The sequence below is a fragment of the Hordeum vulgare genome, chromosome 6H, assembly GCF_904849725.1.
Source record: "Hordeum vulgare subsp. vulgare chromosome 6H, MorexV3_pseudomolecules_assembly, whole genome shotgun sequence".
Taxonomy (NCBI): Eukaryota; Viridiplantae; Streptophyta; class Magnoliopsida; order Poales; family Poaceae; genus Hordeum; species Hordeum vulgare.
The window spans coordinates 366,533,417-366,605,505 of record NC_058523.1 but is presented as its reverse complement, the minus strand read 5'-3'; positions in this window follow the sequence as shown (position 1 = coordinate 366,605,505).

Genomic DNA, 72,089 nt, shown 5'->3' with positions numbered 1-72,089 from the left:
CCCATCATGTAAGGCTTCTTATAAATAGGCCTTGACCCGGGCATGAGCTCGATGATGAACTCGATGTCTCGGTCAGGAGGCATTCCAGGTAGCTCATCAGGAAAGACGTCCGGGTACTCGCAGACTACACGCACTTGGTCGAGCTCTACCTCGGATAGGCTGTTGATTCGAGGTACTTGAACTGATACCAGCTCAGAGACATACTTGACCTTGACCCCTTGGTCGCTTGTCATGGTAATGGCCCTGTTGGCACATTCCAAGAGACTATGGTGCTTGGCCAGCCAATCCATGCCAAGAATTACTTCTAAGCCTTGCAACTTAAGCACAATGAGGTCTGCCAAGAAGCTCATCCCATTGATAACTATCTCGACCCTACTACACCCTAGATTGGTCCTCAACACTGCCCCCGGGGTTTGAATTGCCATCTGCCCACGAAGCAGAGTGGGTTTTAAACACACTTCTCCGCAAACCTTTGGGTAACAAAAGAATGTGAAGCACCACAATCAAACAACACTATAGCTGGGGTGGAGTTGACGAGGAACGTACCCAGAATGCAGTCCGGGTCTTTCTGCGCCTCTTCGGCGGTGATGTGATTGATCCACCCCCTGCTGTTGAACTGCTGATTGCGGGGAACCTGGTTTCTTTTTGGTGCTCCTTGACCTGGGTTGGGTGCATTGGGACGTGGTGCATCGGGCTTCTTGTTGGGACACTGCCTGGAATAGTGTCCGGTTTGTCCACACCCAAAACAGGTGACCTGACCCGGAGGGTTGGTCTTGACTCCACTGTTGTTCGGCGGGTTGGAACCTGGCTTGGTGTTGACTTGAGGCTGATAATTCTGACGGAACACCGGGGTCTTGTACTGCTGCTGATAGTTGGGCCTTGCAGGTGCTGACTGCCATGTTCTCGGTCTTGCATTAGTGGGTCCTCCACTACCTATCAGCTTGCGCTTGCGTGTGTTGTCCATTGCACGATGCTTGTCTTCCAGCATAAGTGCCTTGTTAACCAGGTTGTTGAAGGTCTTGCAGTCGCAAACTACCAACTGGTATTGCAGGGACTGCTGCAACCCTTCCATGAAGCGTTCCACCTTAGCAGTCTCAGTATTAACATGCTCAGGGGCATACCTCGACAAGAGGTTAAACTTCTGCAGATATTCCTTAACAGTTCCACCGCCCTGCCTCAAGGCTCGAAATTCCCGCTTCTTGATGGTCATCATTCCTGGCGGAATATGAGCCGCGCGGAATCCTTCCGTGAACATTGCCCAAGTGATGACTTGCCCAGCTCGCATGATCTGGAAACCATCCCACCAAGCCCTGGCGGTGCCTCCGAGACAATGAGAGGCATAAAGGACCTTCTCACGTTCATCGGTGCACTTGACCAGCGCAAGGAGGTCTTCAATAGTGCGAATCCAGTCATCGGCATCGAATGGTTCAGTCGTCTCCGTGAATATGGGAGGCGTAGCCCGCATAAACTCTGAGAGAGTAGAGCGGCCATTGCCGTTCCCGTTCTGCGGTGGTTTGTTCACTAGGACTTGAGCCAGCTGCTGAATAGCGGCATTGTTGGCTTGACGCTCCTCACGAAGAGCATGAAGGAATTGAGCCATAGTCAAGTTCTCAGGAGGAGGTGGCGGAGGAACATTGCCATGCTGCTCATGGTGATCTCCAGCGTGAGCTTCTCCTTCGATTCCCTGCGACTGACCTGAGGAGGCGGTGCCGGGGTTGCCGAAGGTGCTGTTGCGGGTTGCGTTCACCATCCTGTCATGGAAACAGACAGGTCAAGAATCCACCTTGCTTGAAACCACAAGGGTTTGCTCTAGTAAGCGGGGGTCCAAATGTGTGCTAGTGCGAGTTTTTAAAACCAAAATCCTAGAAACGGAATTTCATTCATTGAAAACAAGTGACGTAGTCGCATACAGGCTGCCTAAGGCAGAATGCGGCTTACATCATACACACTCATAATTTGAAAGGTCGGATACATGGATACCCTATGCTTTGGGGTACTCCTAGTTGCCTACGCTGAAATCCTACGCGGCGGACTGCTCGGTCTCATAGTTGGGTTTGGTAGGATCTTCGTCTTCATCGGTGTCTTCTTCCTTCAAAGGAGTGGAAGAAAGAAGCAGTACATCACGGCTTATCTTGGGTGAGGCGGCGAAGAGCTCAGTATACTCTTCCGCTGTCAGGCGGCGACTCTGAAGAGGGACATCCCGAATCGGTAGCACACCACCTCTGGTAGCAACACCGGCCCGTCCTTCAGGTGTGCCTGCTTTCTTCACCTGGCGATTCTTCATCTTCTCGGTGTGAAGTAGGCCCTTGACTTGGTGCAGTTCTTGGCGAAGCTTTGTTGATTCCTTAACCAGAAGGTGCATCATGGTGTCGGATGAGAGACTGAAGTAGGTATGAAACCTTAATGGCATCCCATCCTCAAACGATGGGGTGAGCGTCCAACTCCCGTCCAGTCCTTCCTTAAGAAAAGGTAGGTGACGAGTAGCGGGCTCATCAGCCATCTTAGGGAGGATATCACGGAGACGCACGAGCGCCTCTCGTGCGGATGTCTCCACTGCCAGCATCAGTTCCCCCATTTGTGGTCCTTCAAAGAACCAACTACATGTGGAGTCATTAGCCTTCACTATCACGTCCACGTGATATTCCTTGGTGTCGGCGTTAACCTAGTGCTCGTGGTAGAGGAAGATGGGCGTGCGGCGTAGGTGGCACTTCTCGAGACTATCCACCAGGAGTAGGGGAAAGCCGGTCTCTAGAAGCGTCTCAGATACAGCGGCCATCTAGAAGATATAGGAGAGAGAGAGAATCAGAAGGTTTTAGGTGCAAAGTTGTGTAAGGCTGGTGTACTAATCTCTTTCGGCTAACGTCCATGCTACCTAAGGCTTCCTATTGTCAGGATGGCTCTGATACCAGTTCTGTGGGGACCCCGACTGGTATGTCGAGATCGTCGTGCCCAGTGATCCCAAGGATCAATGCTCACTGAACACAGATACTGAATAATAGAGTCTTACATCCTAATAACAAATATTACATCAAATGACCAAAGGGTCAGGTTCACAAACAAGGCCTAGGGCCAAATAAAACGGGTACAACGGGTAGCGGAAACTCATAAGGGTTAAGCGGGTGCCCATGCCATCAAGCCTACACCGACATGCATTCTGACTTGGAAGCGTCCTAGATCGCAGGTCCGTCTCCGAAGACGTACTCATCGCCAAACTCTGGTCCTTCCTTGTCTGGTCAATAATATAACTAGTGGCAAGCCAATGAGTACTTTGAATGTACACGCAAACAGCCCAAGATATGAATAATGAAAGTCAAGGATAACAATATCATGCATTTCTAGTATAACTCATCTGGGTGGTATGATCATGAATATGCATCAAGTTAAAGAATTACTCTTGAAGAACAGGTTACAGATATCAACATATCTGCTAAGGGCTGAACCATCCGGGTTCACCCTATATGCCAAGTCACCGAACTTGGTCATATCCTCAATATATCAGTTAAGGCCTGAACCATCCGGGTTCATCCTATATGCCAAGTCATCGAACTTGGTCATATTATTATTATATTAACAACACCTTTTTAACACCACACACACACTCACTCACACTTGGTTTATGCGAAAACGCTGGACGTAGTTTAACCAGGATTACCCAACTGTCCTTGACCGCGGACACGACTATTCGAATAGTTTACACTCTGAAGAGGTAGTACGCTGGGCCCACGAGATCCGGGAAACTTCCATGTCATCCACGACTCGCGGTATATCGCATATACCCAAGGTAAGTACCCAATCATCATCTTTCCCCTAACGATACTAGACAAAGAGGTCCACTCGATTGGTACCCAGCCCACATGTTGTACGTCTTACGAGCATCGACTTTGGACAGTATCAACCATGTGGGGACCAACGGTGTGCCTGGAACTCATAATAATGGCATAGTCGTCCTACCTGGCACGACCCCATCACGAGAGTGATGACAATCACTCCCGCCACTAGTAATGTGGCTCTTTCCTAGTACCGACCAGAGTAATCAACAAACCCCCTCCCATGAAGGGGTAACGTGGTCGTACTGGTAAGGTTGGTACGGTTGACTCATCATAAATCTAATCCCATTTCTCAAATCTTACTCACACAAAACACCGGTGCATCACTTCACCAAAAGTGACCACCAACTCATCATCACCCTAGGGCATTAGTGGCACCCGACGGGGTTTTCATAAACCTTTGATTTAACTCATCATCATGCTCATGATAATATACTTTTACTTGTCAACATGGTATTAGCATGACCCTCAAGGGGTAGGGTCAAGCTCAATGCAATGGTTCTCTAACTCTACTAGTCAACATGACAGTAGCATGATCCTCATAGATGGTAGGGTCAAGCTCATCATGCTTGTGCTCCGAGGAGCCATATGTATAACATCACCATCATGCAAGTGCTTCGAAGAAGCCTTCGGTACCATCACCCAAATGATGAACTGGCACTATGATCACATGCAACGGAAAAGTACTTGCTATTCTAGCATGCATCAATTCATATGCTCAAGTCATGGTCAAAGGGCTGCTTGCCTTGGTCAGCTAGGTATCCTGGGTCTTCGAGATCTTCCGCTCCGAATCCTTCGTCACTTGGTAATTCTATCGTCGAGAATAGAATAAATAAGAAATAGCTCACACAAAAACAGATCACAAATCACTTTTGAAAATGTTGCAAAACTTGGTTAAGTTCAGGTTCTTACTTTGAAAAATATCTTCTCTTAGTTTTTACTAGCTAAGCATTTTTAATAATCTCTAAACAGGGGAAACTATTGCTTTTAATGCCTTTATATTATTATAAAACAGATTATGTTTTTGAAAAATATCAACAATGGCAGAATCAAATACTACTTATTTTTGGAAAAACATCAGTGGAAGAACTATATTTTTCCACTAGGTAGTTATTTTTACAAAAATCATTTTAGTCTTTGTTTTAAAAAAAAGAAAAAGGCCAAAGCCTGGCTTGGGAAGCAGGCCGGCCCAGCCAGCCAGCAGGCTGCCAGGCGCGCACGCGCCAGGTTTGAACCTGACGTGTGGGCCCCTAGGTTCAGCGGCTGTGGCTGCGCGCGGGGCAGCTCTAGGACGTCGACAGGTGGAGCCCACCTGTCAGGTTCTTCCCCTACCTCCGGCCAGGGAGGAGGAGATGAACTCCGGCGAGGCTACCGTCGTCCATGGGCCTAGCTAAGGGCAGGAATGGGTTCGGCGTGCCTCCGCCTACCTGCAGGTGGTCGGGACAGCGCCGGAGAGGCTCGGAGTCGCCGACGATGAGGTGGCCGTGGTGGAGGAGTTTCGGGATGTGGTTGAACTGGTAGAGGGGCACGGAATCGCTCGGGGTAGTTGGGGGAAAGGTTCCTGGTGTTGAGGGGAGTGCTCTGGTGGGTCGAGTGTCGCAGGAGCCGGCGTGTAGCCGGATATCGACCGGAGCTCCAAGGCGGAGGGGCCTCGGTCGATCTCGAGCACCGGGGCTCTACGAGCTCGATTTGGTGTCTAGGGGGGAGTTAGTGGTCGTGCAGAGGCTACTGGAGGGGTGTTGAGGTGCCGGGGAGGCCTATTTATAGGCTCGCGACGGTGAGCCGAGTCAGTGCGCCGGTGACTCACCGTGGCGCGTGTGCGTGCATAGTGGGAGTTGGCTGCAAAACCACGGTCTCCGGACGTGGTTTGGGATGCTCTGAAGCATCGGTCGCAGAGGGAGAAGGCGTGGGGTCGAGCTGCAGCGTCTGTGCATGCTCGGCCGAGTCGGGTGCGTGCGGGCACGCGTCACCCGAGCTCTAGCGCAGGGGAGGAGGGTCCTTGGCGGCTGCTTTACAGAGAGGGGTTGTCGGGGGAGGTCTTGGACACTTCGGGGGAGGTTGGAACCGGCCGGAAGCGTCGTCCCCTTCTCGGCTGCTCCATGTAGCGCGCCGAGAGCACAGTTTTGGCATGCCAGGGCATGCTGGCGCGCGCTGGGGCACTTTAGACGTGTCCCTCATGTCCTGGGTGTTGCTGTGAGTGTTTTTAGCCGTTGTGTTTTAGTGAGAGCACTCGCCGATCAAGGGGGACAGGTTTTACTAGTGTTGTCAACCCTGATCTGTGGCACAAATTGGAGTTCTTGTCACTTGTGCTTTGAACTTGGGAGGGGCCAGTTGACTGGGTGTTTAGGTTGGTCTGAAGCACTAATACTCCAAGTTTGAGGCTCTAATATATTGGGTAAAACAGTGGCTAGGTGGGTTTTTACCTTACTGTCAGAAGGTGTTCGACAGTGGTTTGGGGTTCTTCCACTCCACCACTCAAACTGCAACTTAACAGGTTTGGTCTTGGGGTTAAAGTAGGGGTTTCCACCAATTTTGAGCTCCCTTGAACAAGTTTAGCTTTGTAAACATGAAAATGCATCAAAATGGCCAGATCTGTCCTCTCCAAAGGGAGTGTGACTAAATAGAGTCTAGCAAATCTCATTTTTGGTGTGGAGTCCTCATTTGAGGTGCCAAACACCCCTGCAAAGTTTCAGCCCCATTGGACAAACTTTGCTATGTAGAGTTGTTCCAACTCTATTCTGGACAAAGATGGTTTTAGGGTCATTTGGTGACCTTCCCCACCTTGGATCAAGGTGAGATTTTATGTGGGCACCAAATATGGCTTGGGGAGGCTCCTGTAATTTAATGGGATTTTATTGAGAATATTTACTTTGGAAATATCTCAAAAGGTTAAAACAGAGAGTAATGGATTTCAGGGTTTTACTCAAATAATTATAATGTAAAATAGGGTTGAAAATATTATATATGCAAAATATATGTCCTTGTGAGTTTCCATGATTTTACTCAGAGTTTTCTAAGGCAGAGAAGCATTTTTCCTTGTGGGAATATCATTCATGGCCTTAGAAATAGACATGCATTTAAAATAGAAAAATAATGTTTTAAATCATTAAATAATGTTTTTGGCAAATAATAATAGTATTTGAGTTCAGATCACCAACTTTGGTTGGGAGTGCTACTAGGCATCATGAGCTAGTAGTGTAACCCAAGCAAGGTAGAGGTGATGTGATGTCAAAGAAAAGAGTTTTGGAAATTCATTTTAAAAATAAATAAATTTATCTTGGGTTTTGGAACATCAAGCAAACAAGCATACATTCATACAAGGCATTCATAGCATTCACAACATCAATAGAAAAAGTTTTAACAAGCCCTGATTTTTGCAACTTAAAACATTGGTGGTGAAAAACATGGTGCGACAATGACCATGTTGCCCTTCCCGTATACAACCCTCCTTCGGGAGAGAACAGTTTCCGGCAATCCTTTCCGCGAGTTTCTTGCGCTGCTTCCCGGTGGTTTCATCATCCCAGGCAAGCCACAACTTTCATTTGCTTTAGTGCATTGCAATATCATAGTGTCATTAACTACTTTAATAACGAATATATCTATTGATAGTCTAGAATGTGAGTATGCACTGTTGACTAAATTATTACTGAGATTAGTACGGGATCGTTAGTGACTAGTGTCTTACACACAAGTCGATAACATGAGGTTGAGATTACTGTCTATGATTACCTTGTGAAGATGGATCAACAGTAGTGGCTAGAGCTTATCAGATTGCTATGACATCGGAGTGTGAGCTCTGGCAGATTATTCGGAGATAAGATAACCTAGTTGGTTGATTAGAGTGACCTGTCTGGGCTCATCAGTGCAACCACATTTGCCGATATGGGACGGCCTTGACTTGGGCTGATCACGTGCTCTTTCATCGATATGCTCCAAAGAGGGAGGGTTATGCACGCGTGCTACCTTGGCGCAGTAGGCGATGATAACCCTCTGAGCGGGTTGAGTTGTTTTGTGCCCACATCCCCGGTTGGGACAGTCTTGTTTGGCCACAATGGTGGCAGGTTTCATGAGGACACAGGTGTCATGAGCACACAGGGCCACCCAAGGCAAGACTCCGGAAGGGAGTGGTTGCCGGAGGTACGATGAAAGAGCCACGGGTCAGGCAAGTCTCGTTGGAGCAATGCTGGTCCACCCGAATGGGATCACGAGGTCAGTTCTGCAGAGTGTGGGTAAAGTGTGCAACCTCTGGAGAGTGTCAAACCTATTCGAATAGTTGTGTCCACGGTAATGGACAACCCGACCAGACCTGAGTAGATGGTCAACCATGTTCATGATAGTAATGATGGAAGAACTCGTCTGAGTATGAACAGTTGGGCATCGTGTCGGTGTTACAGTTGAGAATCGTGCGAGTGTAACAGTTGGGCATCATGCCAGTGTTTGATACGTCCATTTTGCATCATGTTTTCATTTTGATATTTATCGCTTCTCTGGCTGTTATTTCACTTCACAGTACAATTCTTATGCCTTTTCTCTCTTATTTTGCAAGGTTTACATGAAGAGGGAGAATGCCGTCAACTGGAATTCTGGCCTGAAAGTGGAGCAAAGTTGAGATACCTATTCTGTGCAACTCCAAACGTCGTGAAAATCAACGAGGAATTTTTTCCCGATTTATCAAAAATACTGGACCAAAGAAGTGCCAGAGGGGGGCGTGTAGGTGGCCACAAGCCTGCACGGCGCGGCCAATCCCCAGGTCGCGCCATGAGGGCTTGTGGGCAGCCTGCAGGCCCACTTTCCCCCCCTCTTTTTCTATATGAAGGGTTTCGTCTGGAAAAAAAATGAGGGAGGAGCTTTTTCATGGATTCGGCGCCGCCACTAGGCAGAACTTGCGTAGAACCAATCTAGAGCTCCGGCAGGACGATACTGCCGGGGAAACTTCCCTCCCGGAGGGGGAAATCGTCGCCATCATCATCACCAACAATCCTCTCATCGGAGGGGACTCGTCACCGTCAACATCTTCATCAGCACCATCTCATCTCCAAACCCTAGTTCATCACTTGTAACCAATCTCCGTCTCGCGACTCCGCTTGGTACTTGTAAGGTTATTAGTAGTGTTACTTACTATTTTAGTTGATGCTAGTTGGATTACTTGGTCGAAGAGTTTATGTTCAGATCCTTGATGCTACTCATTACCTCTCTGGTCATGAATATGACTATGCTTTGTGAGTAGTTACTTTTGTTCCTGAGGACATGGGATAAGTCATGCTAATAGTAGTCATGTGAATTTGGTATTCGTTCGGTAATTTGATATGTTGTATGTTGTTTTTCCTCTAGTGGTGTTATGTGAACGTCGATTACATAACACTTCACCATTATTTTGGCCTAGAGGAAGGCACTGGTAAGTAGTAAGTAGATGATGGGTTGCTAGAGTGACAGAAGCTTAAACCATAGTTTATGCGGTGCTTCGTAAGGGGCTGATTTGGATCCACTAGTTTAATTATATGGTTAGACTTTGTCTTAATTCTTCTTTCATAGTTGCGGATGCTTGCGAGAGGGGTTAATCATAAGTGGGATGCTTGTCCAAGTATGGGCAATACCCAAGCGCTGGTCCACCCACATATCAAACTATCAAAGTAACAAACGCGAATCATATGAACTTGATGAAACTAGCATGACAGAAATTCCCGTGTGTCCTCGGGAGCGTTTTCCTCCTATAAGACTTTGTCCAGGCTTGTCCCTTGCTACAAAAGGGATTGGGCCACTTTGCTGCACCATTGCTACTTTTGTTACTTGTTGCTTGCTACGAATCATCTCACCACACAAGCATTTGTTACTGATAATTTCAGTGCTTGCAGATATTTCCTTGCTGAAAACCACTTGTCAGGTCCTTCTGCTCCTCATTGGGTTCGACACTCTTACTTATCGAAAGGACTATGATTGATCCCCTATACTTGTGGGTCATCAAGACTCTTTTCTGGCGCCGTTGCGAGGGAGTGAAGCGCCTTTGGTAAGTGGAAATTGGCAAGGAAACATTCATATAGTGTGCTGAAATTTATTGTCACTTGTCACCATGGATACTAATCCTTTGAGGGGCTTGTTCGGGGTATCTTCACCTCGAACGGAAGCACAAATAGTTGCTCCTCAACCTTCTGCACCTACTGAAAATATTTGCTTTGAATTTCCTTCGGGTATGCTTGATAAACTGTTGGCTAATCCTTTTACAGGAGATGGAACATCACATCCAGACTTGCATCTATTCTATGTAGATGAAGTTTGTGGTTTATTTAAGCTTGCAGGTGTGCCCGAGGATGAGGTCAAGAAGAATGTCTTTCCTTTATCTTTGAAGGATAAGGCGTTGACATGGTATAGGCTATGTGATGATACTGGATCATGGGACTACAATCAGTTGAAATTGGAATTTCATCAAATGTTTTGTCCTATGCATTTAGTACATCGTGATCAGAATTATATTTACAATTTTTGGCCTCGTGACAGAGAAAGCATCGCTCAAGCTTGGGGGAGGCTTAAATCAATGCTATATTCATGCCCCAATCATGAGCTCTCGAGAGAAATTATCATTCAGAACTTCTATGCTCGGCTTTCTCATGATGATCGCATCATGCTTGATACTTCTTGTACCGGTTCTTTTATGAAGAGAGATATTGACTTCAAATGGAATTTATTGGAGAGAATTAAATGCAACTTTGAAGACCGAGAGCTTGAAGAAGGTAAGGAGTCAGGTATGAATTTAATTATTCATTACGTTAAATCCTTTGTTGAGACAAATACCTTTAGTGATTTTAGCGCTAAGTATGGACTTGGCTCCGAGATAGTAGCTTCATTGTGTGAATCCTTTGCTTATCATATTGATCCCCCAAAGAGAAGTGGTTTAAATATCATCTGCCTTTAGAAGTCAATGTAGTCAAACCCACTCCAGTTGAAGAGAAAGTCATTGCCTATAATGATCATATTGTTCCCAGTTCTTTCATTGAGAAACCACCTTTCCCTGTTAGGATAAAGGATCATTCTAAAGCTTGAACTGTGATACGTAGAGGCTATATTAGAACACCTACACCCCCTGAGAAAATTAGATGTGAACCTAGCATTGCTATCATCAAAGATCTTCTGTCCGACGATGTTGAGGAACATAATATTCACTTTTGTGAAGATGCTGCTAGAATTGCTAAACCTCACGTTAGAGACAAACATAGGCCTGTTGTTAGCATGCCTGTAGTTTCTGTTAAATAGGAGATCATTGTTATCATGGCTTATGTGACGTGGGTGCTAGTGTTAGTGCAATACCTCAATCCTTATACGATGAAATCAAAGACGAGATTGCAGCCGTTGAGATAGAGCCTATTGATGTCACTATTCAGCTTACCAATAGAGATACTATCTGCCCTGTGGGAATTGTTAGGGATGTTGAAATCTTGTGTGGTAAAATGAAGTATCCTGCTGATTTCCTCGTTCTTGCTACCGCACAAGATAGTTTTTCTCCCATCATATTTGGCAGACCTTTTCTCAATACCGTCAATGCTCATATTGATTGTGAGAAGCAAACTGTCACTTTTGGCTTTGAAGGTGTGTCACACGAGTTCAATTTCTCCAAGTTTGGTAGACAACCTCATGAAAATCAGTTGCCTAGTAGGGATGAAACTATTGCCTTAGCTTCTATTGCCATGCCTCCTACTGATCCCTTAGAGAAATACTTGCTTGAGAATGAAAATGATATGCATATGGATGAAAGGGATGAGATAGATAGAGTTTTCTTAGAACAATAACCTATCCTCAAGAATAACTTGCCTATTGAACTGCTTGGGGATCCACCCCCACCAAAGGGTGATCCTGTGTTCGAGCTTAAACAGTTGCCTGATACTCTTAAGTATGCCTATCTTGATGAAAAAGAGATATATCCTGTCATTATTAGTGCTAGCCTCTCAGAGCATGAAGAAAAGAAGTTACTAAAAACTCTGAGGAAGCACCGTGCTACTATTGGATATACTCTTGATGATCTTAAGGGCATTAGTCCTACTCTGTGCCAGCACAAGATTAAAACTGATCTTGATTTCAAACCAGTTGCTGATCATCAAAGGAGATTGAATCCTAAGATGAAAGAAGTAGTAAGAAAAGAAATACTAAAGCTTCTGGAAGCAGGTATCATCTATCCTGTTGCTCATAGCGATTGGGTGAGTCCGATGCATTGCGTCCCTAAGAAGGGAGATTACCGTTGTCCCTAATGATAAGGATGAATTGATCCCACAGAGGATTATTACTGGCTATAGGATGGTGATCGATTTTAGGAAATTGAATGAAGCCACTAGGAAAGATCATTACCCTCTGCCTTTCATCGACCAAATGCTAGAAAGGCTCTGTAAACACACACACTTCTGCTTTCTAGACGGTTATTCTGGTTTCTCCCAAATAACAGTTGCACAATCTGATCAGGAGAAAACCACTTTCACCTATCCTTTCGGTACCTTTGCTTATGGACGTATGCCTTTTGGCTTATGTGATGCACCTTCCACCTTTCAAAGATGTGTGATGGCTATATTCTCTAACTTTTGTGAAAATATTTTCGAGGTTTTCGTGGATGACTTCTCCGTTTACAGGTCTTCCTTTGATGATTTCCTCGGCAACCTTGATCGAGTCTTGCAGAGATGTAAAAACACCAATATTGTCTTGAATTGGGAGAAGTGACACTTTATGGTTAATGAAGGCATCGTCTTAGGACATAAAATTTCTGAAAGAGGTATTGAAGTCGATAAGGCTAAGGTTGATGCAATCGAGAAAATGCCATACCCCATAGATATCAAAGGTATAAGAAGTTTCCTTGGTCGTGCTGGTTTCCATAGAAGGTTCATTAAAGACTTCTCTAAGATTTCTAGGCCTCTTACCAATCTCTTGCAAAAGGATATTCCTTTTGTCTTTGACAATGATAGTGAGGAAGCCTTCGAAATACTTAAGAGGGCTTTGATAATCGCACCTATTGTTCAACCACCTGATTGGAACTTGCCTATTGAGATCATGTGTGATGCTAGCGATTATGCTATTGCTGTTGTTCTAGGGCAAAGAGTTGATAAGAAGTTGAATGTTATTCACTATGCTAGTAAAACTCTAGACAATGCCCGAAGAAACTATGCTACTACGGAGAAGGAATTTTTAGGAGTCGCGTTTGCATGTGAAAAGTTCAGGTCTTACATAGTTGATTCCAAAGTCACTATTCACACTGATCATGCTTCTACTAAGTACCTCATGGAGAAGAAAGACGCTAAACCTAGACTTATCAGATGGGTTCTCTTGCTACAAGAATTTGATTTGCACGTTGTCGATGGGAAGGGTGCTGATAACCGTGTAGCAGATAACTTGTCTAGGTTGGAGAACATTCTTGATGACCCACAACCTATTGATGATACCTTTCCTGATGAGCAATTGAATGTCATCAATGCTCACGTAGTGCACCGTGGTATGCTGATTATGCAAACTATATCGTTGCCAAATATATACCACCTAGTTTCATGTACCAGCAAAAGAAGAAATTCTTCTTTGACTTGAGACATTACTTTTGGGATGATTCTCACCTTTATAAGGAGGGAGTAGATGGTGTTATTAGACGTTGTGTACCTGAACATGAACAGGGACATATCCTGCAGAAGTGTCACTCCGAGGCCTACGGAGGACACCATGCGGGAGATAGAACTGCACACAAGGTATTGCAATCAGGTTTCTATTGGCCTACTCTCTTCAAGGATGCCCGTAAGTTTGTCTTGTCCTGTGACGAATGTCAAAAAATAGGTAATATTAGCAAATGTCAGGAAATGCCTATGAACTATTCACTTGTCATTGAACCATTTGATGTCTGGGCTTTGATTATATGGGACCTTTTCCAAAATCCAACGGGTATACTCATATCCTAGTTGTTGTTGATTACATCACTATGTGGGTAGAAGCTATCCCCACTAGTAGTGCTGATCACAACACCTCTATCAGGATGCTTAAAGAAGTTATCTTCCCTTGATTTGGAGTCCCTAGATATCTAATGACCGACGGTGGTTCACACTTCATTCATGGTGCTTTCCGTAAAACTCTTGCTAAGTACGATGTCAACCATAGAATTGTGTCTCCCTATCACCCTCAGTCCAGTGGTCAAGTAGAGCTAAGTAATAGAGAGATTAAATAGATTCTGCAAAAGACTGTCAACAGGTCAAGAAAGAATTGGTCTAAGAAGCTCGATGATGCACTGTGGGCTTATAGAACTGCCTATAAAAATCCCATGGGCTTGTCTCCCTACAAAATGGTGTACGGTAAAGCGTGTCATTTACCTCTTGAGCTAGAGCATAAAGCTTATTGGGCTATCAAAGAGCTCAACTTTGATTTCAAACTTGCCGGTGAGAAGAGGTTATTTGATATTAGCTCGCTTGATGAGTGGAGAACTCAGGCATATGAGAATGCCAAGCTATTTAAAGAGAAGGTTAAGAGGTGGCATGATAAGAGGATACAAAAGCGTGAGTTCAATGTAGGTGATTATGTTTTTCTATATAACTCTCGTTAAGATTCTTTGCAGGCAAGCTTCTCTCTAAATGGGAAGGTCCCTATGTTGTTGAGGAAGTATATCGTTCCGGTGCTATCAAGATCAACAACACGGAAGGTAATTTTCCGAGAGTTGTAAATGGGCAGAGAATCAAGCATTATATCTTAGGTACTCCCATAAATGTTGAAAGCAATATCATCAATACCATAACTCCGAAAGAATGCCTAAGGGACATTTATCATCCTGTTTCAGACTCCGAAAACAAAGAGGTATGCGATTCGGTAAGAAAACACAGTCCAAAACATCTCCAATAGGAAATTTTCTCCGTTTTGGAATATTTGAAAAAATACAAAAATTGGAAGTAGTCCGGAAAGTGCGCGAGGAGGCAACAAGCCTGCACGGCACAGGCCCACCCCTGGCCGCGCCGTGAGGGCTTGTGGCCACCTCGTGCGCCTCCCGGACTCCGTTTTCATGCGGGGTACTCCTTCTGGTCTGGAAAAAATCATTATATATACTTCTGTTTGGTCTGACCCCTGCATCACGCAGATTTCCTCTATTTTTCATTTCGAGCCTGTTTTGTGCCGCAGATCTAGGTCAAGATGTCTTCTCAGGATTCAGAGCGGGAGAGCCTTGTGGCAGATTACCTTGCTAATCCCAAGGTCTATGGGGACTTGGATCCTTATGGCTGGACCACTCAGGAGGAAGAAGATTATGATCCGAAGGGGAAGGAACAAACAAGTTCCGATGAAGAGGAGGCTCCTCTACCTGAACCTAGACACACTCATGTGGATTTCAAGAAGTCGAGCCTCCCTAACTCAAGGAAGAAGCCTAAGACCTTGTTTATCCCTTCTCGTTTCTTGCAGGAGAGTAAGCAGGAATTATGCCAAAGGGTGTTGAAGCTTGAAGAGGAAAATGATGATCTGAGGGAGCATAATTTTATGCTCAAGTGGAAATTAAACAAGCTCAAGACCTCTTCAACTACTCCACCACCATCACCACCAACGGAAGACAACTAAGCATTGGTATGGGCAATCCCCTTGGCTTGTGCCAAGCTTGGGGGAGTTGCCCCGATATCGTATCACCATCACATATGTTGCATTTACCTTTGTTTTAGTTTTCCTTTTCAGTTTTCTTTTTCTCTAGTAGTTTAAAAGTCTTAGTGCTTTAGTCTTGAGTTTTCCTTTGTGTCACCCCCGATGTATTCGAGCTCGTGAGCCATATAATAAAGAGTGTCTTAGTTGAAGGGCTTTGCCTCTTGCCATGATCAAAAGAGTGGGAATAGAACAAAAGCATGAAAGATCATGTGATGATCTTATGGGAGGTGATGGGTTCACATATAAAAAGAATGAGGATTGAAACTTGTTGAGGGTAGGCAAACGTAGACCTTGGTCATGGTTGCAATTAATAGGAAGTGATAAGGAAGGATAGGTTCACATATAAATATATCATCTCTGACACCATCTATGATTGTGAACACTCACTAAACTATTACATGCCTAGAAGTAGATGTTGGACAAGGAAGACAACATAATGAATTGTGTTTCCATTATGTTGGACAAGGAAGACAAGGAAGACAACATAGGCCTCCGTTTGCGTTGATTCCACCTCCCAAAAATTACATATGTTCCAAAATAATTCATCATAAATTTTATTGCGTTTGGAATTTGTTTGATATGGATATTCTACAAAACAAAAAACATGCAACAAACAGGAACTGCCACTTGGCAGTGGACCAATATGTTAGTCTAATAAATCGTATAGAATGTTACCCAAAATATGCGAAAGATGTATAATATTGGCATGGAACAATAAAAAATTATAGATATGACAGTGATGTAGCAGTGACGATGGGAACGAGAGCTTGGAGGAAGAAGAGAGTTGAATAAAGAGGAGAAAGCTTAAGTGTGGCTTGGGAACCTCATATCAATGACATCATGCTCTCAGGTATTTCATTGAACACCTCTTGTTCATAGGAAAGGAAAACAAACTATCACACATCTCCCACCTTCTCTGAGGAAAAGCAAAGGAGGGTGGGTGGATGGGGCGAGGGGATATATATAGGAAACTTTTAAGTCCCAGTTGCTGTCCAAAACCGGTACTGAAGACACGTCTTCAATCTCGGTTGGAGACACTAACCTGAGCTAAAGGCTGTGGGACCGCCGCATTCCCTTTAGCCCCGGTTGGTGTCTTCAAACGGGACTAAATATCCCATTTCAATCGGGAGTGATGCGTGCCAAGCCCCATACATCGTCCTCATTGGTCGACCCGGGACTAATGCTCTCATTAGTACCGGTTCGTAAAACGACCGAGACTATTGCTCCGATTCGGCTAGAACCAAAGTCCTGTTTTCTACTAGTGCATGGAAACTACGATGGAGGTGGAGGCAATAACAACAACAACTATCAAAACCGCAAAGACAACAACTTCAATGGCATTTGTCAAATTTGTCAAAATCCTAGGCACATTGCCAAAGATTGCAAGTGGCGCTCTACAGAAGATAACTCTAGGAAGCAAAAGGTGGCTGCGGTTGTTTACACTTCCTATGGGGTTGACACAAATTGGTAAGCCGATATGGGTGCCACAAATCACATCACTGGACAACTCGAGAAAATGACCATTCATGAAGGTACAATGGTCATGAGCAAGTTCACAACACCGATGCTGCATGTATGAAGATTAGTCATGTTGGCCATTCAGTTATTAAAACCCCACACAAAGACATCCATGTTAACAATGTTCTTCAGGTTCCTAACTAGCAAATGTCTTCTTTTCTTCCATCGCATTGCCCTTGTCAATCATGTATTTCTAGAATTTCACCCCTTTTTCTTTTTAATCAAGGATCGGGTCACGAGGAGAATAATCTATTGAGGTAGATGCGGATGGACTCTACGCGTTGATTCCCTAGTTTGGGAGATTCAATAAGCACGTGCTCGGTGTCCTCAAAATATCTTTGGATAGATGGCATCATCGTTTAGGCCACCCTGCCTTTTCTATTGTTGAATAGGTTCTTAGCAAAAATAAGATCCCATCTGTTGGTGAGCATAGTTTAGAAACTCTTTGTGATACATGTTAAAAAGCTAAAAGTCATCAACTACCTTATCCAATTTCCACTAGTGTATCTATTAAGCCTTTGCAACTCATATTTTGTGATGTGTGGGGCTAGCTCCCTCCTCTGTTAGGAGACACACCTATTATGTGAGTTTCATTGATGACTATAGCAAATATACGTGGATTTACCTTCTCAAGAAATGTTCTGATGTGTTTCAAGTCTTTTCACAATTTTTAAGCTCTTGTTAAACGTCAATTTGATAGTAAGATACTTGTTGTGAAATCTGATTGGGTTGGCAAATAGAAAAAGCTCAATATATTTTTTTAGCAGATAGGAATTTCCCATCATGTACCTTGCCCTCATGCTCATCAACAAAATGGTTCTGCTAAAACAAAACATAGGCATGTTGTTGAAGTAGGCCTTGCTTTACTTGCTTTCGCATCTATGCCACTAAAATTTTGGGATGAAGCTTTTCTCACCTCTTTCACCTTATCAACATCTTACATAGTCGTGTTACCAACAATGAAACTCCAATTGAACATCTCTTACATGTCAAACCTGTTTACACATCTCTTCGTGTGGTGGGCTGTGCTTGTTGGCCTAATCTTCTCCCCTATAATACATGTAAACCCATGTTTTGTTCTACTCAATGTGCATTCCTTGGTTATAGTGCTAAATACAAAGGGTCACTACTAGGAGAAAGCTTATAGATATAATTTTAGCAGTAGCGCGGTATAATCTAGAAGCGCTAATGCTAAGTAGTAGTAGCACGGGGCAGAAATCAGCACTACAGATATCTAAGTAGCAGTAGTGTGGTCTGTTAACACGGCGTTACTGCTAAGTGGTCCCGTCGCCATCGATAAGGGCTACCTGTAGTAGTAGCGGTTGTTAATAACCAACGTTACTACTAATTCCATAGCAGTACCACGTGTTGGCGGCCCACCACTTCCTGTGTGTGTACACTGCCAGTAGGTGGGCCCCGATTAGCAGCAGTGGTGGGGCACCAAGAAGCGCTACTTCTATGATGCTTACCAGTAGTGCTGGCATGCTTCCAGCGCTATTGCTATGCATAGTGACCACGTTTTCTCCCCCTCTCCACTCTCCCCTCTCCCTCCTCTACATCCCTCACTTTGTTCTTCCTTCCCCTACCTCTCTTCTCTCCACATTCATGCCCCCATCCACCATATCCTCCATTAATGCATGGCATCTTCTTTCTCACTTGAATTTATTTGTCTCTCCCTCCTTCTCTCTTCCCGCCCCACTCATGCCTTTGTATCACTAGCTAGCTTTCCATCCCTCTCCACTAGTTTGGTAGAGCATCTCCATCCAACTAGATCAACCATGCATCTTTGTCCTACTACTTTTGATCCCTAGCTAGCTAGATAGCCGCACCGACCATCTATCGTATGTTTGCTTGACCGATCCCTCTCTCGGGACGAAAGGTGACCATAAAGTTGTGGTTTGCAAGAATTAATGGAAGTATGTGTGTTTGCGCTACGATGGTGGGATTATGTGCATGTGGCATGAGTTGCCGCCTATGTGTATTTGTCGGATCGTGCATGGCATGAGTTGCTTATATTTTGTTGAAATGTTGATTTATTTGTGTTTCGACGAATTTCGGGCAAACTCTATATGGCCTATTTTAGGGAAGGTCATCACAAAATTTTGGATGACTTTGATATATGCATGCATGGTTAAAATTTGTTTGCTTACTATATAGCGCAGACAATCATGAAGGTCAGTGGAAGGGTGGTGGAAAAATGGTTGCGATCCGGAGTGCACGACATGTATTTAAATAACTCGACTCTGGTTATATGTCCATGTAGAAGATGCAAACCAATCTTGATCTTGGACCCTTTGACCATGGTAGTTTGAAGGCGCACCTGCTCATGCATGGTTTCATGGATGGTTAGACTCGTTCAATAATTAAAGATGATGATGAGGATGTCCACATCGCAGACAATAATGACATGAGGGTAGACGAAGAGATGCCCGATGATGATGGACCCGAAGAAGAGTTTGAGGGTGCATAACATGGTGGAGGAGAAGAGGACGTACACGACATAGAAGAGGCTGGAAACATAGGAGAAGAGGCCATGCACGGTAGAGAAAAGGTCAGACATGACGAATGATAACCCACAAGTATATGGGATGTCGATAGTTTTCGAGGGTAAAGTATTGAACCCAAATTTATAGATTCGACACAAGGGAAGCCAAAGAATATTTACAGGTATTAGCAGCTGAGGTGTCAATTCAACCACATTTGGAGATTTAGTATGTGTAGCATAATATTATGATAGTTTTGATAGCGGTGGTAACAATAGCAGTAGTAACAGTAACAGTGATAGTAATTCTGTAGCAGTTGTAATAGCAGTAGCAACATTAGTGACTTGGCAAGAACAATATGTGGAAAACTTGTAGGCACTGGTTCAGTTATATTGCTGGATATATTCATCATGTATCTTTCATAACATAGGGCGACACAGAACTAGCTCCCGTTCATCGATATAATGTAGGCATGTATTTCGTAAATAGTCATACATGCTTATGGAAAAGAACTTGCATGCCATCTTTTGTCTTAGCCTCCCATGGCAGCGGGGTCTGTAAGGAAACTAAGGGATATTAAGGCCTCCTTTTAATAGAGAAGTGGAACAAAGCATTAACACATAGTGAATACATGAACTCCTCATACTACGGTAATCACATGATAATAGGGGATACTAGGGATCAAGCCCTAAGAAAACTAACTCGATTACATGATGAATCTCATCCAAGGCTTCATTGACCAACAAGCCTATGAAGGGATTACTCCCTCTCGGTGGAGAGCATCATGGAATTGTCCATGGTGGAGGGTTGGTGATGAAGAAGGTCGGAGATTCTCCTTTCCGGATCCCCAAAAACGGACTGCAGATTAGGCCTCCCAATGAAGAACAAGCGATGGCGGCATCTCCGTATCATGAAACGCAATGAAACTTGAAGCGATGGCGGCAGCTCTCCTAAAACATCATTTTATAGCGCTGGAATTAGGGTCAGCAGAGCCCCGTGGGCCCCACTAGACACCATGCCGCGTTAGGGGGGGGTGTCCCGCCCTGATGTCTAGTGGGCTCCTGTGGCCTCATGCTACTGCGACAACAGACCTTCCCTGTTAACGGTGCCAGGAATCCTGCTGCTACGGGCTACGCCTATAGGAAATTCCTTGGCAAATATGCAAAGGATTTCCCCGCGGCCTTGGAGCCTTGCGTTGTTGTTCCCTTGAAGAGGAAAGGGTGATGTAGCACAGCGGAAGTAAGTATTTCCCTCAGTTTGAGAACCAAGGTATCGATCCAGTGGGAGGATCGCGTCAAGTCACAAGTATCTGCACAAACACAAAGAGCTTGCACCCAACGCTATGAAGGGGTTGTCAATCCCTTATAGATTGTTTGCAAAGTGAGAACTGAAAGCAAAAAGTAAACAAAGCAAAGTAAAAGTGAAAGTGGAGACGATAGTTGTGAATAGACCCAAGGGCCGTAGTGTTCACTAGTGGCTTCTCTCATGAAAGAAAGTAGACGGTGGGTGAACGAATTACTGTCGAGCAATTGATAGAACCGCGCCAAGTCATGATGTTATCTATGGTAATGATTATATCTATAGGCATCATGTCCAAAACAAGTAGGCCGATACTTTCTGCATCTACTACCAGTACTCCACACGTCGACCACTATCCAGCATGCATCTAGTGTATTAAGTTCAAAAGAACAGAGTAACGCCTTAAGCAAGATGACATGATGTAGATGGACAATCTCAAATCTATGATGAAATCCCATCTTGTTAACCCTGATGGCAACAACACGATGTGTGCCTTGCTTCCCCTTCTGTCACTTGGAAAGGTCACCACACGGTATGAACCCAAAACCAAGCACTTCTCCCATTGCAAGAATCATAGATCTAGTTGGCCAAACAAAACCCAAGACTCGGAGAGACTTACAAGGATATCAAATCATGCATATAAGAAATCAGCAAAGACTCAAATATAATTCATAGATAATCTGATCACAAATCCACAATTCATCGGATCTCGACAAACACACCGCCAAAGAGGATTACATCGGATAGATCTCCATGAAGATCATGGAGAATTTTGTATTGAAGATCCAAGAAAGAGAAGAAGCGATCTAGCAACTAACTACAGTCCCGTAGGTCTGAAGTGGACTACTCACGAGTCATTGGAGAGGCGATGATGTTGATGTAGAAGCCCTCCAACTCCAAAGTCCCCTCCGGCAGGGCACTGGGAAGGGTCTCCTGATGAGATCTCGCGGAAACGGAAGCTTGCGGCGGCGGAAAAGTGTTTTCGAGGGTGCCCTGATTTTTTCTGCGATTTTAGGGAATTTATAGGCCAAAGAGCTAGGAAAGGGGAGCGCCAGGGAGGCCACAAGCCTGGTTGCCACGGGGCCCCTGGCCGCGGCAACAGGGCTTGTGGGCCCCGTGCCTTGGCCCTCAAGTCCCCCGATCTTCTTCTGTTTTGGAAAAAATTATTTCAGGGATTTCATTCTGTTTGGACTCCGTTCCAAAATCAGATCTGAAAAGAGTCAAAAACACAGAAAAACAGGAACTAGCACTTGGCACTGAATTAATAAGTTAGTCCCAAAAAAGATATAAAAGGTATATAAAACATCCAAAGTTGACAAGATAACAGCATGAAACCATCAAAAATTATAGATACGTTTGAGATGTATCAAGCATTCCCAAGCTTAACTCCTACTCGTCCTCGAGTAGGGAAGTGATAAGGAATGAATTTTTGATGCTTTCATGCTACCTAGCATAGATGTCCTTTGTAACTCCTCTTATGTGACGTGAATGTTCAGATCCATTAGATTCAACACAATAGTTTGCTATTGACGTGGAGACAATAATAATTCAAGGAAACTAGCAAGGTAATCATGAACTTTCAAAATAACTAGGCGAAAAGAAAGTTATCCCTACAAAATCATATAGTCTGGCTATGCTCTATCATCCTTGCACAATGAATTTAAATCATGCACAACCCAGGTATTGACCAAGTAATTGTTTTCACACCTTTACTTGCTCAAACTTTTTCAACTCTCACGCAATACATGGGCGTGAGGTATGGTTTTAGCACTATAAGTGAATGGAGTGTGGTGGAGGTTGCAAGGCAAAAAAGGAGAAGATGGTCACATTGACTATGCATATCAATGAGCTATGGAGATGCTCATCAATAGATACCAACGTGAATGAGTAGGGATTGCCATACAATTGATGCACTAGAGCTAACAGTATGTGAAAGCTCTTAAAGAAAACTAATGGGTGTGCATCCAACTTGCTTGCTCACGAAGATCTAAGGCAATTTTGAGGAAGCCTATCATTGGAATATACAAGCCAAGTTATATTGTGAAAAATTCCCACTAGCTATATGGTGGTGACAAAACGAGAGACTCTCAATCATGAAGATCGTGGTGCTTAATATGCACAAGTGTGGAAAGATAGTAGCATTGTCCCTTCTTTCTTTTTCTCTCATTTTTTTGGTGGGCTCTTTGGCCTCTCTTTTTTTATTTCATTATTTTTTTTATTTTGGTGGGAATCTTTGGCCTCTTTTTGTAAACGGGCTTCGCTGGCCTCTTTTATTTCCTCACATGGGACAATGCTCCATCAATGATGATCATCACACTTACAACTCAAAACTTAGAGCAATGATGACTCTATATGGAATTCCTTCGATAGTGTACCATGACAATGATCTAGCATGGCACAGACATTAATGGAAACATCATGCTAGCTATCTTATGATCATGCAATGGCAATGTAGAAGTGGTAGCACATGTCATGGTGGTAGTTGCATGGCGATATATCTCAGAATGGCTTTGAAAAAGCCATACTAGGTAGGTATGTTGGCTGTTTTGAGGGAGGCTAATGGTGGGTTTTGTGCACCGGTGAAAGTTGCACGACACTAAAAAAGATAGTGATGGTGGAAGGTGAAAGTGCATCTAAACCATGGACTCAACATTAGTCATGAAGGACTCATATACTTGTTGCAAAAGTTTTAGTAGTAATCGAAACAAAGCATTCAACGCATACTCCTAGGGGAAGGGTTGGTAGGTACAAACCATCGCGCGATCCCGACCGCCACACAAAGGATGACAATCAATAGACTAATCATGCTCAGACTTCATCACATAGCGGTTCACCATACGTGCATGCTACGGGAATCACTAACTTCAACACAAGTATTTCTAGATCCACAACACCTTACTAGTATAACTTCAATATTACCACAACCACAACTCAAAACTAATTGAGATGAATCAAACTTCTCCAACTACTCAATGCACATGAAGGTGGAAGTTTTCATATCCCTTTGGATAACTACCCCTTTTGAGACTACTGTCATAGCATAGATCAACTACCAAGCCACACGCTTCCGTGCTCTAAAAGATAGAAGTGAAGCACATACAGCAAAATCAACTTGCTCAAAAGATATAAGTGAAGCACATGTGAGCTGAATTGTCTAACCAAAGGATATAAGTGAAGCTCGACAAAATCACGGTGACTGGATGTCTCTCTCTCTAGGTGTGCAGCAAGGAAGATTGTGACACAACAAAAATAAAAGACACCTAGGATACAAGATGCTCCAAGCAAAACACATAACATGTGGTGAATAAAAATATAGCCCCAAGTAATGTTATCGATGGATTGAAGACGAAAGAGGGGATGCCTTCCCGGGGCATCCCCAAGCTTATGCTTTTACGGCATCCTTGAATCAACTTGGGGTGCCTTGGGAATCCCCAAGCTTGAGCTCTTGCCACTATTTATCTTTTTGTCCATAAGAACTTCACCCAAAACTTGAAAACTTCACAACACGAAACTTAAACAGAAACTCGTGATAACATTATTATAAGAAAGCAAACCACCACTTCCTAGGTACTGTAGCAAACTTAAATTATACTTATGTTGATGTTGGGTTACTGTATTTTCAATCTTTCATGGCTAATACCCCACGATACTATCCATAGTTTCATCAAAATAAGAAACCAACTCAACAAAAAACAGAATCTGTTAACAGCAGACCAGTCTGTAGCAATTTGTATACTTTGTATAACTATGGTACTTCAAAAATTCTGAACAATTACTACAGTCTGAAGAATTTGCGTAGAAATCAGCAGCAAAAAGAATCAACTCAAAAGCTCTTACAGAAGAAAAATGAAAATTCTTTTCGTGAGCAGAAAGTTTCTGTCTTTTCCAGCATGACCAAACGATCATCCCCAAGACTAATCATAACGGTTTTACTTGGCACAAACGCAAAAATAAACACAAAAAATGTTGGCATTATGCCCTAGAGGCAATAATAAATATAGTTATTATTATAATTCCTGTATCAAGATAATCGTTTATTATGCATTCTATAATTGTATTGAATGAAGACTCATTTACATGTGTGGATACATAGACAAAACACCGTCCCTAGCAAGACTCTGGTTGGCTGGCCAGTTGATCAAAGATAGTCAGTGTCTTCTGATTATGAACAAAGTGTTGTTGCTTGATAACTAGATCACTTCATTAGGAGAATCACGTGATGGACTAGACCCAAACTAATAGACGTAGCATGTTGATCGTGTCATTTTGTTGCTACTGTTTTCTGCGTGTCAAGTATTTATTCCTATGACCATGAGATCATATAACTCACTGACACCGGAGGAATGCTTTGTGTGTATCAAACGTCGCAACGTAACTGGGTGACTATAAAGATGCTCTACAGGTATCTCCGAAGGTGTTAGTTGAGTTAGTATGGATCAAGACTGGGATTTGTCACTCCGTGTGAACGGAGAGGTATCTCGGGGCCCACTCGGTAATACAACATCACACACAAGCCTTGCAAGCAATGTAACTTAGTGTAAGTTGCGGGATCTTGTATTACGGAACGAGTAAAGAGACTTGCCGGTAAACGAGATTGAAATAGGTATACGGATACTGACGATCGAATCTCGGGCAAGTAACATACCGAAGGACAAAGAGAATGACATACGGGATTATATGAGTCCTTGGCACTGAGGTTCAAATGATAAGATCTTCGTAGAATATGTAGGATCCAATATGGGCATCCAGGTCCCGCTATTGGATATTGACCGAGGAGTCTCTCGGGTCATGTCTACATAGTTCTCGAACCCGCAGGGTCTGCACACTTAAGGTTCGACGTTGTTTTATGCGTATTTGAGTTATATGGTTGGTTACCGAATGTTGTTCGGAGTCCCGGATGAGATCACGGACGTCACGAGGGTTTTCGTAATAGTCCGGAAACGAAGATTGATATATAGGATGACCTCATTTGATTACCGGAAGGTTTTCGGAGTTACCGGGAATGTGCCGTCAATGACGAATGGGTTCCGGGAGTTCACCGGGGGGGGGGGGGCAACCCACCCCGGGGAAGCCCATAGGCCTTGAGGGTGGCACACCAGCCCTTAGTGGGCTGGTGGGACAGCCCAAAAGGGCTCTATGCGCCAAGAAGAGAAAATCAAGAGAAAAGAAAAAAAAAGGAGGAGGTGGGAAGGAAGGGGGACTCCCTCCCACGAAACCAAGTCCAACTCGGTTTGGGGGGGGAGTCCTCCCCCCTTGGACTCGGCCGACCCCCTTGGGGCTCCTTGAGCCCCAAGGCAAGGTCCCCTCCCTCCCACCTATATGTACGAAGGTTTTAGGGCTGATTTGAGACGACTTTCCCACGGCAGCCCGACCACATACCTCCATGGTTTTTCCTCTAGATCGCGTTTCTGCGGAGCTCGGGCGGAGCCCTGCTGAGACAAGGTCATCACCAACCTCCGGGGCGCCGTCACGCTGCCGGAGAACTCTTCTACCTCTCCGTCTCTCTTGCTGGATCAAGAAGGCCGAGATCATCGTCGAGCTGTACGTGTGCTGAACGCTGAGGTGCCATCCGTTCGGTACTAGATCGTGGGACTGATCGCGGGATTGTTCGCGGGGCGGATCGAGGGACGTGAGGACGTTCCACTACATCAACCGCGTTCACTAACGCTTCTGCTGTATGATCTACAAGGGTACGTAGATCACTCATCCCCTCTTGTAGATGGACATCACCATGATAGGTCTTCGTGCGCGTAGGAAAATTTTTGTTTCCCATGCGACGTTCACCATCAGTGGCATCATGAGCTAGGTTCATGCGTAGATGTCTTCTCGAGTAGAACACAAAAGTTTTTGTGGGCGGTGATGTGCGTTTTGCTGCCCTCCTTAGTCTTTTCTTGATTCCGCGGTATTGTTGGATTGAAGCTGCTTGGACCGACATTACTCGTACGCTTACGAGAGACTGGTTTCATCGTTACGAGTAACCCCGTTGCTCAAAGATGACTGGCAAGTGTCGGTTTCTCCAACTTTAGTTGAATTGGATTTGACCGAGGAGGTCCTTGGATGAGGTTAAATAGAAACTCATATATCTCTGTTGTGGTGTTTGTGTAAGTAAGATTCGATCCTACTAGATACCCATGGTCACCACGTAAAACATGCAACAACCAAATTAGAGGACCTCTAACTTGTTTTTGCAGGGTATGCTTGTGATGTGATATGGACAATGATGTGATGTGATATATTGGATGTATGAGATGATCATGTTGTAATAGAAATATCGACTTGCACGTCGATGGTACGGCAACCGGCAGGAGCCATAGGGTTGTCTTTATACTAACGTTTGTGCTTGCAGATGCGTTTACTATTTTGCTAGGATGTAGCTTTAGTAGTAATATAATGAGTAGCACGACAACCCCGATGGCAACACGTTGATGGAGATCATGGCGTGGCGCCGGTGACAAGAAGATCGTGCCGGTGCTTTGGTGATGGAGATCAAGAAGCACGTGCTGATGGCCATATCATGTCACTTATGAATTGCATGTGATGTTAATCCTTTTATCCACCTTATTTTGCTTAGAATGACGGTAGCATTATGAGGTGATCTCTCACTAAAATTTCAAGACGAAATTGTGTTCTCCCCGACTGTGCACCGTTGCTACAGTTCGTCGTTTCGAGACACCACGTGATGATCGGGTGTGATAGACTCAACGTTCACATACAACGGGTGCAAAACAGTTGCGCACGCAGAACACTCGGGTTAAGCTTGACGAGCCTAGCATGTGAAGACATGGCCTCGGAACACATGAGACCGAAAGGTCGAGCATGAATCGTATAGTTGATATGATTAGCATAGAGATGCTTACCACTGAAACTATTCTCGACTCACGTGATGATCGGACTTGAGATAGTGGATTTGGATCATGTACCACTCAAATGACTAGAGAGATGTACTTTTTGAGTGGGAGTTTAGCGAATAATTTGATTAAGTTAAACTCTAATTATCTTGAACATAGTCTAAGTCCACTTTGAATATATTTGTGTTGTAGATCATGGCTCATGCGACAGTCATCCTGAATTTTAATACGTTCCTAGAGAAAGCTAAGTTGAAAGATGATGGAAGCAACTTTGTAGACTGGGCTCGTAATCTTAAGCTGATCTTACAAGCTGGGAAGAAGGATTATGTCCTTAATGCTGCGTTAGGAGATGAACCACCCGCTACGGCTGATCAGGATGTTAAGAACGCTTGGTTAGCACGTAAGGAGGACTACTCGATAGTTCAATGTGCAGTCTTGTATGGCTTAGAACCGGGACTTCAACGTTGCTTTGAGCGTCATGGAGCATTTGAGATGTTCCAGGAGTTGGAGTTTATCTTTCAGAAGAACGCCCGGATCGAGAGGTATGAGACCTCCGATAAATTCTATGCTTGCAAGATGGAGGAAAACTCATCTGTCAGTGAACATGTGCTCAAAATGTCTGGGTACTCAAACCGTCTAGCTGAGCTGGGGATTGAACTCCCGCAAGAAGCTATCACTGACAGAATCCTTCAATCACTGCCACCAAGCTATAAAGGCTTTGTGTTGAACTACAACATGCAAGGGATGAACAAGTCTCCTGGCGAGTTGTTTGCGATGCTGAAAGTCGTAGAGTCTGAACTCCGTAAAGAGCATCAAGTGTTGATGGTGAATAAGACCACTAGTTTCAAGAGAAACGGCAAAGGCAAGAAGGGCAATTCGAAGAAGAGCGGCAAGCCTATTGCCATTCCGACGAAGAAACCCAAAGCTGGACCTAAGCCGGAAACGGAGTGTTACTATTGCAAGGGTATGGGTCACTGGAAGCGCAATTGCCCCAAGTATCTGGCAGATAAGAAGGCGGGCAAAGAAAAATCAGGTATATTTGATATACATGTTATTGATGTGTACTTAACCGGCTCTCGTAGTAGTGCCTGGGTATTCGATACCGGTTCTGTTGCTCATATTTGCAACTCGAAACAGGAACAGCGGAATAGGCGAAGGCTGGCGAAAGATGAAGTGACGATGCACGTAGGAAATGGTTCCAAGGTTGATGCAATCGCCGTCGGCATAGTGTCACTTCAGTTACCGTCAGGATTAGTGATGAACTTAAATCATTGTTATTTAGTGCCTGCGTTGAGCATGAACATTATATCTGGATCTTGTTTATTGCGAGACGGTTACTCTTTTAAGTCAGAGAATAATGGTTGTTCTATTTCTATGAGTAACATCTTTTATGGTCATGCACCGAATGTGAGAGGATTGTTCATATTGAATCTTGATAGCAATAGGCATATACATAACATTGAGACCAAAAGAGTTAGAGTTAACAATGATAGCGCCATATTTTTGTGGCACTGCCGCTTAGGTCATATTTGTGTAAAGCGCATGAAGAAACTCCATGCTGATGGACTTTTGGAGTCACTTGACTTTGATTCACTTGACACGTGCGAACCATGCCTCATGGGCAAGATGACTAAGACTCCGTTCTCAGGAACAATGGAGCGTGCAAGTGACTTGTTGGAAATCATACATACCGATGTGTGTGGTCCGATGAGCGTGGAGGCACGCGGCGGATATCGTTATTTTCTCACCTTCACTGACGATTTAAGTAGATATGGTTATGTCTACTTGATGAAGCACAAGTCTGAAACATTTGAAAAGTTCAAGGAATTTCAGACTGAAGTGGAAAATCATCGTAACAAGAAGATCAAGTTCCTGCGGTCTGATCGTGGGGGTGAATATCTGAGTTTCGAGTTTGGTGCTCACTTAAGACAATGTGGAATTGTTTCACAGTTAACACCGCCTGGAACACCACAGTAATGGTGTGTCCTAACGTCGTAATCGTACTCTATTAGAGATGGTGCGATCTATGATGTCTCTTACTGATTTGCCGTTATCATTTTGGGGCTATGCATTAGAAACAGCTACATTCACTTTAAATAGGGCACCATCAAGATCCGTTGAGACGACACCATACGAACTGTGGTATGGCAAAAGGCCAAAGTTGTCGTTTCTTAAAGTTTGGGGATGCGATGCTTATGTCAAAAAGCTTCAGCCTGAAAAGCTGGAACCCAAAGCGGAAAAGTGCGTCTTCATTGGTTACCCAAAAGAGACAGTTGGGTACACCTTCTATCTCAAATCCGAGGGCAAAGTGTTTGTTGCTAAAAACGGAGCTTTTCTCGAGAAGGAGTTTCTCTCGAGAGAATTGAGTGGGAGGAAGATAGAACTTGACGAGGTTGTCGAACCTCTCATCCCTCTGGATGGTGGCGCAGGACAAGGGGAAACCTCTGTCATTGCGACGTCGGTTGAGGAGGAAGTTAATGATGATGATCATGAAACTCCAGTTCAAGTTTCTGTCGAACCACGCAGGTCGACGAGACCACGTGTTGCTCCAGAGTGGTATGGTAATCCCGTCTTATCAATCATGTTGTTAGACAACAATGAACCTGCGAATTATGAAGAAGAAATGGTGGGCCCAGATTCCAACAAATGGCTGGAAGCCATGAAGTCCGAGATAGGATCCATGTATGAGAACAAAGTGTGGACTTTGGAGGTACTGCCTGAGGGCCGCAAGGCCATTCAGAACAAATGGATCTTTAAGAGGAAGACGGACGCTGACGGTAATGTGGCCGTTTATAAAGCTCGACTTGTGGCAAAGGGTTTTTCACAAGTTCAAGGAGTTGACTACGATGATACTTTCTCACCCGTAGCGATGCTTAAGTCCGTCAGAATCATGTTAGCAATAGCTGCATTTTTCGATTATGAAATCTCGCAGATGGATGTCAAAACGGCGTTCCTTAACGGTTTCCTTAAGGAAGAATTGTATATGATACAACCCGAAGGTTTTGTCGATCCTAAGAATGCTAACAAGGTTTGCAAGATCCAGCGATCCATTTATGGACTGGTGCAAGCATCTCGGAGTTGGAACAAATGCTTTGATGAGGTGATCAAAGCATTTGGGTTTATACAAGTGGTTGGAGAATCTTGTATTTACAAGAAAGTGAGTGGGAGCTCTGTGGTGTTTCTAATATTATATGTGGATGACATATTACTGATTGGAAACAACGTAGAGTTTTTAGAGAGCATAAAGGATTACTTGAATAAAAGTTTCTCTATGAAGGACCTAGGAGAAGCTGCTTACATTCTAGGTATTAAGATCTATAGGGATAGATCAAAACGCCTGATAGGACTTTCACAAAGCACATACCTTGATAAAGTTTTGAAGAGGTTCAAAATGGAACAGTCCAAGAAAGGGTTCTTGCCAGTTCTACAAGGTACGAGATTGAGTAAGACTCAGTGCCCAGCAACTGATGAAGATAGAGAGCATATGCGCTCCGTCCCCTATGCTTCAGCCATAGGTTCTATCATGTATGCGATGTTGTGCACTAGACCGGATGTTAGCCTGGCCATAAGTATGGCAGGTAGGTTCTAGAGTAATCCAGGAGTGGATCACTGGACAGCGGTCAAGAATATCCTGAAGTACCTGAAAAGGACTAAGGAGATGTTCCTCGTGTATGGAGGTGACGAAGAGCTCGCCGTAAAAGGTTACATCGATGCAAGCTTTGAGACAGATCCGGACGACTCTAAGTTGCAAACCGGATACGTATTTATTCTTAATGGGGGTGCAGTAAGCTGGTGCAGTTCCAAGCAAAGCGTCGTAGCAGATTATACATGTGAAGCGGAGTACATGGCTGCCTCGGAGGCGGCTAAGGAGGGTGTCTGGATGAAGCAGTTCATGACGGATCTTGGAGTGGTGCCAAGCGCACTGAATCCAATAACCTTGTTCTGTGACAACACTGGTGCCATTGCCTTAGCAAAGGAACCGCGGTTTCACAAGAAGACCAGACACATCAAACGACGCTTCAACCTCATCCGCGACTACGTCGAGGGAGATGACGTGAATATAGGCAAAGTGCACACGGATCTGAATGTAGCAGACCCGCTGACTAAACCTCTTCCACGGCCAAAACATGATCAACACCAGAACTGTATGGGTGTTAGATTTATTACAATGTAATTCACGTGGTGATGTGAGGGCTAGATTATTGACTCTAGTGCAAGTGGGAGACTGTTGGAATTATGCCCTAGAGGCAATAATAAATATAGTTATTATTATAATTCCTGTATCAAGATAATCGTTTATTATCCATGCTATAATTGTATTGAATGAAGACTCATTTACATGTGTGGATACATAGACAAAACACCGTCCTTAGCAAGCCTCTAGTTGGCTGGCCAGTTGATCAAAGATAGTCAGTGTCTTCTGATTATGAACAAGGTGTTGTTGCTTGATAAATGGATCACGTCATTAGGAGAATCACGTGATGGACTAGACCCAAACTAATAGACGTAGCATGTTGATCGTGTCATTTTGTTGCTACTGTTTTCTGCGTGTCAAGTATTTATTCCTATGACCATGAGATCATATAACTCACTGACACTGCAGGAATTCTTTGTGTGTATCAAACGTCGCAACGTAACTGGGTGACTATAAAGATGCTCTAGAGGTATCTCCGAAGGTGTTAGTTGAGTTAGTATGGATCAAGACTGGGATTTGTCACTCCGTGTGAACGGAGAGGTATCTCGGGGCCCACTCGGTAATACAACATCACACACAAGCCTTGCAAGCAATGTAACTTAGTGTAAGTTGCGGGATATTGTATTACGGAACGAGTAAAGAGACTTGCCGGTAAACGAGATTGAAATAGGTATACGGATACTGACGATCGAATCTCGGGCAAGTAACATACCGAAGGACAAAGGGAATGACATACGGGATTATATGAATCCTTGGCACTGAGGTTCAAACGATAAGATCTTCGTAGAATATGTAGGATCTAATATGGGCATCCAGGTCCCGCTATTGGATATTGACCGAGGAGTCTCTCAGGTCATGTCTACATAGTTCTCGAACCCGCAGGGTCTGCACACTTAAGGTTCGACGTTGTTTTATGCGTATTTGAGTTATATGGTTGGTTACCGAATGTTGTTCGGAGTCCCGGATGAGATCACGGACGTCACGAGGGTTTCCGGAATAGTCCGGAAAGGAAGATTGATATATAGGATGACCTCATTTGATTACCGGAAGGTTTTCGGAGTTACCGGGAATGTGCCGGGAATGACGAATGGGTTCTGGGAGTTCACCGGGGGGGGGGGCAACCCACCCCGGGGAAGCCCATAGGCCTTGAGGGTGGCACACCAGCCCTTAGTGGGCTGGTGGGACAGCCCAAAAGGGCTCTATGTGCCAAGAAGAGAAAATCAAGAGAAAAGAAAAAAAAGGAGGAGGTGGGAAGGAAGGGGGACTCCCTCCCACGAAACCAAGTCCAACTCGGTTTGGGGGGGGGAGTCCTCCCCCCTTGGACTCGGCCGACCCCCTTGGGGCTCCTTGAGGCCCAAGGCAAGGTCCCCTCCCTCCCACCTATATATACGGAGGTTTTAGGGCTGATTTGAGACGACTTTCCCACGGCAGCCCGACCACATACCTCCACGGTTTTTCCTCTAGGTCGCGTTTCTGCGGAGCTCAGCCGGAGCCCTGCTGAGACAAGGTCATCACCAACCTCCGGGGCGCCGTCACGCTGCCGGAGAACTCTTCTACCTCTCCATCTCTCTTGCTGGATCAAGAAGGCCGAGATCATCGTCGAGCTGTACGTGTGCTGAACGCGGAGGTGCCGTCCGTTCGGTACTAGATCGTGGGACTGATCGCGGGATTGTTCGCGGGGCGGATCGAGGGACGTGAGGACGTTCAACTACATCAACCGCGTTCACTAACGCTTCTGCTGTACGATCTACAAGGGTACATAGATCACTCATCCCCTCTCGTAGATGGACATCACCATGATAGGTCTTCGTGCGCGTAGGAAATTTTTTGTTTCCCATGCCACGTTCACCATCAAAAGACACAATCATAGCAGAATTATGAAAGTGTGGAAAACACAAAACAGAAAGAAAAAGGATAAATTCGTTGAGTTGCCTCCCAACAAGCGCTATTTCTTAACGCCCTTAGCTAGGCATTGATAATTCAATGGTGCTCACATAAAAGACCAGAATTGAAGCACAATGAGAGCATCATAAAGCATGTGAAAATCACATCTAAGTCTAACATACTTCCTATGCATAGGCATTTTATAGGAAAACAGATTGTCAAGACAACCAATAGTTACCATATGCAAGGAAGAAGAAAGAGCAATAGCAATCTCAACATAACGAGAGGTGATTTAGTGAGATGAAAGTTTCTAGCACCATATTTTCCTCTCTCATAACAATTACATGTGGGATCATATTCGAATTCAACAATGTTACTATAACATAGGATATTCTTTTCATGATCCACATGCATGCAAAGTTGACGCTCTTCAAAAATAGTGGGATTATCATCAACTAAAGTCATGACTTCTCCAAACCCACTTTCAATAATATTGCAAATATCATATTCATCATGAGGCTTAAATTTTTTTTCAAGATCATAAGAAATATCATCGCCCCACTCATGATCATTGCAACAAGTAGTGGTCATAGCAAAACTAGCATCCCCAAGCTTAGGGTTTTGCATATTTTTAGCATGATTGTCATTAATAGAATTTATAAAGAAATCATTGCAACCATGCTTTTCATTCAAGGAGCCCTCGTGAATCATTTCATAAATTTCTTCATCACGATTTTCAGATTCACGCATCTCAAGAAAAATTTCATAGAGAAAGTCAAGTGCACTCAACTCACTAGCAATTGGTTCCACATAAGTGGATCTCTTAATGAGATTAGCAAGTGGATGAGGATCCATATCACTATATTTACAGCAAGCGAAGATGCAAGCATATTGAAGGCACATATCACACAAGCAACGGAAAGCAAGCGAAAGAAAATGGCGAACAAAAAAGGCAAACGAAAAATAGGGCAAATTGTGAAGTGGGGGAGAGGAAAACGAGAGGCAACTGGCAAAAAAGGTAAATGCAAGAGATGAGTTTGTGACACTTACTTGGATAAATGTTGACTTTATCTCTCCTCTCCGGCAACGGTGCCATAAGTAGGCACGTTGATGGGAGAATATTCTTGACTTGATCCTCCTCGGCAAGCGATCCTCCCCGGCAACGGCGCCAGAAATCTAGCTGCTACGAGCTACGCCTATAGGGACTTCCTTGGCAAATATGCAAAGGATTTCCCCGCGGCCTTGGAGCCTTGCGTTGGTGTTCCCTTGAAGAGGAAAGGGTGATGTAGCACAACGGCGGTAATTATTTCCCTCAGTTTGAGAACCAAGGTATCGATCCAGTTGAAGGATCGCGTCAAGTCACAAGTACCTGCACAAACACAAAGAGCTTACACCCAACACTATGCAGGGGTTGTCAATCCCTTATAGATTGTTTGCAAAGTGAGAACTGAAAGCAAAAAGTAAACAAAGCAAAGTAAAAGTGAAAGTGGAGACGATAGTTGTGACTAGACCCGGGGGTCGTAGTGTTCACTAGTGGCTTCTCTCATGAATGTAAGTAGACGGTGGGTGAACGAATTACTGTCGAGCAATTGATAGAACCGCGCAAAGTCGTGACTTATCTATGGCCATGATTATATCTATAGGCATCACATCCAAAACAAGTAGACGATACTTTCTGCATCTACTACTATTACTCCACATGTCGACCGCTATCCAGCATGCATCTAGTGTATTAAGTTCAAAAGAACAGAGTAATGCCTTAAGCAAGATGACATGATGTAGATGGACAATCTCGAATCTACGATGAAAGCCCGTATTGTTACCCTTCATGGCAACAACACGATGCGTGCCTTGCGGCCCCTTCTGTCACTGGGAAAGATCACCACACGGTATGAACTCAAAAGCAAGCACTTCTCCCATTGCAAGAATTGTAGATCTAGTTGGCCAAACAAAACCCAAGACTCAGAGAGACTTACAAAGACTCAAATCATGCATATAAGAAATCAGCAAAGACTCAGATATAATTCATAGATAATCTGATCACAAATCCACAATTCATCGGATCTCGACAAACACACCGCCAAAGAGGATTACATCGGATAGATCTCCATGAAGATCATGGAGAACTTTGTATTGAAGATCCAAGAGAGAGAAGAAGCCATCTAGCTACTAACTACGGACCCGTAGGTCTGAAGTTGACTACTCAGGAGTCATTGGAGAGGCGATGATGTTGATGTAGAAGCCCTCTAACTCCAAAGTCCCCTCCGGCAGGGCACCGGGAAGGGTGTCCTGATGAGATCTCGCGGAAACGGAAGCTTGCGGTGGCGGAAAAGTGTTTTCGTGGATGCCCTGAATTTTTCTGCGATTTTAGGGAATTTATAGGCCAAAGAGCTAGGGCAGGGGAGCGCTAGGGAGGCCACAAGCCTGGTTGCCACGGGCCCCCCTGGCCGCGGCAACAGGGCTTGTGGGCTCCCTGTGGGCCCCCTGCCTTGGCCCTCAAGTCCCCCGATCTTCTTCTGTTCTGGAAAAATTTATTTCGGGGATTTTATTCCGTTTGAGTCAAAAACACAGAAAAAACAGGAACTGGCACTTGGCACTGAATTAATAAGTTAGTCCCAAAAAAGATATAAAAGGTATATAAAACATCCAAGGTTGACAAGATAACAGCATGAAACCATCAAAAATTATAGATACGTTTGAGACGTATCACCTCCCCACTGGTGGGTCTTGGTTCGAGTATTTTTCATTTATTCCATATAAAATCTCCAAAAAGTTTTGTTCCATTCCGAGAACTTCTATTTATGCACAAAAAACAACACCATGGTAGTTGTGCTGAAAAAACGTCAGTCCGGGTTAGTTTCATTCAAATTATGCAAATTAGAGTCCAAAACAAGAGCAAAACCGTTCGGAAAAGTAGATACGATGGAGATATATCAACTCCCCCAAGCTTAACCCATTGCTTGTCCTCAAGCAATTCAGTTGACGAAATGAAAGTGATAAACAATAACTTTTATATACTCTTTTGTTCTTGTTTACATGGACATGCTTAGAGGGCACCCAGGTTTTGAGCATTACTCATGACTAATCATAACAACAATAACCCTTAGAAACTATATTAGCTCATATCAATGGCATAATCAACTAGAGACCAATAATAAGATAACTCAAACACCAACACTTGGTCAAAACAATCATGATATAATATGACAACAATGGTATCTCGCTAGCCTTTTCTGATACCGCAAAACATAAATGTAGAGCACCTCCAAAGTTCATGCAGTGACTATACATTGTAATTCATGGTAAAAGAGATTGAGTCATGTGCAAACAACGACTAACTAGACCCAAAGAATGAGAATGATATCAGTGCTCTTATGTGTGGTGCTTATTTGAGAAGGTGATGACTCAAAGTAAAACTAAAATAACATGAAAGTAAATAGAAAGTCCCTTCACATAGGGAAGCAAGGATTTGGAGTGGTGCCAGAGCTCATATAAGTATTTGAGATAAATTATTTTGGGAGGTACACCCTTCCTGTCAATGTTACGACCAAGAGTTATTGGTATCTTCCATCCTAAACAAGTTAGTGGTGGTTCCAAAGTGGTAAAAGTAAAGGTTTACCCCGCCCCTCCATCAACAAACACGCTCCACGGCTAGCCGAATCCATGAGCGCCGTCAATACCAACAACAATCCAGGCGGAGTTTTGTTTTATTATATGCGATTTATGATTTCGTGATTAGGAGTCCCTTTTTACTAGCCCCTCTCAGGCAAGGACAAGTGAATAATCACTCGTCATGAGAATAACCCGCTTAGCATGGAAGATACTAAATGCCCCGTGTTGCTCCATGAGGAGTCCAGGCACACAAACAGAAGTTCGCTTGAAGTATTATAGGTGGCACATGCAAATTTACTTGGAACGACAGGGTAATAGGGCATATATGTAGGTATGGTGGACTCATCTGGAATAACTTTGTTTCAAGGATTTTGATGCACAAGAAATATTCCTACTTAGTACAGGCGAAGGCTAGCAAATAGGTTGGTAAGCGACCAACTAGAGAGCGAAGACGGTCATGAACATGCTTTATAAGTAATTATCGTTTCATATATAGTAGCATGAGTAGGATATAAACACCATGAACATAAATATTGTGGAGGCGATGTTGGTTTTGATTCAATTACATGCATGAACATGTGCCAAGTCAAGCCACTCGAACATTCATAGGATGATACCATATAATCATACTACATCACAACCAGTTTAATGCATGTTGACATCCAAGATAAATCATTGCCCACTCCTAGCTACTTATAAGCATGGCATGAACAATTATAATCTCTAATTGTCATCGAAAACATGTTTGGTAATAATACGCAAAATTGTGGATACTCGTCTAAACATATTTACAAAAAAAACAACTTGACTTCATAACCACTTTTCTCTGCCATAGTCACTCCATCAAATATCGGCTCATTACCTTTCAATTGCACGACCGAACGATATAAAAATAACAATAGTGCAAGAATGTCGTCGACTAAGATGGAATCAGCAACTTTCCATCAAAAGGAGAAGACAAATAATATGTGCCCTTTATCAGATAAATAACAATGCATATGAGAGCCAATCAACATTTTCATCATGGTCTTCCCCTTGGGTATAACTCAAAGAAGGGAAAACAAAGGCACAGAAATACACTAAAATATTTTTGGACTTTTTAGTTTTTCAAGAGGAAAGCAAATTAAAGAAGGGAAACTAAAACAAGAAAAACTATTTACATGGGAAAGCTCCCAACATGTAAAAGAAAAAGAGAAAACTTTTTGAGTTTCTGCAAGTTTATCAAACACACAAAAAGAAGGCAAGAAATAAATCTAACAAGGATAATACCATGAAAGAGTGTGAACACCGACAACTAGAATACGCTAGCATGAATGTAAAGTCGGTCGAAACATGTAGTCCCCCAATCTTATTTGGCCTAGCTTGGTAATCACCACCCGTAGTAGCCGTCCGGCCTCATTTTGAAGTGTTTTGGTGGCAGCACCATAGAGTCCCACACCCCGGGCTCCTGCTAGGTCACTACCTGGGCATTTCCGTAGGCAATAATGTCTTCAGGCATGATGTTGTATCCGTTCCTGACAATAGAATCAAACAGACGAGGTGCAGGCAATGGGATAATATCTTGGGTAACCTCACTAAAAACTAAGTTATACGGAAGGTTATCCAGGGAATCATTACTGTCAATAAATTGATGATGAACCATAGACTCGCGAACTAGACAAGTTTGTGCTAAAATATAGTCATGATGACAAAAAGGGACGTTGAAGCATTTCGCTAAGCGGGTGGCATAAATACCACCGTGAACTTTACCCTTAGATTTGTTATTGTGTAAACGTCGAGCAATAATATATCTGAATTAAAGGTATGATCATTATGGTTGCTCGTTGCAAAATGGCAAGGTCAGGAGCGCTAAGGATACTACCCTTCCCCCTAGCAGTTAAACACTCCATGATAAATAAAGCAAAGTAGTTCACTAAAGGAAACTACATGCTCGGGGCTACGGCTTTTGACACACCTCTCATCTAACCGGCTATTAAGGTGACGAGGAAATCCTGAAACTCTACCCGTTTGGGTTCTCTTAACTCCCCGTGACAGAGAATTAAACATATCTCACAAAATTCAGTAAGCGGTATTTGGTGGGTTTCGGCATATAGATTCAACCGTACTGAAGGTGGATCATGCCTATTTAGGAAATAGAAATTTTCAACAAAGGAATTAGTGAGGGTATAGTATTGGTAACACTCATCTATTGCGATGAAGTTGATCAACCCAACATTTGCCACGAATTGCGCAAACTCATGGTGGAATCCTGCTTGTTCCATGAAAGAAGTGTGTGGCCACTCGCACGGCCAAACCTCCATTAATCACGGGGTGGTAAGTACATCAACAGACGATTCACGAAGAACCCCCTTCGCAGTCTTCTTGGATGAACTCCTACTAAAGAGGTTCATTTTTGCAAGAACTAAATTCTGAAATTATTTGAGCCACAAATAATAGTTAACAACACTTCATAAGAGTGGTAGCAACTACTCATAGGGATGCCTAGAGCACAAAACCAGCATTCAATCTACTTGGAAATTAAAGAATTCACCATGCAAGCTCATCTACTACAACACCTATAGTAGCTAATTACTTCTAAGATAAACCACTAAGGCAAAAAATAATTGGAAGAGCCGGGGATTTACATACGAAGGAGCAATCCCCCAAAATAGTTTCAGAAATGGAGTTTTGACCAAAGAGATCGAAATCCATGGGTTTGAGAGCAAGAGATAGAGGGATTTTTTTGGAGGTAGGTGATGAAGTGGGCTGAAGGAATAAGTGAGGGGACCCTCGAGGGGACCACTAGACACCTCGCCATGCTTGGTGGGGCAGGCGCGCCCTGGTGTCAAGTGGCCACCTAGGATACCCCTGTAGTGTTTTTAGTGCCAGATATTCTCAAATATTGATAAAAATTATCGTGTGAAAATTTCAGGTCATTTGGAGAACTTTTATTTTTGGGCACTTTTTTATTGCACAGAAAACTCAGAAAACAGGATAATCATGGCACTTATTGTATTTAACTAAAAATAACATGGAAAATAAAGTGGGTCCAGAGAGTTGTGCCTAATGAATTCATCGACCTCATGCCTCTTGAGAATTATTCATTAACAAGGTTGATCAAGTCTTATTAATAACCACTTCCAATTAGCATGATCCCAAAGAATTTTCGTAAAATACTAAGTTACCTCAATGGAGATGTGCATATCCCCAACAATAAGTATCTCATATTTATTTTTGGCAGTAGGTAGAGGTAGTTGAAAACTTTCATTGGTGGTAGTCACAGATTGTTCAAAAACATTAACACCATTCACTTGAAATTGTTTCCTTGGAAAATGCACTGTATGTTCTTTACCATTGACATGAAAAGTGACCTTGCTTTTGTGTCAATCAATAACAACCCCTACAGTATTCAAGAACGGTATACCAAGGATAATTGACATGTTGTCATCCTGGGGTATATCAAGTATAACAAAGTCTGTCAAGATAGTAACATTAGCAACAACAATGGGTACATGCTCACAAATACCAATGGGTATGGCAGTTGATTTGTCACCCACTTGCAATGAAATTTCAGTTGGTGTGAGTTTATTCAATTCAAGTATTTTGTATAAAGAAAAATGCATAACACTAACACCAACTCCTAGATCACATAAAGTAGTTTTCACATAGTTATTTTTTATGGACCATGGTATAGTTGGTATTCTTGGATCCACTAGTTTTTTAGGTACTCCATCCTTAAAGGTATAATTAGCAAGCATCGTAGGTATTTCAGCTTCAGGTATTTTTCTCTTATTAGTGATGATGTCTTTCATGTACTTAGCATAAGGGTCCATCTTTAATAGATCAGTTAGACGAGTACGCAAAAAGACTGGCCTAAGCATGTCAGCAAAGCGTTCAAATTCTTCATCATATTTCTTCTTAGTTGATTTAGGTGGATAAGGCATGGGCTTTCAAACCCATGACTCTCTTTCTTTGCCATGCTTTCTAGCAACAAAATCTCTGTTATCATAACGTTCGGTCTTAGGTTGTGGGTTATCAAGATCAATAACAGGTTCTATATCAACATAATTATCTAGTTCTTTATCATTGTCAGGTTGATCATCTACATGAGCATCATCGTTATCATTTTCGTTATCACGAGGTGAAAGCTCACTACGAGATTGAGTTTCCACATCAGAGATAGAGATATCATTAGCATTAGCAGAAGGTTTTTCTACTTCATGTTCACTACAAGTATGCAAGGTCTTATCATTTTTATTGTTCTTTTTCTTCCTAGAAGGACTAGGTTCATCAATATTAATTGTTAATCTTGTTCAGTTCTTTTAGGATGACTTTCTAGATATAGTGGATCTTGAGTCATAGTTCCTCCTCTAGTCATTACTCTAACAACATGATCATTCATTTCATGAAGTAGCTCACTTTGAGATTTAGCAACTTGTTCTAGTTGGTTTTGAACCATAGAAACATGTTTTCCTACACCTCTTACATCATTGATGAGTCTAAAAAACAAGTCACTTAAACGAGCAACCATATCAGAGTTCTTTTTCAATTGTTTCAAAACATAGGAGTTGAAATGATCTTACTTTATAATATAATTATTAAACTCAGATACGCATTGACTAGGTTGTTTATTATAAGGGATGTCACCTTCATAAAACTTTTAAAGAGAATTGACCTCCACCACCTTTGGTGGTGTTTTGAGACCAGGGATTTCTTCGATAGGTGGTAAATTCTTAACATCTTGAGCTTTAATGCCGTTTTCCCTAATACATTTCTTTTCCTCTTGCATAGTTTGAGGACTAAGGAATAAGATAACCCTCTTCTTTGCAGTGGGTTTAGGCGGTGGTTCAGAAAGTGTCCATTCATCATAATTCTTCAATATATTAGTCAATAACTCCTCAGGTTGTCTGACAGTTTGGTCCCTGAAAACACAACTATCTAGGTAGTCCCTAAAAGCATCAGCTAGTCCTTATAAAATATATCATGTATTTGATTTTTCTTAAGAGGATGATCAGGCAAAGCATTAAGAAATTGGATAATCATCCCCAAAGCTTGTTGGGGACTCTCTTCTTCAATTTGCAGAAAGTTAAATATTTCCTATAAGGCAGCTTGTTTCTTATGAGCAGGAAAATATTTTTCAGAGAAGTAGTAAATCATATCATGGGGACTACGCGCACAACCAGGAGCAAGAGTATTGTACCAAATCTTAGCATCACCCTTTAATGAGAATGGAAATAATTTTAGAATATAATAGTAGAGAAATTTCTCATCATGAGTAAATAGGGTGGCTATATCTTTTAACTTAGTGAGATGTGCCACAACAGTTTCATTTTCATAGCCATGAAAAGGATTAGATTTAACTAGAGTATTATCTTTGGGTCGACCGAGAATTCATAATCCTTATCGGTAACAAACATAGGTGAAGTAGCAAACTTAGGATCATATTTCATTCTAGCATTCAAGGATTTTTCTTTCAACTTGCATAGTAGTTTCTTAAGATCTTCTCTATCCTCGCAAGCAAGAAAGTCTCTAGAAATTTCTTCATCCATAACATAACCTTCAGGTATTTAAGGCATTCAGTTCTAGGATAGTCATGTCTAAGAGGTATTTCAATATTTTTAGTAGCGAAGAATTCATCAGTTTCAGTAGTATCATCAGTTTCAGCATGCTCAATTTCTTCAGCTCTAGCAGGTTATTCATCAAGAAATTCACGTAGTGGCCCAATATCATCAAGCAAGGTACTAGCATCATCATAAGCATCATTCATAGCAGAGGTAGCATCATCAATAACTTGCGACATATCAAGATTAATAGCATGTGGTGGTAGTGTTGCAAGTCTATTTAAAACGAAAGGTGAATCAAGTGCAGAGCTAGATGGCAATTCGTTACCTCCCCTCATTTTAGAGGGAACAATATTGGTTCTTGGATCTTTCAGATTATTCATAGTGATCAATAAAAAGATATCCCAAGTGACTTAGCAAATATAGCTATGATCCTCGACAACGGCGCCAGAAAATGGTGTTGATAACCCACAAGTATATGGGATCGTGATAGTTTTCGAGGGTATAATATTCAACCCAAATTTATAGATTCAACACAAGGGGAGCCAAAGAATATTTGCATGTATTAGCAGCCGAGTTTTAAATTCAACCACACTTGCATATTAAGTATCTGCAGCACAGTGATCAGTAGCACAATAATATGATAGTTTTGATAGCAATAGTAAGAGTAGCTCTAGTAATAGTAACAATGATAGAAATTTTATAGCAGTTGTAACAGCAGTAGCAACATTAGTGACTTAGCAAGAACAATATGAAGAAAATACATAGGCATTGGATCGGTAATATTGCTGGATAATATTCATCATGTACCAGTCATAACATAGGGAGACACAGAACTAGCCCCCGTACGTTCATGGATATAATGTAGGCATGTATTTCGTAAATAGTCATACATGCTTATGGAAAAGAACTTGCATGACATCTTTTGACATAGCCTCCCGTGGAAGCGGGGTCCATAAGTAAACTAAGTGATATTAAGGCCTCCCTTTAATAGAGAACTAGAACAAAGCATTAATACATAGTGAATACATGAACTCCTCATACTACGCTAATTACCGTATAGAATCCCAATTATTGTCACTTTGGGGTATGCAGATCCTAACACATAGTAGGTGCATATAACTTGCAAGATCGGATCACGAACAAAGATATAATGGTGAAAACATGAATGGTTCAGATCTGAAATCATGGCACTCATGCCCATGTGACAAGCATTAAGCATAGCAAAGTCATAGCAACATAAATCTCCGAACATAGTGGATACTAGGGACAAGCCCTAACAAAACTAATTCGATTACATGATGAAACTCATCCAACTCTTCAATGACCAGCAAGCCTACAAAGGGATTACTCACTCCTGAAGGAGAGCATCATGGAATTGGCAATGGAGGAGGGTTAGTGATGATGAAGACCGACGATTCCCCTCTCCGGGGCCCCAAACAGACTCCAGATAAGGCATCCTGATGAAGAAGAAGAGGTGGCGGCGGCTCCGTATTGTGAAATGCGATGAAACTTCCACCTTTATATTTTTCTTCAAAAAATAGGATATTATAGTGCTGGAATTAGGGTCGGCGGAGCCCCATGGGCCTCACTAGACACCAGGCCATGCGCGGGGGGGGGGGGGGGGGGGGGGGCTGGCGGGCGCGCCCTGATGTCTAGTGAGCACTCGTGGCCTCCCTTTTGGTGGGTCTTCGTTCCGGTATTTTTCATTTGTTCCGGAAAAAGTCTCCAAAAAGTTTCGCTCCATTCCAAGAACTTTTATTTATGCAAAAAAACACCATGGTAGTTGTGTTGAAAACAGCGCTAGTCCGGGTTAGTTTCATTCAAATCATGCATATTGGAGTCCAAAACAAGAGCAAAAGAATTAGGAAAAGTAGATACGATGGACGTATCAACAAAGAAGACCCCGGACATGGCGGATAAGAGGCGGATACGTCACAGTCTTTGACGCTACTAAGTTTAGTCGTGTAGGACCCTAATGTTCAAGAATTGCTTCTTAAGAGTATGAATAGCGATAGAGCCGCTTCAAGTGAGGAGGCCAAGGTGGCGCAAGTAGAGGTAGACTTGGCTACTCCATTGTATGACGTTGCGATCCTTAGGTGACCCGCTTGAGTTTCACGCTCGAGCTTCTAAAGACAAAGGCCAAAAACAAATGGACAGACACAAGCCTCGACAAACATATGAAGTATCAACATAATAAAGTTCTTCCCTCAGGGAACCTGTGTCCTACTAGTGTCGATGAGGCCAAGAAGATTGTGTGCCCTCTTGATATGCCCCACATTAGATACCATGCATGCATCAACGATTGCATCATTTATTGGAAGGAGCATGCGGAAAAAACCAGTTGTGCGGTGTGGAATGCTTCTCGATACACGAAGGCTAGGAAGAAATCTCGTCAGAAAGTTGTATGGAATTTATCGATCACTCACCATCTGCAATGTTATTTCGTAGATCCTGAGGAAGCAAAGCTCATGTGCTCGCACGCGGAGAGGGGGAAGCCCGATAACGGAGATGATCTGAAGCTTCAACACCTCACGGATGCTAGCCAGTGGTGAGTGCTACCTCTTGAGGTTGCGTTGATTTTCCCTTGAAGCGGTAAGGGTGATGTATCGAAGTAGATAAGTATTTCCCTCAGTTTGTTGAGAACCAAGGTATCAATCTAGTAGGAGGAACAAGCAAGGCTCCAATCTTAGCACCTGCACAAATAATCAAACACTTTCACCCAACGCTATACAGGGCTGGTCAATCCCTTCAAAGTTATTTGCAAGGATGATATTTGATAGAGATAGATATAAAAGATTGTGGAAATAAAAGTAAATAAATTGCAGCAAAGTATTTTTGGTATTTTTGGTTTTTAGATCTCAAAATATAATCTGGAAAATAGACCCGGGGGCCATAGGTTTCACTAGAGGCTTCTCTCATAAAGGACAATAATACGATGGGTGACCAAATTACTGTCGAGAAATTGATATAAAAGCGAATAATTATGAAGATATCTAAGCCAATGATTATGCATATAGGCATCACGTCCGTGTCAAGTAGACCGAAACAATTCTGCATCTACTACTATTAATCAACACATCGACCGACTCCTGCCTGCATCTAGAGTATTAAGTCATGAAGAATAGAGTAACGTATTAAGTAAGATGACATGATGTAGAGGGATAAACTCAAGGGATATGATGAAAACCCCATGTTTTACCTTGATGGAAACAAAACAAGACGTGCCTCGCTACCCCTATTTTGTCACTAGGTGAGGACACCGCAATATTGAACCCACAACTAAGCACTTCTCCCATTGCAAGAATTACCAATCTAGTTGGCCATACCAAACCAATAACTCAAAGAGACTTGTTAAGATATGAAATCATGCATATAATAATTCAGAAGAGACTCAAATAATATTCATAGATAATATGAACATAAACTCACAATTCATTGGATCTCGACAAACACACCATAAAAGAGTATTACATCTGGTAGATCTCCATGAATATCATGAAGAACATGGTACTGTAGATCAAAGAGAGAGAAGAATCCATCTAGCTACTAGTTATGGAGCAGTAGGTGTGTGGTGTACTACTCACGCTTCATCGGAGGGGTAATGGAGTTGATGTAGATGCCCTCCATGATCAATTCCCTCTCCGACAGATTACGGGAAAAGGCTCCCAGATTGGATCTCTCGGGAATAGAGGCTCACGGCGGCGGAAAAGTATTTGTATTTCACTTTTTGGTGATACGAGAATATTTGGGAATTTATAGGCCAAAGAATAGGGTTAGGAGGCCTGCAGGGGACCCACAAGCCAGGGGGCATGGCCACCCCCTAGGGCGCGCCCTGCAGGCTTGTGGCCTCCTGGCAGGTGCCCTGCCCCTACTCCAAGTCTGCTAGGTGTCTTCTAGTCCAAGAAAAAAAAATCTGGAGATTTTGTTACGTTTGGACTTCGTTTAATATTCCTTATCTGCAATACTCAGAAACATGGTAAAAACAAAAACTGGCACTAGGCTCTAGATTAATATGTTAGTCCCAAAAATAATATGAAACAACATATTAATGCATATAAAACATCCAAAACATATAATATAATAGCATGGAACAATCAAAAATTATAGATACATTGGAGACGTATCAGTGAGCATTCAACACAGAATATAGATAATTCACAGATGATGGAAGGCATCATGCTTGGCACGAGTACTGATGGCATGAAGCCGTTTTTCAAGCAGAACACCGACAATAGCACATGACCCGTGTTTGCAGGGATGTACAACCTCCCCTCTAGTTGTGCATGAAGTCGAAGTACATACACATGAGCATGCTGATTCAAGGGCCGAACAATCGGCAAATAATTTTAATGTGTATATATGGCTACTAAAAGAGGAGTTAGACATGTTATGGAAAACACCAGCCAATACATGGGACACCAGCAAAGGTGAGTATTTCTGTATGTGAGCCGTGCTGATAACGACGGTGCACGACTTTCTTGGTTATTGATATGTTGTAGGCTAGGTGTGCCACGGATATTGTGGATGCACCCGGTGCATGGATGATACAACGTCTGAGTAGTTAACATCAACGAAAGATGGCAGGTCTAGGAAAATTGTGTACATGGGGCATCGAAGATTGCTCGAGAAGGATGATCCATGGAGAAACCGTGGAGATCTATTCAATTGTGAGGCTGAGAATCGAGGACCTCTATGTAAGAGGAGCGGCATCGAAATCGATGAGCTGTTGAAAAACTGGGAACAGTGTCCCGCATCGGGAAAGATGAAAAAGGCGTTGAAAGTACTGGGAACAGTGCCCCGCTGCTGAAGGCATGGAAGACGAGGCCTATTTTCTGGGACTTGGAGTATTGGCCCAACATCAACACGCCTCATTGCCTTGATCAAATGCATATCACGAAGAATGCCCTTCAGAGCTTGCTTGCAACAATGATGAACATGCCGGATAAGACCAAGGATGGGCCGAAGGCAATAAGAGACTTGGAAGATTTGAAGATCAGTGTAGATCTCCACATGTCGTCCTGTAAATAGTCCAAGGAGACGGAGGCGGGGGACAGGGGAAGAAAAGTCAACAAGAAGGAAGAGAATTATTGTGCCCCCTTCTTGCTTCACCTTAAGTCCAAAGGAGATCGATCAATTCTTCAAGCGCCTCGTCGGAATCAAGTTAGTTCCGGTTACTATGCGAAGATAAGAAAATTTCTAGACACCAAGAAGAAAAGGTTCATCCGGATGAAGTATGATGACTATCACATGATTATGATGCAGATCCTTCTGGTTGCCCTTAGAGGTATAATGGACGAGCACGTCCGTGAAACACTTACAGGTTTGTGCAACTTTTTCGATGTTATATCTCAAAAGTCGATCAATGTGAAGCAACTCTGAAGTCTAGAGGAAGAGATTGTTGTCATACTAAATGAGCTTGAGATTTACTTCTCGCTCGCATTCTTTGACATCATGGTGCATCTATGTGTCGACATTGTGGATGACATCATCGACCTCGTGCCGTCATTCCTTCACAATACAATGTCATTCGAGAGGATGAATGGGGTCATCAAAGGCTTCATTCATAACTTGTCCCATCCGGATGGAAGCATCGTGCAAGGATATTTGACCCAAGAGTGCATCTCCTTCTGCAAGAATTAACTATGTGGAGAAAACCCTATTGTTAATTTCCCCATCAAGAACCACCATGGGAGGGTCAGAGGAAAAGGTGATACTAACGGTTGGAGGGAATTACATGTGGACCACTTGGGTCGACACAACGACTTGGGCATAGCAAACTTAGTTGTGCTACAACACCTAGACGTGGTAGATCCTTTCATGGAACTCCACAAAGAAACCATCATGAAGAAGCATCGTGACCAAGGGCTACACAAGACGGATGCCATAGTTACTAGAGAGAACAAGTCCACTTTCTTGCGTTGGTTCAAAGAGCATGTTCTTGTTAAACCCCTGGAAGATTGCATTGCAGACGGACTGCCCATACACGCCTTAGAACATGGCCACGCGGCCAACCTCGTGACCTATCATGCATATGATATCAACGGATACATGTTTTACATGGAGGCCAAAGACATAAACAATGATTACTACAACTCAGGGATGACGATGGAATGCATGACCGATGACAACGACGAACCTGAAAGATCCTATAGAAGGGTCAAAGAGATCTGGGAGCTTGACTACGCTGGACAACACTGTGCAATGATGTTCCATGTCAAATGGCCTAATGCAGTCAAAAGAGAGAACCGGTACTTGAACGTCATCGCCAAAACTGTTCCATGGGTACAGGCTAAGCACATGACACAATGCTTCTTCGTACCTGACCCGAGCAATCCGAGGCGTGTTGTGTTGAGTTGAGGAAAAGGAGCATCGTCGGAAGGGACGGAGTTGCTAACAAGGAAGACTATGACCACTATGGTGACCCGATGAGGGAAGATGATGATGACGATGAAGTATATGTCAAAAGAAGAAGCAAGACTACATTACCTAAGAAAAATCGTACTGCATGGAAAAGGAAAAGTCACATTGAGGGGATCAATTATTCGGCAGTGAACAACAAAGGAAAAATCTCACTTAGTAGTGAAAATGTCAATGCTGAGAAACCATCATTTATATATATGTTCCTATTTTATATACGCACTTAATCATTAATGGTCAAATGATATAATATATATCGCCCTTCCCATCATGCATATCGGTCGTCTTTCAAAGGGAGAAAAATGAAAAATAAAAAAATAAAAAAAATAGAAAGGAAATGAAAAATAAAATGTAATAGAACGGAAGGAATAGAAATGAAAATGAAAAGAAATATAAAAAGGAGAAAGGTAAAAAATAAAATGAAAATAAAAAGGGAAATGACTTAGCTATAACGGTAGTGTGTGTTTAGAACCAGGGCTATAGCTAAGTTAGCTATAGCGCTCGGTCTAAACAAATGATATTGCTAGCTATAGCGCTCATTCTAAACCAGCGCTACCGCTACATCCACTTAACCCTCCGCGTGCACATGGGCTTTCTTCCCCATCCCCCCACATTCCTCCTCTCCTGTCGCTGCCATCGCCCTCCTCCGCTCTCCCTTCATCGCCGCCGTTGCCCTCCTCCGTGTGCCCTCCATTGCCACCCTTCCCCTCCTTCATGCCCCTCCTATCACTGTCTTGCCCTCTGCGCGTCCTCCTGTCGTTGTCGTCATCCGGTGCCCTCGAGTCACGTTCGTGTCCCCGACCTCCACCTCACCTCCGGTGTATCGCCTGACCCACTGTAAGGCACCCGCCTCTCCTCTCTCTACTCTCCTCTCAATCTAGATGCTTGTAACACCATACATGTTGAAGATAGCAGGATGCGGAGGGGGAGGAAGAGGTAATATCTTTTCCCTCTCTGTAGAAGATATATGCACATGCCAAAACAAAGGACCAACCGTCCATTTAAGATCACAAGACCATGGTTTGTTAGTTTTCATGGCTACACCAATTTGGGCATGAGCTTCTTACAATGTTGCTTGTCTCCCTAAACCCCCATCACAAAATAAAGGTAGATCCACTTTTATTGTTTCTTTAGAGAAGAAGCAAGAGTAGAATCGTTCTAGCTGTTATGTTATTCTTATCAATCCTGTGTGTGGTTACTTTTTTTGTTTGTTTGCTCATACTACTCTGAAATTGCAAAATCAACAAACATAGCGTTTTCATTTCGTAATTTCTACACTAGTGTTGAGACTTTCAAGTGTGAAAAGTAGTAGCAACCGGAAGAAATAGTCCTTTTCTTTTAGAACTGCAGAACAAGCATGCCTTACCTTAATCATGTCATTTATCTTTGGATGACTAATCATGTTGTTGGTGGGGAACATTGCATGCGAAACAAAAAAAATTCTTATGCACACAAAAGATCTATCCATGGTGACGACCATCTACGAGAGGATAGATCAGATCCACGTACACTTTGACATCGCTAAGCGGGAAGCATTAAGAAACGCGGTTGACGTAGTAGAATGTCTCCGTTATCCAAATCGCAAGCCGTCCCATGATCCAATCACGATCTAGTGCCAAACGGATGACACCTCCGTGTTCAGCACATGTACAGCTCGATGACGATCTCCTCCTTCTTGATCCATCAAGAGGGGCGAAGAGGTAGCCGCAATCTACGATAGCACGACGGCATGGCGGCGGTGTTGGAGAAGTTGATCTAGCAGGGCTACACCGTGCACCACCAAATCGACCTACGTGATATTACAAACTAGTGGAGTGTGGCAGCCTGATGCCGATGTTCGAGAAGATTCCCTTTCTTTCCGTTTTCGTCGTGTGGGTAATTTCATTTGTCGCATCATCATCGCATCATGGGCATCTTCAGCATTGCATCGACATCCCATTGCCGCCCGTTTTCAAAACATGCATCCGTTGTTAGTTGCCGGTTCACGTTGTTGTCCGTTCTGAGCCCGACCGCACACGCACGCGCCCGCGGCTTCGTCAAAACCCTGTTTTTAAAGTGTGTCTTCAACTTTCTCTGATCGGGGTAAAACTTGGCATGCGGTCGTAGTTAGTTGTAGCCAGGCCACCTGTCGAATTTCGTCGCGATCGGAGTTCGTCTGGTACCCGAACGATCGACCGTAGCGGCACCGTCTTTGGTTATTCGTCGGACGTTTGTTGGTGTTTTAAAACTCGTTGCCGCACCGCCCGTTTTCTCTCTCACCCCTACATAGCCCATCTACACACGTCAGTAGTGCCACCTAGCCACGTCCTCCGTTCGTGGTCATCGGATCGCGATCGGACGGACGAGGTCCACCCCACCCGAGACCAACCCTATATAAGTAACACCCCCTAGAGAGACTCCTCTCACTTCACTAGGGTTTTCCCTAGTCATTTTGCAGCCACCCCCTCAAAAAAACGCACCTGCTAGGCCTAACCCTCTAAATCCCGCAGTCCTTATCCTCTGACCAAATCTGGCCATTGGATTTGCATCTAACGGCTCAGAATAGCCCCAAATCTCACCTACCGGACAATGTCCACCCAAGTGGACAATGTCCACCCAAGTGGACAATGTCCGGGCGACCACATGAGCTTCTCCCTTGCCCGCAGATCCTCCCCTGCCCGAGGTGGCCAGCCCCCGCAGCAATCCCTGCCCTCGCCGAAGCCCACCACCGGCCGGAGCACCCCCCGAGGACCTCGCCCGCGTCGCCGCGCCGCCGTGCCTACCCCGCCGCCGGCCTCTGCCAGGAAGCCGCCACCGCTTGGGTTCCCGTTCTGCACCTCCTCGTCGGGGTCCCTCCATCGCCTCGGGTCGCCGCCCCGGCCCGGATGCGGGCAGATCCGGCCGGCCCCGCCATTTCCCGCACGCCGCCCCGCCGGATCCGCCTCCCTGCGCGCCTCCGTGCTGGCCGGCCCTCGACTGGACGTCGCCTTGTTCTCGGCTTCGTCCAGAGGTCGGGGACGAGAGCGCTCGTTCCTTGCCAGCGCGACCCCCCTGGGCCTCCAGCGCCCCAGCGGCCTAGCTGGCGCCTCGCCGCTCGGCGTCCCGCAGCGGGCCAGGAACCGGCCGGCCCAGGACCTGCCTCGCCGCCCACAGCTGCTGCCTGCCTCCTCTCCGGCCCAAGAGGCCACAAGGTGAGCCTATCCCCCGCCCGTGGCGTGTTTTACTAAGTTGCGCATGCCCAGTTTTGGCCCGTAGCATTTTAGGATTTTTCTGGGAATTTAGTATTTTCAGATAAATGCTATATTTCAAAAGCCCGTAGATATTTATCCGTATGTCGGATCGAGACGTGTAATATATGGTTTTCATTTAGTTTCTCGCGTAGAACACGATTTCACAACTTGCATATTTATTTGACGTTGTTTGACGTGTCATATGTCTAGTTTAGTGTGATGTCTCGATAGGTTTGTTGTCGTAGTTATTTTTCGTGTGTGCCCGAAAAGCTCGAATGCCGTAATAGAAATGCCCATGTTTTAGGAACTAATTTTCCATGTATTTTAGAGCAGTCATTTGTATTTTTACGTGTAGGGATTTGCCGCTAGATTATTTTCCTTGTCTAGGATTATTTCTCGCTTTTACGAGAGGCATAATTTTTATTGTGCAACCCCACATATTTTATATGTTTTCGGGGTAGAAAAATCCCATCCATGGGATTTTTCTGTGCAATTAGTTTTAGATTTTGAGCAAGTTAGTTCGCGCGATATTTTGTCGTGATGACCTTTTGTTTAATTCGTAGGATTTGTTCCGTGCTTTGTTTGAAGGAGTTTCCAACTAGAGAGTTGATCTTGGATGTTTAGTCTAGCCCCTGGTATTTTTAGTTGCAATAGAAATGCATGTTTAGGTGTGGTTGTCTTTCTCTCAAGTTACTAGAAATAGTGCTGATTTGGAGGTGCTGAAATATTTCTAAGTCTGGGTTCTGTTATATTTTCTAAGTCTGGGTTCTGTTATATTTTCTTGCTGTCTGATTTGGAGGTGCTGAAAAATCCCGTCGGACGTTTGTTGCTTGTATCTGTTGGTCCAATGGAGTTAGTTGTAGCCCTTGTGATTCTCTAGCATGCTGAGAATTTTCGTTCCATTTGGAGTCCTGTAGCTTATGGTTTTTCTGCTGTCAATATGCCTTCAGATCGAAAACTGCACTTTCATGAGGTGTAATTTTCACTAAGTCTGAAATAGTGTGTGAGATGCCATTTTGTGTCTTCTTTCCCTAGTGATCCATGATGCCATGCTAGTTGTTGTTAGTTGTTTGTCGTATCGCTTCTTTCCCTCTTTCGTGTCATGCCTTGCTTGAGTTTATCGGAGTTGTGTAGCTCGTAGGTGCGGGGTGTAGAAAATGCTATGTGGCTGATTTTGGCAGATTGTAGTGATTTCTTGTTTTGCTCGTAGTTGTTGAACCGTAGCTCCGATTTGATCGTGTCCTACATGAAACTTGCTTAGAATCTCGTGTAGTTTTATTTTCTCTTGCTGGTTTTATGTTACGAAGTGCTCATGACTGCCGTTGCACACATATTGCATTCATGCCATCATATATTGCGGTGCTTGTAACTTTTGATCCGTAGCTCCGTTGGAGATGTTCTTTATGTGTAGATTTCTTGAAATGAAGCGTAGAATCACGTGACCCTATTTGTTGTTCTCTTTAACAACTAACTAAAAGTGTTAGTTCAGATCTGGACAGAATTGTAAATTAACATGTGAGGTCGTCTCGGAGATGCTATATGTCATTTCCGACCTCATTTAAAATGCCTAGATAGATAGTTTAATGGCGCTTAATCTCTTGACATGTTTAACCACATTTAATATTGCCATGTATCTAATCGGGACAGAACTAAATAATTAAACGTGGAGTTTTGTCAATATGCAATTCGTTGCATATTGAACTTCACTTAATGTGTAGTATTTGGTTGTTGTGAATTGTAGTGCCGTGTCTTGCATGTGTTCAGCTCCTCATGCATCATTTGTGTTGTGCATCGTGTGGTGAATCTCGTGTGTTGATTCTTGTTTCTGGTTTGCTTCGTCTCGATAGAGTTCCACAGCGTGTCGGATTGTGAGGACCCGTTCGACTACGTCGGTTCGTCTGCTTCACGGAGTCATTCTTCTTCCAAGCGGGATCTCAGGGAAGATGACCATTTCCCCAGATACCATTACTATCATTGCCATGCTAGTATTACCGTTTCTATCGATTATGTCTCGTTGCCTACCACATGTTAAATATCAGCCTCTCAACAATGCCATGATAACCTTCAACCTATTCGACCTAGCAAACCACTGATTGGCTATGTTACCGCTTGCTTAACCCTGTGTTAGCGTTGCTACTTGCAGGTGCAGTTGCTTCCATGTGATTACATGGGTTCCTTGTTATATCACCCTATTAATGCTATTTAATTTAATGCACCTATATACTTGGTAAAAGGTGGAAGGCTCGGCCTTTCTAGCCTGGTGTTTTGTTCCACCTTTGCCCCCCTTAGTTTCGTCTACCGGTGTTATGTTCCATAATTGAGCGCTCCTAACACGGTCGGGGTTGTTATGGGGACCCCCTTGATAATTCGTTTTAGATTAAAGTTGGTCTGGCAAGGCCCAACATTGGTACTACATTTGCCCAACATAATAATTCTATTAAATTGAAATGCATAGGGAGTTAGCGCTACCCGAGGAGTAATTCTACATAATACAGGGGGGGCCAGTGCTGTTGGTGCTGGTCCAAAACTAGAGCCGGTTGCGGGGCCAACCCAGGGCAACTTGGGAGATTTCTATCAGGCCACCGTACGCTGTGCTTATCCGTCGTGTCCTGTGAACGAGATACGCGGATCCTATCGGGATCGTCGACACGCCGGACGGCCTTCCTGGATTAGTTTTACCTTTGACGAGATATCTTGTGCATCGGGATTCCGCTGATGCTTTGGGTAATCTCAAAGTTGAGGTTTTCCACTAGGGAATCCGACGAGATCGCGAGCTTCGTGATTGAGGATTTCTATGCGGCTTGTGATAATTTGTGATGGACTGGTTGGAGCACCTGTGCAGGGTTAAATCTTTTCGGAAAGCCGTGCCCGCGGTTATGTGGCAATGTGGAAACTTTGTTTAACATTGGTTCTAGATAACTTGAAGTAATTTAATTAAAATATGCCAACTGTGTGCGTAACCGTGACTGTCTCTTTCGGAAGTTCTTATTCCGATCGAGGAGGCGGTGGGGTTATGTCTGACGTAGGTAGGTGTTCAGCATCATTCATTTGATCATCAGTAGTCACGTCCGTTATGCGTAGATCTTCCCCCTCTTATTTCTTTTACTCGTAAGTTTAGCCACCAAATATATGCTTACCCGCTGCTGCAACCTCACCACTTAACCATGCCTCACCCATTAAGCTTTGCTAGTCTTGATACCTTTGGAAATGAGATTGTTGAGTCCCCTGTGGCTCATAGGTTACTACAACACCAGTTGCAGGTATAGGTAAAGATTATTCGATGCGAGCGCGTTGATTGTTCATTTGGAGTTGCTTCTTGTTCTTCTTCTTCATCGATCTAGGATGGGTTCCAGGCCGGCAGCCTGGGATAGCAAGGATGGACGTCGTTTGTCACATCCCTAACCCTTAAGCAAGTTAGTCTTGTGCTCATGTCTTCTTTGCATTTGCATCTAAGAAGTTTCAACAAAAACAACAAAGTGGCAAAGGAAAAACTCAAAACCCTAGCCACTATTTCAATTAAAGAAAATCTCAAACTAGTTCAAATCAATGAACCCAAAATGGCCTCAAGAAATGTTCAAACTTTCTGATAAATCATGAAAGTAAATGAACATTGGAGAAAACTATTTTCTTGACACCTTAAGCATTTTTAAAATTAATACAAAAGCCACTGGTTTCAAACTTTAAATTTGAAATCAGAATCTATAAATTTCCAAAAAATGTTGAAAACTATGGAAATGGTTGGGAATGTGATAACAATATTTCAGGAGGTCTAAAATAGTTTTTACTTTTTGTTTTGGAGCTGAAATAATTAGCAAAAAAATAGTTAGCAAAACAGAAAAACAAAAACAGAAAAAAAAAATGGGAAAACCTTACCTGTCGCCTAGCCTGGCCCGGCCCATCTCCCTCGCTCGTCCCCTCCCTCGTGCCAGTAGGCAACAGGAGGTGGCCGCCGCCTCCTCCGGCGCGCCCACGCACCTGTGTGCCTGCCTGGCCGCCGCTTCACGCTGGCAAGGCCGGGGATAAGCCCCCTGAGGCCTCCCCTATCCATTCCCCGCATCGGCACTCTCCCTCCTCCCGGATCTCTTCCTCCTCCTTGCTGCCGCCATTGGAGCCGAGCAAAGCTCGAGCTGCCCGTGCCCTTAGCCATGGGATCTCGCCTCCGAGTAGTCTGTTACCTCCGCCTCGTCGCCCTGGTCATCTCTGCAGAAGCTGACGTCTCCCCAAGCTCTGCATCGCCCCCAACGCCGTCGTCTTCCACCTCCGGCCGCCGGACCTCTCCCGTCGATTTGTGGCCCCCAGGCCTTCCCCGAGCCGTCTAAGCCCTGCTCTGCACTCCCCGTGAGCATGCGGTCGTTTCCCCTAAGTTTTTCCCGTCGATCCCCTCCTCTAGCTCTAGTTTCATCGGAGCCCGACGAGGACCGCCACTGCCGCTCGTCGCCGGTAGCCCTCCGATGATCAGCTCGTCCTTCCGAGGGCACCAACAGCTCCAGGTCGACGCGTAGATGCTGTAGCAGCTAAGAACCAAGCGTAGTTTCCTCTGGATCAAAGACCCCGATGACGCCCGAGCCTTGGCTGCCGCCAAGCTCGTCGCCGGCGTCATCTCCAGCCAGGTCAACCCCGGCTAAGTGCAGAAATGGAGCTGCGGGAGATGTGTCGTTCCTCTGGTGCTCTCCGCGCAGCATTTGGCCCCCTGTGCGCCGTTTCCGAGCCCCTCCGCCGTGCTGGTGGTCGCCGGAGGCTCCCCGCCGGCGAGGACGACCTCGCCGTCGGTGGATCTCGGCTGGCCTGAGCCACTGACTGGTGGGGCGAGCCTCTGGCAAGTTTAAAACTAATAAAAATAAATCAAATAAGTTAATCAGTCACTGACATGTGGGTCCAGCAAGGTTAATCAGTTAATTAAGTTTAAACTTAATCTAAAATTGACCAGAGAGACTGACCAGCGGGTCCCACTGGTCAGGTTTGACTTTCAACGGCCAGATGGACCTGCTGATGTCATGCTGATGCAATAAAAGCATTTTCCAGTATAGAAATAATTCCATGGAATTGCTAAAACTTGTAAAAATCATAGAAATTAATTTGTAACTCCAATGAAAATAATTTATATATGAAAAAGTATCAGAAAAATTCAAGGATTCTGATTATGCTATTTTCAACTATGTTTGAAAAAGTTACAGAACCCTAAAATGTGGAATAAGGAATAATTCAATTCTTATAATTACTTTTTAAATGGAAATTGGAAAATTATTCAAATTTCATCATGAATACAATGATCACCACTGTCCTAATTACAAATCAGTACCATAACATGACATCTCATGCAAGCTAACATCAATTTGATGTGAGCATCAGGTCGAATCAATTAAAACGGTAACCGTGAATACCCCGTTTGGAATTGATATTCGAATGTGATTCAAATCAACTCTAAACCTAATACATATTGATTATAATAACTTATCACCTTGCATTCTCATGCCATGCTCATGCATCATTTTGAGTGCATATGATTGTTATTGAATGTTGCCATTCATTTCGGTAGGCTCCGCACCCCCGGATTCCACCGAATATCCGTCTGACGGATATCGTTCCTCCTCTGAGAAACAAGGCAAGCAACCCCTTCGATCATTCCGATAACTCCCATGTTCTTGCTCCTACACCTAATTATTGCATTTAAGATCAAATGCTTCAACTGCTTTTGCCACGATAGTTGAACCCACTTCCTTTGCATGACTTAACCTTGTCAAAGTAAATAGCCAAACCTTGCAACCTAGCATACCTGGTAGTTGCTTGAGCTGTGATGTGCCTTATCCTGCTATGCATGCTATGCTTAGAGCTGTGTATGGTCTGTCATCTGGGAGATGAACAGAATTGTGGAATGTGTTTGGTGAGCAAAGGTTGTGTGTTGAACTTGATTTGGTAAAGGTACCGGTGAAAGGCTGTGTAGGAGTACATGGCGGGTTGTTTCATTGGAACCGTCCTTAGGAACTGAGTTCCGTGTATGTATTCCAAGACTAGATACTACCACATGCTGGGCCCTGAAATATGACCCCGCTCGGCCTATTAATCACGTAGTACTCGGTCCAGGAGTTGCAAGTAGTTTCTGGTGTTTATAGTAATGCTGGAGGCCGTGCATGGTGCTGACCTGAGAGGTGGGCCGTGATGCGGTAGGCAGTGGCACGGTGTACCAAGTGGCACACGGATGGTGGGCTTGGGAACCCATGCGCACATCGTTTGAGGCCGTGTCGGAAACCTCGGCCGAACTTCCGTACGGGTTACTCTCAGATAGGCGATAAACCTGGACTAGGTACTAGTGTGGTTAACGGTCGTGGCCGACTCCCTCGCTGGGCTTCCGCTTGAAGGTTGCCGAGGTGCATGACGTGCACATGGCGATAAGTGGCGAGAGCGTGTGTGACGAAGTACACCCCTGCAGGGTTATGATCTATTCGAATAGCCGTGTCCGCGGATATGGACTACTTGGAGACATATGTTGTTCATAGATAACCTCAATGGCTACTCATAAAATTGTCAAGATAAGCGTGAGTGTTGTGGACGGCATTTCCGTAGGGAGACGGAATGATTCCACGATAGTGTATTTTTGTGGTGTTAGTGGACTCGTGTGCGAGAAATCAAGTTGTCAAAATTATTTAAAAAAAATGCAAGTTGTCTAGCCATGAGTCAAATGCTGGCTTCCCGCATGAAACCCCACAATACCTTTTGATACCTTGCATGAGTAGTTAGTTCTCCTAAAGTCTTGCTGAGTACCTTCGTACTCATGTTTGCTTAATACATGTTGCAGAGGTTGCTAATGACCCTAATGGAGGGTTCTTCGTAGACATCGACGACGACGAGTAGCTGGTGTCCCAGCTACGATCTGGCCCTACGTTGGATCTGTAGTATAGTCAGACCATGTGCCTTCTAGTTGCCCTGTCTGTACTCAGACAGTTTAAACTCTTCCGCTGGCTTGTAACTGAATGACTGCTATTATGGGTCGTGAGGCCCTTAATGTGTAATATTATGTGTGTGGCTCTTCCGAGCCTCTTAAATAAAGGTTGTATGTTTATGGTTATGTTGTGATGCCATCGATGTATCTATTCATATCGGTATGCCATGCGTACGTGTGTCGTACTTGATATGTATGGGGTTCGATTACCTAGTCGTGAGCTTTAGTAGCATTCCTTACAAGGAAATGCCCCTTTGTGATCCAATGAGCCTTGGTAGTTCGCTACTGCTCCGGACACATTGGTTGACCGGCATGTGTCCTTCTTAGCTGCTGTGTTTGTCCTCTTTGGGGAAATGTCACGCGATGTAATGGAGTCCTTGTAGCTTCCTACGACTCGTCTACATTCGCTGTTGACCGACACCTGCTTTTTTGGGTCATGTATGCCTGTCCTTGTGCGGTACTGCCACTTTGGTTTATGACTAGACATGTCGATCCGGGTTCTTTGACATTGGATTGCTAGCGACACCTTCGCATACGTGAGTCAAAAGACGCAACCGGTCCCGGCTAAGGTGAGGCTGCAGCCGTGGAGTTAACCGTGCGGGAGACCACGAAGGGATGCGATGTGTTACAGGCTGGATTCCTATGGCTTAGGATCGGTGTCCCGACATCGTTCTTATTTTTCTCGTTTGTTTTCCATCCGTAGTCGGACCCTCCTCTTACTCTTGATGATTATGTAATGTACTGATGTGACTCTAATGTAGCTTGTGGCGAGTGTAAGCAAATTCTATATATATCTCATCTTTTCAGTACATGTACTTGTGACGATATCTATTCTTGCGACACGACGAGATGCACTTCTATCCCTGATGAGGCATTCGTGCCAAATTGAGGATAGGGTCGCATCTTGGGTATGACATGGAGGGAGAGGGGCTGCTGTGGATTGTGTGTTTGGCTAGGCCCTCTCCCCTCCAGTATATATAGGTGGGAGGGATGGCTGGTGCCCTAGGGGAAAATCCCTCGGGTTGGCCGGATTCACAAGGGGGAGGAGTCCTCCTCCAATTCGGTTTCGTGGAGGAGGACTCCCCTTCCTAGTGGGATTCCCCCTTCCCCTTTTGTATTTTTTCCAAATAGGCCTATTGGTCTGGTTGCCCAACCACCAGGGGCTGGTGCGTCACCCTCGTGCCTATTTGGTGAAACCCCGGAACCCATTCGTCACTCCCGGTAGTATACTGGTAATGCCCGAAATCTTTCCAGAAGCCAAATACACCTTTCCTATATATTAATCTTTGTCTCCGGACCATTGCAGAACTCCTCGCGATGTCTGGGATCTCTTTTGAGACACCAAACATCATTCAGTCACCAACATACATAACTGAACTATAACGAAACATCACCAAACCTTATGTGTGCAGACCCTGCGGGTTCGAGAACTATGTAGACATGACCGAGACACTCTCCGGTCAATAAGCAATAGCAGGACCTGGATGTCCATATTGGCTCCTACACATTCTATGAAGATATTTATTGGTTGGACTTCTATGTCAAGGATTCAGTTAATCCCGTATAGTATTCCCTTTGTCTATCGGTATGTTACTTGTGTGAGATTCCATCATCAGTATCTCAATACCTAATTCAATTTCGTTACCGACAAGTCTCTTTACTCGTTCTGTAATAAAATATCCCGTGACTAACTCTTTAGTCACATTACTTGCAAGGCTTATTGTGATGTCGTATTACCGAGTGGGCCCCGAGATACCTCCCCGTCACACGGATCGACAAATCCCAGTCTTGATCCATGCCAACTCAAGGACTCCCTCGGAGATACCTATAGAGCACCTTTTATTCAACCAATTATGTTGGGACATTTGATACATACAAGGTATTGCTCCGGTGTCAGCGAGTTGCATGATGTCATGGTCATAGGAACATATAGTTGACATGCAGAAAACAATAGCAATAAACTGACACGATCACATGATACGTTCATAGTTTGGGTCTTATCCATCACATAATTCTCCTGATGATGTGGTCCCGTTATTAAGTGACAGCTCTTGTCTATGGCCAGGAAACCTTGACCATACTTGATCAACGAGCTAGCGAAATAGAGGCTTACTAGGGACAGTGTGTTGTCTATGTATCCACACATGTATTTGAGTTTCCATTCAATACAATTCTAGTATGAATAATAACCGATTATCTTGAACAAGGAAATATAATAATAACTATTTTACTATTGCCTCTAGGGCATATTTCCAACAATCTCCCACTTGCACTAGAGTCAATAATGTAGCTCCCATCACTATGTGATTTACAATGTAATGTATCAACACCCGTACAGTTCTGGTGTTGATCATGTTTTGCTCGTGGAAGAGGCTTAGTCAACGGGTGTGCAACATTCAGATCCGTGTGCACTTTGCAAATACTTATGTCCTCCTCTTTGATGTAATCACGGATGGAATTGAAGCGTCCCTTTATGTGTCTCGTCCTCTTGTGAAACCTTGGTTCCTTGGCTAGAGCAATGGCACCAGTGCTATCACAAAACAGAGTCATTGGATTTAGTGCACTAGGCACAACTCCAAGATCTATCATGATATCCTTCATCCAGACACCCTCCTTGGCCGCCTCCGAGGCAGCCATGTATTCTGCTTCGCATGTAGGATCGGCTACCACGCTCTGCTTGGAACTGCACCAGCTTACCGCACCCCCATTGAGAATAAACACGTATCTGGTTTGTGACTTAGAGTCATTCAGATCAGTGTCAAAGCTTGCATCGACGTAACCATTTACGATGAGCTCTTCATCACCTCCATACACGAGAAACATTTGTTTAGTCCTTTTCAGGTACTTTAGAATATTCTTGACTTCTGTCGAGTGCTCCATTCATCGATCACTTTGAAACCTTCCTGCCATACTTATAGCAAGGTTGACATCAGGTCTAGTGCACAACATTGCGTACATGATAGAGCTTATGACTGAAGCATAGGGGACGACACTCATCTTTTCTCTATCCTCTGCAGTTGCTAGGCATTGAGTCTTACTCAACTTCACACCTTGCAATATAGGCAAGAACCCTTTCTTGGACTGTTCCATTTTGAACTTCTTCAAAACTTTGTCAAGGTATGTGCTCTCTGAAAGTCCTAACAAGCGACTGGATCTATCTCTATAGATATTGATGCTTAATATGTAACCAGCTTCTCCTAGGTCCTTCATTGAAAAACTTTTATTCAAATAATCCTTCACACTTCCCAGAAATTCTATATATTTTGGAATCAGCAATATGTCATCCACATATAATATTAGAAAAGCTATAGAGCTCCCACTCACTTTCTTGTAACAAGCTTCTCCATAAACTTGTATAAAACCAAACACTTTGATCACTTCATCAAAGTGATGATTCCAACTCCGATATGTTTGCACCAGTCCATAAAAGGATCACTGGAGTTTGCATACTTTGTCAGCATTCTCTGGATCGACAAAACCTTCTGGTTGCATCATATACAACTCTTCCTTAAGGAAACCATTAAAGAACGCTTTTTGACATCCATCTACCAAATTTCATAATCGAAAATGCAGCTATTGCTAATAGGATTGTGACGGACTTAAGCATCGCTACGGGTGAGAAAGTCTCATTGTAGTCAATTCCTTGAACTTGTGAAAAACCCTTTGCCACAAGTTGAGCTTTATAGACGGTGACACCGCGCCCGAATTCTTCTTAAATATCCATTTGTTGTATTTGTCCTTTCAACCTTCAGGTAATACTTCCAGAGTCCATACTTTGTTTTCATACGTGGATCCTATCTCGGATTTCATGGCCTCTAACCATTTGTTGGAATCTGGGCCCACCATCTCTTCTCGATAGCTCGTAGGTTCATTGTTGTCTAACAACATGATTGATAAGACATGGTTTCCATACCACTCGGGAGCAGTGCGTACCCTTGTCTACCTACGAGGTTTGATAGCAACTTGATCTAAAGATTCATGATCATTATCATCTGCTTCCTCTTCAACTGATACAGGCTGTACAGAACCATCTATCTACACTGCGCTACTCACTAGTTGAAGTAAAGGTTCAATAACCTCATCAAGTTCCATCTTCCTCCCACTCAACTCTTTCGAGAGGAACTCTTTCTCAAGAAAAGTTCTGTTTTCAGCGACAAACACTTTGCCTTTGGATCTGAGATAGAAGGTATACCCAACTGTCTCTTTTGGGTATCCTATGAAGACGCATTTCTCCACTTTGGGTTCAAGCTTTCCAGGCTGAAGCTTTTTGACATAAGCATCACATCCCCAAACTTTAACAAACAACAACTTTGGTTTCTTGCCAACCATAGTTCATATGGCGTCGTTTCAACGGATTTAGATGGTGCCCTATTTAAAGTGAATGCAACTGTCTCTAATACATAACCCCAAAACTATAATGGCAAATCGGCACGAGACATCATAGAACACACCATATCTAATAAAGTACGATTACGAAGTTCAGACACACCATTACGCTGTGGTGTTCCACGCGGTGTCAACTGTGAAACAATTCCACATTGTCTTAGGTGACTTCCAAACTGATAACTCAAATACTCTCCTCCTCGATCAGATTGTAGGAATTTGATCTTCTTGTTACGATGATTCTCTACTTAACTCTGAAATTGCTTGAACTTTTCAAACATTTCGTACTTGTGTTTCATTATGTAAATATAACCATATCTACTTAAGTCATTGGTGAAGGTGAGAAAATAACGATATCCACCTTGTGCCTCAATGCTCGTCGGACCGCACACATCAGTATGTATGATTTCGAACAAGTCACTTGCACACTCCATTATTCCAGAGAACAGAGTTTTAGTCATCTTGCCCACGAGGCATGGTTTGCATGTGTCGAGTGATTCAAAATCAAGTGACTCCAAAAGTCCATCAGCATGGAGTTTCTTCATACGTTTTACACAAATATGACCTAAGCCACAGTGCCACAAGAAAGTGGTACTATCATTATCAACTCTAGATCTTTTGGCATCTATATTTTGCACATATGTGTGATTACTATCGAGATTCAATAAGAACAAACCCACCACATTGGGTGCCTGATAATAAAAGATATTACTCATATAAATAGAACAACCATTATTCCATGATTTAAATGGGTCTCGCAATAACAAGATCCAGATATAATGTTCATGCGCAACGCAGACACTAAATAACAATTATTCAGGTTCATCAGTAATCCCGACGGTAATTGAAACGAGAGTGTGCCGACGGCGATCACATCAACCTTAGAACCATTTCCGACGCGCATCATCACTTCATCCTTCGCCAACCTTGTTCTATTCCGTAGTTCCTATTTAGAGTTGCAACTCTCAGCAACCGAACCAGTATCAAATACGCAGGCACTACAACGAGAGTTGGTGAGGTACACTCTGACAGCCCGAGACCGACGCTCCAGAAGATTCAACTTTTATTCCATTGCCGGAGTGCGATTATATTGTCTATCACATTCATCATCACATCATACACATTGCATCGGCACTCCGTTGCGCCAGTTTTGAAACTTGCATCCGTTATTAGTTGTCGGTTCTCTCCTTTTTGTCGTTGACCGTTTTGAGACCAACCACACACGCACGCGCCCGTGACATCTTTAAAATATTGTTTTTAAAAGTGTGTATAAAACTTTCTCGGATTAGTTATAAACTTGGCGTGTGGTCTTATTTTAATGTAGGTGGGCCGCTTGCCAAATTTCGTCGCAATCGGAGTTCGTTTGATACCCGTATCGTTAAACCTATAGCGACACTATAGTCGGTCAAATGTCGGATGATTCGGTATATTAAATGGTGTCGTCGGGTGCCCGTTTTCCCCTCATCTCCGCCTAACCCCTCTACACATCCCACCAAATCCATCCGAGCCAACCCCATGACTGTAGCCGTCCGTTCGAGATCGAACGCTCCGAAAATGGACGAAAACCCCTAACCCTAGCCTCTTGTCTATAAATAGACAACCCCCTGCCATTTTTGGACCAAACCCGGGCCACCTCGGAATCCGTGTGCAACCTCCTCCCACCTCCTCCTCCTCCTCCCACCAGCCGTCGCCAGCCCGCGAGGCCCAGATCCGGCCCGCCCATGGGCAGAGCCACGGCTCGAGCCGCCCCACGCCTGCATCTCCTCCCGTGCCCCGAGGAGTTATGCTCCTGAGCGTCCCAGCTCCTTGTTGGGTCACGCGCAGCCCTGACCGCCTACCGCCGGCCACAGGTCGCCGGAGGCTCAACGGTACCCCGCCGCCGGAAGTCCCCCAGGGAGTCGCCCTCTCTCCCTGTCTTCCCTTTCTTCCCTCTCTCCTGCTCTAATCTCTCTGTCCCTCATGTCAGCTATCGCCCCGTCGCGAGCCTCGATCCGGCCGCCACCGACTGGATCCGTCGGTTCTGGCCGCTGCCGTCTCGTTCCCGGCCGGCCTGAAGCCCTGCATCGGCTGCCGCCCCCTTGTCCGTGGAGCCGCCACCGCCGCCAAGTTCCCTGCCTCGTGCAGAGACACGAGGACGACGATGGCCGACCGCCCGAGCTCAACTCCCGCGTTGATCGATGCCAGCTCCTCCCACGACCCATCTCGTGCAGCCGACTGGCCCAGTGGGCCAGCAACAGCTCGCCCTCCCAATGCCAGCCGGCAAGCCTCGGGTGGGCCGGCCCAGCGAGGCCTCACGTGCCTAACCTCCAACCGAGGCAGCCCAGCAGAGGTGAGCAACCCCGCTAAGTTGCGCCCCTGGGCTTCACTTAGCCATCCCGCGCCCCTGTTTCGGCCCAGTTGCTATTTTTTCTTTCTTCTGTAGAGCGATTTTACTAATTTAGAAGTGCATTTAAATTATAGAAAAATGCATTTTTTTTCAAACGCCCGTAGTTGTTAAACCGTTCGTCGGATCGCGACAAGTCATATATGTAGGACATGTAGAATTTTGGGAATATTAACATTTTCCAACTCTCATGCATGTTTACAGATGTTTAGTGTGTTGTTTGTATTGGTTTGTGTGTCGAAGTGATAAAACCGTTTAGGTCGTAGTTAATTATCTGTAGCTCCATTGGAGATGAGCCATATATGTAAATGGACTTGAACAACGAGTAGAATCACGTGAACCAGTTTATTTTGCCATTTAACAAACATACGATGTGATTAGGACAAATCTAGATAGAATTATAATGTAACATGTGGGGTCATTTCGGAGTTTCTATAAGTCGTTTCCGGCCTCATTTAAAATGCCTAGGTAGGTAGTTTAGTTTGTGCTTCACCTCGTGCCATGTCTAAACAACATTTCATAATGTCGTGTATCTAATCGAGAGTGAACTAAATATTTGAATGTGGAGCTTCATCAATATGCAACTTGTTGCATATTGAGCTTCACTTAATGTTTAGCGTTTGACTGTGTGAATTGCATGCCCTGTGTTGCATATTTGAAACTAATCATGCATCATATGTGAATTTCCTATTGTCGTGCATGTGTGGTGGTGAATATCGTGAGTTGATGCTTGTTTCTGGCTTGCTTCGTCTCGATAGAGATCTGCAAGCGTGTCGAAATTTGAGGACCCGTTCGACTACGTCAGTTCGTCTACTTCATGGAGCCTTTCTTCTTCCAACTGGGATCTCAGGCAAGATGATCATTTCCCCAGATATCATTACTATCATTGCCATGCTAGTTGTCTCGTTTGTTTCGCTATGTCTCGCAGCCTACCACTTAAATGTCAGCCTCTCCACGTTGCCATGAAAACCTTCAACCTGATAACAACCTAGCAAACTAGTGATTGGCTATGTTACCTCTTGCTTAACCATGTGTTAGCGTTGCTAGTTGTACGGGTAGTTGCTTCCATGTGATAACATGGGTTCCTTGTTATATCACCCTTTTATTGCTAATTAATTTAATGCACCTATATACTTGGTGAAAGGTGGAAGGCTCGGCCTTACTAGCCTGGTGTTTTGTTCCACCTTTACCGGCTTAGTTTCGGCTACCGGTGTTATGTTCCATAAATGAGCGGTCCTAACATGCTTGGGGTTCTTATGGGGACCCCCTAGATTCCTGTTTTGGGATAAAGCTCGTCTGGCAAGGCCTAACCTTGGTACTATATTTGCACAACATAATAATCCTGTTAATACTGAATACATAGGGAGTTAGCGCTACCCGAGGAGTAATTCAACATAATACAGGGAGGGCCAGTGCTGATGGTGCTGGTCCAAACTAGAGGCGTTTGCGGGGCCAACCCGAGGAAGCTCGGGATATGTCTATCAGGCCACCGTACATTGTCCTTATCCGTCGTGTCCTAAGAACGAGATACGCGGCTCCTATCAGGATTGTCGACACGCCGGGCGGCCTTGCTGGACTTGTTTTACCTTTCTCGAGCACCTTGTGCGAGCGATTCTGTGGATGCTTTGGGTTATCTTGAGGTTCAGGTTTTCCATTAGGAACCCGAGGAGATCACGGGTTTCCTTGATCCAGGTTATTCCATCGCAGCGTGTGGTAGTTTGTGATGGACTAGTTGGAGCACCCCTATAGGGTTAAATCTTTCGGCAAGCCATCCCGAGGTTATGTGTCAACATGGAAACTTTGTTTAACATCTGGTTATAGATAACTTCAAGTTAGATTAATTAAAACTTGCCAACTGAGTGCGTAACTGTGACTGTCTCTTTCATGAGCTCCTACTCCGACCGAGGACATGGTGGGGTATTGTCTGACGTAAGTAGGTGTTCAGGATCATTCATTTGATCATCAGTATTTCATGTCCATTATGCGTAGATCTTCCCCCTCTTTTATTCTTGTACTCACAAGTTAGCCACCTCAAATAAATACTTAGTCGCTTGCTGCAGCCTCACGACTTAACTATACCTCACCCATTAAGCTCTGCTAGTCTTGTAACCTTTGGAAATGACATTGCTGAGTTCGTGTGGCTCACAAATTACTAGAACACCAGTTGCATGTACAGGTAAAGGGTTACTTGACGCGAGTGCATTGATTGTTCATTTGGATTTTCTTCTTCTTCTTCATCGATCTAGGATGGGTTCCACGCCGGCAGCCTGGGATAGCAAGGATGGACGTCGTTATTTTATCGTTTATTTTTGTTCGTAGTCACACCCTGCTCTTCTTCATGATGATTGTATGTATTGTACTGATATGACTCTAATGTAGCTTGTGGCGAGTGTAAGCCAACTCTTTATACTCATCTTTTCAGTACATGTACTTGTAACGATATCCATTCTGGTGAAACAACAAGATGCGTTTTTATCCCCATCGAGGCCCTTGCACCGAAATGAGGATATGACAGCATCTTGGGCGTTACAAGTTGGTATCAGGGCAGTAGCAACCTAGGATCCCCTTGATTGATCGAATTTGGCCGAGTCGAGTCTAGTGATAAATGCTTTAATTCTAGTTATATATTAGAGAGTAGGATTTTGTTTTTCTCCTCTTCTATGCTCTGGTGAGGAATATTGACGTAATAATTTTAATTCTACTCCTCTTCTCAATCAATTTTTTTTGGATCACGCGGATATTTTTGGAATCTATATGATGTCGATGTGACAGAGTTCTGACTTGCTGCCTCCTACCGTGTTGATTTTATTCCGGGATGTTGAGCTTTAGGGGATTCTTGAGCACACCGTTATCATTCAAATTTCTTAGTATCTTAGGACGGAAGATGTTCGAAATTGCTTCAATACTAGTAGTGGCGAGATAACCCCGACATCCCCAGTACTAGTGCAGAGAGTTCGGGGCTACTGCCATACTTAGTATTGTTGTGCTTACGAAGGTCTGAGATAGATGAGTTTCTGAGATCTCTGGTTATGTGTTGACGGATGTGATACACTACACGGGTAGTGTTATTGCTAGGAATTGAGTGATGATTTTTACTCCTTGTATCCATGAACCCAATTGCATGACCAGCAATTTCGGGAGTTCTTAGGTGGTAATTCAAGTAGTTACTTATAGGACAATCTTCCAACAAATGCATGATGTGAGGTTGGGGTTCGACATCTAGTGGATTCATTTGTTCACAGTCGTCTTACATCAGTACTCGTTGTGTCTTAAAGAGTCCTTGTAGCTGGCTACGACTTGGTGATGCTTGGTATGTCGTGTGCACTACCTTGTACATGATGGCTACTATAGGATAGAGCCCGTGCAAATCTATCCACGAAAATATTGGATGGAATCTGTGTCATGAATTTGTTCTGGCTTGTTTCGTAAGCCTCATCCTTTGTTTTGTTGGAGTATGGTAATTCAAGTTGCTTCGATGTCATGTGGTGATTTAATATCTTTCCAAGAGGTGCTCTCATATTTTCTTATGGGAATACAAATTCTTTTGCTCAATCAAGTTGTCTTTTCAATTATTCTCAACCGGAGTCATCATGTCAATTCTTTTTCATCCGGTGTGCTTCTCTTCAAGTCAATTCTATCCTTTTCAGGATTTGCAAGATTAATTTTGCATTTCTTTCTAGAGTTTGCCACATCTGTCCCAAGTTTTCTTTGTTTTCCCCGCCCTCCCGCTGTTTTCTTCAGTGACTAGATTTCATTCGGTAGCATTTATTTTCATGATGCTTCTGCTATCTTCTTTTCTGTGTTGTTTCCGGTGATTCATTGTGAAGAATCTGAGGAGTTCGATATCATCATTTTTTCATTCTTATTTCTTCTCCGGTGAATTCAATTCAAGCTATCTCTTCTCATCATATCCTTTCCTTCCTATATGATTTCTGTGTTGGAAATTCTCATTCAATCTTTTTGTATTCATTCACCCCTGTCTGTTCTATCTGGAGTGTTGAAGATATCTCAGAAGTTTCTTGTTCTCAATACTTTCAATTATTTTCTGGTTCCCAACCTCAACAAGTTTTCAGTTATACCGGTGCAATACATCTCTTCCTAAGCAATCCATTCAACTGTGTTTTCTTTTAGTGGGCCCATAACCCACATTTTTTTCCCACGATCTTACCTTGCTATTCTAATCTTTTCCCGGAGATCTCTCATTCTTTCCAATTATGATGTAAGTATGAATTTCATTTGTCATATTCCTTCTCCAATATTGCTTCAAATTAATTCTCATCATTGGCTGAACCTTTCATTCGTCATTATCCCGGAGTGTCTCAGTTATTCTTGGTGGTGTTCTCCTCATCATTTTCAGCTTGTGTAGACCAAGAAGTGTTTCTCTCAAATCTTGGTACATTCTCTTGAAGATTCATCATTTCAGCTTTGTGTTATCATCTTGAATTGTTCTCGATCATGAGATTCCTTCCATATATATCCGATGCATTTTAGTGTGGTTTTAATTTCTCGATCCTCCGAAGGCCATCATTTCAGAAGATTCTTCGTTCTTAGCTTCTTTCATCCTCAATTCTTCTCAATTGTTGTCTCTTCGTTCGTCTCTCAATTGTTTCGGTGCCTTGTTCAAGTTTTTCTATTAGGTGGGTCATGATCTCTTCATTCTCATATATCTCCATTGATTCTTGTTATCCCCATTCATTCCAATTCTTACAGGTGTCTCCTTCAAGATTTCTTCAAGATTGTGCTCATATCTCTCCTCATCATTTCAAGAGGAATATGTGGTATGCTAAATCCGTTGCTTGTCAGCAATTTAACTTGATGAAGGATATGCATAACATAATTCTTATTCTTGTTTCATAGTGATTTCATTTCTTCTTCCGGAGTGGCTCATGATATCAATTCATTTCCTAACTACTCCATCTTTTCTTTTCCTTTATCCTTTGAGGTGGTGTTATACGTTCTTGTTAGTGTCGGAGTCTCGAAGAGAAGTTGTTTCAAGAATTAGTGATGTAAACCCACCAAATCCTTTGATCATGAGATATTTTCAATGCATGATTCTTGATTGAAGTTATCTGGATGTGGATTTCACCTAAATCTTTTCTTAAAGATTGCAGATACTATGGTGATTATCATTGATCCAAGTTCTCAATGTATCCTTTTGGTGAAAGAAGTTTTGCTTATCGTCTTTCCCCCAATCAATCCTTGTTCTGTTACTGGCTAGTTGTCACCTCATTAATTGACATGGGTTTTCATAAGTCCACTACAACCTTGTTCTTTTCGTTGTTGGTTTTCTGTTCAATTCTTCTTGTAAGGATGCCCTTCAATTCATTTGTGATAGTAGTTGTCATTTTTTCTTCTCCGTTCTATTCTCTCCAATGATCTAGCTTTTATTCTTTGTTTTGGAGGATTGTGATGTTGCTCTATTTCTTCCAATGTCTTGGGTTGTCAAAATCATGGTCTCTCCTTGCTTTCTCAATTTAGTTGGTTTAATGTGAATCTTGTCAAGATCTGTAATGCCCCGGATACACCTGCTGACAGCTGTTACTCCTGGCGGGATCTAGACTGGCCCCACGTATGAATACTAGTCTTTTTTGTGCACTTTGTCCTCACTCATGCGCACCCGGGGTCAATACTAGTCTTTTCTGTGAACTTCCCGGACGGTCACCCATCCTAGAACTACTCCAAGCCGAGCACGCTTAACCTGTGAGTTATGTTTGAATGGGCTCCCGGAAAAGAAGGAGTTACTTATTGATATGAGTAGTCTATCATCCCTAATAAGCCACGCTATCACATAAACCACCACTCAGAGGAACCAACGTCCTCGTCGGGCCACAGGAGTGTTCCCTCTTGGCACAAACGTTTGTGCATCCAGTCCGGTACATGTGCCATGTCGTGTGCCACGACGGGTCACAAACGTCCTGAACAACATAACCGC